The sequence below is a fragment of the Eublepharis macularius genome, chromosome 7 (assembly GCF_028583425.1).
Source record: "Eublepharis macularius isolate TG4126 chromosome 7, MPM_Emac_v1.0, whole genome shotgun sequence".
Taxonomy (NCBI): domain Eukaryota; kingdom Metazoa; phylum Chordata; class Lepidosauria; order Squamata; family Eublepharidae; genus Eublepharis; species Eublepharis macularius.
The window spans coordinates 53,511,342-53,583,430 of NC_072796.1; positions in this window are offsets into that span (position 1 = coordinate 53,511,342).

Genomic DNA, 72,089 nt, shown 5'->3' on the forward strand with positions numbered 1-72,089 from the left:
TTGAAGATGCTGAACAGCAAAGTATCATTTTAATATTGCTTTTTTAATACCGAGGGCAGAAAACAAACATTAAGAAATATTTGCTTTGTTTTTTGTAACTGATGTGGTATGAACTAATTTCCAGAGCATGAGAATGTTACTAATAAAACAGAGAATCTAGCTGAGTCCTGATCTCTTGCAGGACTTCAGGGGGGCGGGCGGCATGGGCGAGAGTGCAATGGAGCTTTTAAGCAGCCAGCAACTTCTAAGGAAAGTCAAACACTGCAAGCATTATTCATGGTCCAGAAGGACATAAAATTGACTCTGGCAGCTCAGTAAAATAACTGGAGATTAGGTAATGCCAGTTCCCATACCCTCTGGGAGATATAAAATACAGACTCAGAACAGATACTTCCTCTGCTTTGATCTTGCCAAATTACCTTAACAAAGCTTTTGTCAGTGTCTTCAAATATCTTTCTTGGAAGAAACTGGGCAGGTCTAGATCAGAAAGTGAATAGGAAAGCCCAGGTTTCTAAAACTGGATCCTCAAATCAGGCAGCCTGGATCAAAGCTAAAGATACGAACAAATCCCAGGTACTAGTTATGTTCTCTGATACTCTACATTGTACCTGGTTCATAGCTGTAAGCAGATTTCAGGATCTAAAACAACAGAGAACACTTAAATGCCAGGGTGCTTAATCTTGGTCTCTCCCCGGACATAAGTAATCTCCTTTGCATCCTAGCCACATGTTCCATAATATATGGGCTGAATGCCAAGATAAAGCTCCCATTGTTCTATAGAGGATCTACCACTTACAAAAAGCTGTTCAATAATCAACATTGGACAGTTTTCACTTCCATGACATCATGTGTCTCTGGTATTCCTGGCTTCATCCATGCTACAGTATGTGTGATTTGCAATGCTTGCGTATTGCTGTGAAAAATAAAATCCTCCATAGTTATACTGAACAGATAGCAGCTCTGCGAGGCCTTTAAGGTTTGGAAACAGCACAGAGGAAAGAGTTACCCCCACCTCCCCCCCACACACACACACTTCAGCCCCAGTTTGACCCTCCTACCTCTGCGGCTCAAGTTTAGTAATAAAACACACTGGATTGCAGGTCTTCCAGCAATCAGTCTTTGCTTCTGTGCACATGTGAAGAACCTATTTTACAGCCAATCTGCACGCTCTGAGGCTGAGTCAGCCAACTAAAACTCAACCATGTCTGAAATAGGCCGAAGTAAGGGTCCTAGGAATCTGTCTTTGTTTAGTAAATCCAGCACAAATGTTCTTATATAGGTAACCTCTTTGTCCCAGAAGACAGCCATCAAACTGATATAAAACAAATTGATATTAAGAGCAGTTCTATCTCCATGGTAATAACTGTAACGTCGTCCTGTGTGTATCAGCTACTTGAGTGTAACACACTACAGTAAAGGCCAGGGACAATACTTGGCAGGGTTGGGTGTTCTTTTTGGCTGCATCTCATTTCATTTCCTCTGCCTTTTTATGAGATGGCATTTAGTTGCTTTTCCACAGTCTTTCTTCTTCCACTGTTTCTTTGACTGCCTGGAATTTGCAAAATTCTCTTTTTAACACACGGAAACCTAAATGGCTCTTTCCACTTATCCTTCAATTAATCACAGTACTACAATGGCAAGGGTTGCTGAGTCTCCTGATGACTGGATCCTGAAACTCGGGGACAAAGTTTGAGAGCACAAGCATAGCGCCTGGCAGATTAAAGGGCAGAGCAACTGGGCAACTGGTGGGGTTTTAAAGGCGTTTAAACTCTTAATACACATGCATTTTCAAAATACCTTTTGAAAATACAAAATATATTCAAAATACATTTTCAAGATACATTTATAATACATGTCTCAACGGGGACCTCCGAGATAGAGAACATGGATCTGTAATTAAATTTCAAGTGTGTGACTCCAATTCAAATCAGGGACAGGCAGGGAGATTTTTGACCCTTCAATTCCTTCATCAGTCAGCTAATCCAGTCTTCCCCCCATATCAATACTTTTAAGGGAAAAAAGGGAAAGTTTTAAAATCAGATCTACAGTGAGTGACTGAAAGAATGTCCTATTCTCCTTGAAGCTCCCTGGCAGCCTGAAAAAGTAATTCTGAGGGTGGTGGTGGTGGTGGACAAAGTTGGATGCAGCCTGGAGGCTGATATTCAAGAGAAAATGGGCACAGATCACATCATTGCCTCTTGTACAAACTCTTCTATGAATGTGGGAAGAACTCAATCAGTACAAGGAAGGGCAATTTTTGCCAATGGCTGCTTCTTGCAGGAGCCCTCATGTTGCATTTTCCTCTGTTCTCAACTTTACATCATAAAAAAAAGTCCCAAGGCTTGTATTTCTGTCCATCATGATAATGATTAAGACATGATGGACAGAAATACAACCCTTGGGACTCGTCATCATCCAAATTAATTTTTTCCTCTTTTTTTTCCCTTGGGTTGTTTTGTGGTATGATTCCATGTGACAGGAAATATATACTAATTTGTTTGGAAAGTGCTCGTGATAATTTTATTGTCAAAACTCACAAAATGGCACCACAATCTGACTTCAGGACTTTCCTGATTCATTAAAATCAACCAAACTGGATACCTACAGTATTTGACACAATGGACAGATTCAGCTCAACATTAAAGTAGGACTGGATTGACATGATATTTAGAAATTGTGCCATTGTAATAATTCTCCCCCTGGATTTCCTACAATAGCACAATATCTATCAATGGGTAGATCCTATCTCAGATAATAAAATGAATATCTTTCTCAAATATCTTTCTGTTTTTAAAAACTGTAGAAAATAAGGTCTTTCTCTAGTGCCAAATAAATGGTTGGTGTGACATCATAGGTTCTTACAGTAAAGTGGGTTGAATTTGATGTACTATCAATCACACATATCCATGCATATTTAAAAACACACAGAAACACAATGAATCTTCTGTTACTTTATGAAGATCAACACCTGTGGAAGAACAATGATCCCACAGCTTTTGAAGTAGTTTAACTTAAACAATCATGCTTTGCTCCGGATATATTAATGAATAATCTCTCATTCATTCTTTTTTCTAGCCCTATCACTCACAGTTTATCTACAGCAGGTTCAATAATGATACTTCTATCCCTATCGGAACTTTTTTCACCCATAAAATAACACCTCAAGGCAAGAATTTTATTTGGCTAATTGCCCTTTTGTTCTTGTATTTCCTCCCAGGATTTGTATCAGAAAGACAGAAGACAGACACTTAAGTCTCTATAACACTCCGATAATATATTAGCCACATATGTAGTCATACTTCATTGTCCTTGGAAATAAAAAAAAACATACTAGTATTAGAGTCTTTGCTGCTTTTTTCTTGCCTTATTCATTTGATTTGAAGGGGGTTTGAGGATATTATGCAGCACAATTTTAATTATTCACACAGAAAATATCAGTTGGAGTGATAGGGAGGAGTTTTGTAAGGCATTCATGTAACAGGTAATCATGGTTCTTGGATGGGTGCATGCATCAGGCACAGCCAACAGAACAGTAGAAAACATATGCCTGACACAAATAGTAAATGAAGGAGGAAAGACCATGTTCCCAGGGGGGAAGTGCTACAATGCTGTAACTGCATCAAGATTTCTAGCAGTCTTCACAGGCTGATCAAGTCAATCATTCCAGTTGCTAGAATTCTCCGGACATAAGCTCAGGGGGCTTTTGCACCTGCCCAATAAAAAATGGACCATGGTTAATACACAACCATTAAATGAATGGGCTTTTGCCAGTTCAATAGCTGCTACCTAGTATGCAATATATAGACATATGTGATCAGTAGGTGCATTGGTCCAGATATGTAGGAAGACTGACATAAGCTGTCTTTAAATTGTCCTTGCTGGCATTGCTGACTTCAGCCATGTCATCATAATCAGGATATGGATATCTTTTGGATATATCTTCACATTTAGTTGGGAGATGTTCCAATGATGGACATTAAGCCTTAACAAATTATCATTAGGAATGTGCAAAAAGTAAAAAAAAAGAACTGAAAATACTCACAGAAATTGCTGGTTTGGCTTGTTAAAGCAGCGTCTGAAATGCTGAACCAAATCTAGGAAATGAAGTTGTAACGAGTTCCTCCCACTAAAAGGTGTGTGTGTTTCATTTTGTACTTTCCAGCAGCAAGCAGATACCAGGCTCACCTGGCAAGGCAGCAGCTTGTTTTCCTGAACAGCATTCATCAATCAGATCCCATGGGGAAAGAGGCCTTACGTTATTAATTAACTCTTTTGGGAGAAGGGAGAATGACACCAATGCACATTTAGTGCCTCTCCCCACCCCTCACCCTGTAGCTACCTGGGAAATGACATTTTTCCATCCCTGAAAATTGGGTCCTTACAAGGCGAGACCCCTCTCCTCCTCTCCTATCAAATTTGGAAACTTTGGAAGGGAAATTTCTATCATAGGCTGCAATTCAAAAGTCATTTCACTGGAAGTAAGCACTATTCAATAATATGAGACTTACATCTGAGTAGAGCTGTTTAGGATTGCTTCCATAGTCTGAGTCAAGTGGCAAATGGATACATTCTCTACTATTTCAAAAACAATCCTGCCTGCCCCCACAGCAAAAGGAAAAGTTATGGGGAAAACATAGGACTGTTTGGGTAGGAAGAAGGAGGAGGAAGAATTCAGCCAATCGTTTTACCTGCCAGCCTGTCCGCACTTGGGTGATGAAGATTGGCAGTGAGAATGCCCCATTTTGCAGTGGAACACTGAGCATTGAAAGGAAGGATTTGGATTCACCCTTCATTGTGGGAATGAAACTACAAAGCACAAAGGAACAGCAGCAAGAGACAACAGTAGAATGCAAAGGTAACAAGTTATTGGCACTATAGAAAAATAAAAAAGTGAACATGAAGCAGGATTGTTTTTAATGATGCTGCACTGCACTGGTTGGAGCACTGTCCTACTTGGGAGTGCCCCGCTGCTGCTGCCCCATCAACTGCTGCCCCATCCACAAACACTTGCATTCTACACTTCTGTTCAAGTGTATGTGTGTTATTCTGCATGAGAAAAAAAACTCAATGGATCAATCGTTTAGACTAGGAGGGGGACAAATGTTTGATGATTTTTTGGTTAAGCACAGAAACAGCTGCCCTGGAACCTTGTTTCCCCATCCCCTTTACAGGAACAGTGTGCATTTGCACATGTGCACCCAACACATGTGCACCAGACCAAATCTCAGGAAAATAAAAAAAAGAATCATTTCCAAGCTGGCACTGGCTGGAACAAACTAGTAATGAAACAGAATTTTTCCAGAACCCTCAGAACTGCAACTGAAATGGAAATTTTCTTGGTGCATGGTGATGGTGTGCGCTTCGGGCGTCTGATTCAGGTAAAATACCCGAATCAGACCCTATTTGTAATGATTCGGGATACCCGAATCGGGGCCAGCATGATGGCCCTGATTTGGGAATCCTGAATCAAAGCTTCCATGAAGCATTTGGGTTGCTTCGGAAGCTTTGGGGCAACTTTAAAGGGCCCCCTTGCAAGCGGCAGTTCCCTTTAAAGTATCAGCTGTCAGGCGGCTGGGGGGGTCCCCCTCCACTGCCTAACAGCTGATAGTATAAAGGGACCTGCCCTTGCAAGCTAGCAGGGCCATTTAAACTATCAGCTGGCAGGCGGCAGGGGGGGATTCCCCCCCAGCTGCCTGACAGCTGATAGTTTAAAGGGACTTGCTGCTTGCAAGCAGCAGGGCCCTTTAAACAGCCCAACCCCCACCCCAGCCCCTCACCAGCCCCAGCCCCGCCCCCACTTACCTTACCTCTGATGTTGGAGGCGAAGGCCTCCTCCACTGCCTTGCAGACCTGCAGCAAAGGAGAAGGAAAAAAACGCCCTTTCCGCCCCTCAAATGGCAGCTGCGGCCCTTTTAGGCTTCCTCCACTGCCCTGCAGGCCCTCAGGACAGAAGGGAAGGCTAAAAAGGGCCCTCCTTCCCCTCAAATGTCAGCTGCGGCTGTCATTTGAGGGGCAGGAGAGCCCTTTTCAGCCTCCTCCACTGCCCGACAGCAGAGGAAGCCAAAGAGGGCCCTCCTGCACTTCAAATGACAGCCGCGGCTGCCATTTGAGGGGTGGAAAGGGTGTTTTTTTTCCCTTCTCCTCTGCTGCAGGTCTGCAAGGCAGGGGAGGAGGCCTTCACCACCTGCCCCAACATCAGAGGTAAGGTAAGTGGGGGGCTGGGGCTGGTGAGGGCTAGGGTGGGGGCTGGGGCTATGTGGGTGGGGGTTCGGTTGTTTAAAGGGCCTTGCCGCTTGCAAACAGCAAGTCCCTTTAAACTATCAGCTGTCAGGCGGCTGGCAGTATCCCCCCCCTGCTGCCTGCCAGCTAATAGTTTAAAGGGACCAGTACTTAAACCAGCAGGGGGTGATGGGTGGGGGGGGTGCTGGGAGAAAACCCAGTCCCCTGAGTCACTTTGGAATGCTCCGAATCTTTACAGAGCATTCCGAAGCAGTTTTTGGATGTTCCTGAATGTTTTTCCTGCTTCCGGTAATCTCAAAGCAGGAAACCTGAATATTTTCGGGCTGCACACCCCTAGTTATCACGAAAAATATTTGTATGGAGAACATTATAGCAGCAATGTTTAACTACAATCAGCAGTCACAGATCTGCGATCAAAGATCCAACTGTGGAACATAATATGTAGCTACAGTCTATTCATGTGTTCAACTGAGGCTCAGTCAGCATCCCATGAAAAACTGTTAACAGTAGGTCTGTGCAGTTATTGAGTTTTTGGTCTTCCTACCTGATGTACCAGGAGAGTGTGCTCTTGATACACTTGATTGCCATTTTGTGTGACGAGGATAACGCATGTGTTTTCCAGCTTCAGAAAATACTGCTAGAACTCAGATTTATTGAAGGTACCTGCTTCTGCATAGTGAAGCTGCAAATTTTACACATTGCTGTATTAATACAAAATGGCAGTTACACATATCATGAGAATCATATGTAGCATGCTCTCACAGTACATAACATAGCAATGGCAAAAAAATTAATAACTGAAAAGGGCTAGGCTAGGACCTGCCCCCTAATATGGATGTAAGATAAACCAAACATATGAATGCTATAATCGCCAGATCTGATTTAGTTCCTGACTGCTGAGAAGCTAGTGCAATGGGAAGGAAATAGTTACTGATCTAGTTTTCTAAGTTTGGACAGCAATCCAAATTTCCACATAGAGTTTAAATGATAAAAGCTGCATGTGGTCTGTCATAGAACTTCAGAACCACTTATTTATGGCACATTTGACGTAAACAAATCACCGTGTGCTTGTGTACCATGATGGATGGGCAGGTTAGAAGTTATATTAATAGAAAAGTTGTACTCCTTAAAAATGTAGCATATCTTTGTCCTGTAACAATAATAGGTGCTGCTGCCCAAGTATGAGCATAAATTAATAAGACTTGATAGATGAGCATTCATATGTGTCAACAACATCACCTACAAAAATCCCCTGTGTCCCTTAGAAAGATACTACCACAAGGCCAAGCATCATGCCATTTAAAAATAAATTAAAAGTGTAAACTCGTCCCTTTGCTATTTGCCATAAATATCCCTTTTTCCAATTAGAACAAGGTGTTCTGGATCACATAAATCTCTTTTATGGTTGTATTTGGTTTGATACTTAATCAGGCACTGCTTAACACTGAACTTTTTAACTTTCTTTTCAGATAAGTGCCATCAATTTGCAGGGTGATTTAGAATGCAAATCATGAATAGTGCTCAATACCATAAGCTCTAGTCCTTTTTGAATCAGGACCTCCATAAACCTTTGTCAATAGCTGTATTAAACACTTATTGACTAAAGTTTTATAGAGGCCTTAGTCACAATGGAATGGTGCCCCGATTTGATTCTAGAGCTTTGAGAGAGAGCATGGGAATTGGGAGTGGAGCATTTGTAATGACTTATGTTTCTATGCTAAGCAAGTAGCACCATAACTACAGGAGGGGAAAAACCAGCCACTAAGTTGTAAATTTAAATAGGGTCTTAAAAGGGCAAGATGTCCATAACTCTAAACAGTTGTAAATATAAGCCAAGTTTTGAGTTTGATAGCAAAAGCTGAAAAACAAGATCCCAGAATGTTACAGCCCTTTCCCCCATTTAAGGCTGTGAGCATGAATAGATTAATAAAGGAGAGAGAAGCTACATGTGACTTACTTGGGGTAAAACGAGATGTAACAAAGATAGCCAAATTACAGCCAAATTCAGATCAGGATCATGCTGGGGAAGAGGGGGAGGAATAATCCTTCCATACACGCATGGTTTTACTAACAGAAACTGGGCTCCTAATGCTGTTAGATAGTATTAAAATTACACTACAAAATTCACAGTGTCCGAAGAAAGTGACATAAGATTGATCATTTGCAAATGGTGCATTGTTTCTTCTGAGTATTTCATGAAATAAATAGGGAGCAGTTCCTCAAAGTCTAAAGAAGGCTAAATACAACAGTTCCTACACTGGCGTCTCTCTGTGTCTATATGAAGCTCTCATTGTTTTTCAGTAAACCAACTATCTGTTCTGGATTACTCTGGTCAGGCCTGATTTGGATTGAGGCGTGCACTTAAGAGGCCTCAAGCATCTAGTTAGCTTTCTATATCAAATCATTTAACTCATGGCAAGAGGTACACAACAAATAATGTTTTAGATTCATTATCAGATATTGTACACAAGCAACTACAGTTGTAGAATCTCTGCTCACATTCTAAGCCTTTGTTAAATCATAATTGTTCTGCATTCATAATATTTGCTCAATCAGCAGAAAATCATACCATCCCTTATAACTACCTACATCATTAAAGAAGAGCAATTACATGAGTTCAAGAAAGTATCTTACTCCAAAGATAAGGAGGCAGGCCACAGGCAAAGAGCCCCTTCCAAGAAGAAGCTCTCAGTCAATTCAATTTCTCATATTTATAGGGTTTCAGAATTATCTCCTAATAACTAACTCTTCTGCTATATAAGGACTCACATTCTTGGCTTAATTATAACTTTGTACACCAGATAAGGCTATCTATATTTGCAACATCTTAAAGCATATAAAAATTGTTTGTTCATGCTTGCTACTTTTTATCTTGATAAAGTCTATGTAAAATAAGTTTTTCATACATATTATGTTTTGGCCCTCACCCAATAAAATCCTCCTTGAATTGTAGCTTCACTTCTGTGAAGGTGAATATTCCTGTCATTCTCAGATGCTCTCTGCTATTGGGCTTCAGAAAATCGTTATTGATACAGGCAGCTCTTCTAATCTACACAAGGCCATACAACTGTGTTATTCCTTTGTTTCATACTTCTCTATAAAGTTGTTCTATTCTGGGCTTCCAGAGAATCCAGACTCCCGTTGTGGCATGTCTACCTGTGGGGCTAGGCTAACCCTCTGTTTCTGTGTTTAAAGACTTCTTCTATGATCTTCTTGATCAAATCCAGAAACAATTTCCCTATATTTCTAGCTTTATCTGTGACATGATACACTGTCCCACTGTGTGGGAAAGACATATCACTTTCCTTTGTGTTTCTATCTTTATGGAGACGTTAGTAGTAGCATTTTGATTTGGTTCTAGAAGTAGCAAACTCCGTAGAACTTTACTGAGGTAGAACCTTCAAAACTGGGTGTGCACTGACGAAACCCATACTCACAATAAATAAAGGTGACTGTCCCCTTCCAGCTCTTCCTTTGCTGAATCCAGCATTTGCATTAGCTTTAATTTGCAATGGCTCCAATGAGACACTGTCATTGACATCTTTAGAAGAGGTCTTTTGGAGCTGATATGATATTAATGGAAGTGTATTCTAAAAGCTCCTTAGGAGATCATGCGTTGGCATCTGAATAGCTCTTTGGGGGAAAGAGAATCTTCTAGTGACATTGTCATAATGACTGTTGCATTCACCACATAATGTCATTGTATGTAAGAGACTCTTGAATTACAATAAAAGCTTTTCAGGACAGTGTACTCTATCATAAAATATAGGGCCACATTTGTGGAGTGTACTTACATGCTAAATAAATGTTCTACGCTACATTATTTATTATTTATTAGAAAATTTCTCTCCTGACCCTCAGTCCAAAGGCTTTTGGGATTGGCTAACAACATAACTCAATACAAAATATAATACAATATTATTATAATTAAAATAATTGCAATAATAATATTTCCATTAGAATAGAAACTGACACATCTAAAATAACTTTAAAGTAGCATTTAGGAAGGAGGAAAGGAAAAAAAGGCATGAAAGCCTGAGTGAAAAAGACAATGAAGAACAAAAATAAATAGTTAAGTAGCAGAGTACAAAACAAAGCAAAAACGAAGGCAAGAAAACATTAATAAAAAAAACATAATCCAGCACCATCCAACACAACAAAACAAAAAGGCTTGATGAAAAGATATGGCTCCACTTCGCACCAAATGCTCATCATATCATCACTAGGTGAGCATCTGTGGGGAGAGGATTCCATAACTAAGGTACCACATTTGAAGAGGCCCTGTTTCTTGCTGTGGTCCATCTTACCCCCACTATCGTTGGCAAAAGAAACAGGGTCTGTGTGATACCAACCTCAACTCATGGGAAGGAATGTACAGAACCTTACTGAAACTGAAAAGTGCCACCAAGTTGCAACCAACCTCCAGGGACCCCATAAGATTTTCAAGGCAAGAGACAAAGAGGTGGTTGCCATTGCACTTGTAGCAACCCTGGACTTTCTTGGGGGTTCCTCATACAAGTACTACCTGGGCCTTCCTTGCTTAGCTAAGCTTCTGAGATCTGACACAACCAGGCTAGCCTAGACCAACCAGGTCTAGGAGTACTTAGGTCCATTTCAGATATTTCCTCAGTGACATAATTGCCAAGGTCAATTGCTTCCATCTGATTGGAGAATCTATGTTTCTGGGGGCATGTTTCAACCTACATCCTACGTCATCTTATGGATAGAATGAGAAGTAACTATACTGCTGATGGAATGTTCAAAATGGCTGTTGTCACTTTTGATCACTGGAATGGCAATCTAAGTAGTCTGATTTTATTATATTATGACCAGTTAGTAATTGGGACATAAATCCCATGAGCACATGAACACATGAAGCTGCTTTAAACTGAATCAGACTCCGAGTCCATCAAAGTCAGTATTGTCTACGCAGACTGGCAGCAGTTCTCCAGACTCTCAGGCTGAGGTCTTTCACATCACTTTGAAAGATCCTTTAACTGGAGGTACCAGGGATTGAACCTGGGACATTCTGCATGACAAACAGATGCTCTACCACTGAGCCAAGGCCATGGCTCCACATGAAGTAGAACTCCCTTATCCAAATATCAGCAGCCAAAATCTCGCATTTTAAAACAGCACAATCTCTTACCTACTGCCTGCAGCACAAGATTAGATCAAGAGTGTTTCTTCTCATATCCTATATATCTATCTAAAGGCTGGTCCTTATGCAGACAGCTAAATACACATATTGGGAACTAGCCATTATTACAATTTAGGTTCTGCAAATCTGGGGTGAGGAAAGCCCCAGGTGTGCAGATAATCATTTTTTTTTAAATCACTAATCTGTCAAGTAAACAGCCAAACAAAATTAGCACTGATGCCTGCACATGCACAGATGTCTCAAAAAACCTTGCAATTTGGGAAACATTTGCTGTAGCGTCCCCCAATCACTTTTGATGTCACATTAGTAGCAGCAGCCACCACCAGAAGGATGAAGTGAAGAGGGGAGGCAAGGTAGAAGCAGAAGCAGAGCAAGAGTCAACAGCAAGGGAGGGGGGATGAACTGGTAGCAAGGAAGAGGAGAAGCCTGAGTCACAAGCAGAGTCTATGGCAAGGACAAAATCGGATTTCCACATCTTCATGAGTCCTCATATGTTCCCCACTTGTGGCCATCTTATTATTCAAAGGAATGGTTGTTTTGAATATGCAAATTATATCCAAACATATTTTGGCCCACCCGGCCAGCAGTGTAGCTGCTTAAGGCCAGGGGCCGTCGTTTGCCTCCCCACAGGAAAAAGAGCTGACAGACAGCTTCCCGGTCCTTCAAGGATTGCTCCCCTGCAGTTGCCTTGAGCTCGGCCTGAGTGGAGCGCACTTCAAGCCGAGCTCCTCTGAGGCTGGTTTTATTGCCCTCAAGTCTAGGCAGCAGTAGCAGCCTTGGAGAAGCTGTGCTATTCTTCTGGTTGCTACCTTCAAACTCTAGTATGAGACCCAGGGCCCAGCGCCAGACTCAAGACCTTTTTATTATTATTTACATTTGGAGCCTATTGTCTATCAGTTGGGAGGGCTAAAGCAGGGTTAGACCCAACCCTGCAGGCCTCTGGCCTATCTAGGCTTCTCTCCCCTCTCCATTGTTTTCATACAGCAAAAACCTTTCTGTAGGCCTCAGTGGTGGCTTGCAGCCTCCTCAGGGGTGGATTGCTTCACACATTATTGCTACTGGCCTAGCAGGGGCCTACATTCCCAGGGTGGATGCTTGGTAAGCCCCTGCTCTGTTTAGGCTTCTCCCTCCCCCACTGTTTTCACTTCATGGGGAGAGAGTACTTCCAGAAGCAACAGCAAAGGCTTTGCTGGAGGCCACAGGGGTGGTTTGTAGCTATTTGAGGGGTGAATTGCTTCATACAATCACCAAGATCCAGTTTGGGACAGTACTGTGGGAGCTGTTCACTTAGCTTGGTGGGCGGCAATTCTGCACCCATTATTTTAGCCATGGGATACCCATGGGGCAGTTATCCAGCACTGGGTCTGATCAGCTGCAGATTGATCCTGTGTGCGCCACATGGCAGTGTGAGAAAACTTTACTGACTATGTTTTCTCTTTAAGGGCTGTGTCCTCCCTTGGGAGGCTGAGGATCCTCATCTGCAGACACAGCATGGAGTTATAGTGGCCCATCACACCAAGAGGATGCTGGTTTGGTTCCAACTGGGTTTAGTTAATGGGCCAATGGTGAGTGGCAGCTCTGATGAGGACAGTGATGGCTAGGTGGCTGCCACTGTTCTGAGGGGAGGTGCAGTCTTCTGCCTCACATTTGTTCATTCAAATGGGGGTAATGACCCTGGCTTCCCAAGGGCATGGCCCTTCCATTACAGGCTCACACAGACCTGCAGGCATAGGCAAGGTGTCCTGGTGTGTTGGAGGGGAGGTGCGGTCCTCTGCATCACATTCTTATCATCACCTGGGTGGTAATGACCTTGGTTTCCCAAGGGCATGGCTCTTTCATTACAGGGTCACACAGACTTGCAATGCACAGGCAAGTAGTGGCCTGATGGCTTGAGGGGAGGTGTGTTCTGTCACCTCACGTTGGTCATTTACTGCGTGGTAATAACTTTGCCTCACAGGGCGTGGCCCCTTCCGTAACAGGCCCACACAGACTTACAATGCACAGGCAAGTGGTGGCTTGATGGCTCAAGGACCAGTCCGCCACCTCATGTTCTGGTCATTCACCTCGGGGTAATGACCTTGGCTCACAGGACATAGTCTTTTTCTTACAGGCTCATGCAGACCTGCAGTGCACAAGCAAGTAGTGGCCTGATGGCTCAAGGGGAGGTGCAGTCCTCCATCTCACATGTGGTCATTTACCTGGGCAGTAATGCCCTTGGTTCCAGTCTTTGCAGGCACACGCAGACTTGCAGTGATAGGCAAGCGGTGGCCTGGTGTCCTGATCCAAAGGGCTAGGCATAAGGCCAATAGAGCCCTATTTAAGGCATTAGAGGGTGGGCTAGAGATTTATCTGCCCTATCTGCTAATAAGAGCTGAATTTGCTGGCCTCTACAGAGGGGATAGGGTCCATGTTTCAGTGAAGGGCAATGGCATTTTCTTAGAAGAATTGCACCAAGGGCTGTGGTTGGCAATAGGCCTCCTGTGGGGCACGAGGGCCTAAGCAGAGGCTTGGCCCTAGTGGAGGCAGGATTAGGTAGGGAAGAAATGAGCAGGCCAGTGAGCACCCTTGGCACATCCCCATTTAGGAATTGGAGTCTGTCAGGATTGTTGGTACAGCTTGACAGCTACCAGCTGAGAGGACAGACTGCCATGTGGCTCCCTCTGTAAAACTAAGGCCCTTCTGCTTTATGGTGAGGTGCTATAGGCTTGGAGGGTGGAACCATTTGCCTGGCCAGCTGGGTCCCAGCCATGTGCTTGGATGGCTCATGCCCAAGGCAGGAGGGCTCACCCAGACAGGTCAGGGTGGAGGTCCAGGGGTGACCCCAGGGCCTGATTTGTACCACTAGTTAGGCCCTTGCCATGTACATATCTTCAATGATATGTTGTTGCCAAATAAATATGGCCCATTAGTTTCCAACACTTGTGTCTGTCTCTTCTTTCCATCTGGAGTGGCAATTTGGCCCACCCAGCCAGCAGTGTAGCTGCTTAAGGTCAGGGGCTGCCTTTTGCCTCCCTGCAGGAAGAAGAGCTGACAGACAGCTTCCCAGCCATCAAGGGATTAAGGACAGGGCATAGCCAAATGCCATATAAAGCTGCACCACCCCTGCTCCCCTGCAGTTACCTTGAGCTTGGCCCACCCACCTGCCCTGCGGTAGTACAGGCTTAGCTGGTTGCTGTTTACAAGGGCCAGGTAGGGATTTTTTCTCTTTTCTCCATTTTATCTTTGGAGAAGGAAGATTTTCACCTACCTTGCACTTCTTGTATGGGTTGTGGTAATTGGCTTAGGGTGGAACTGTAATTGGATGTCCCCTGGCAGAATTAAGAGGGGGAGAAATGAGCGGGCCAGTGAGCACCCTTGGCACATCCCCATTTGGGGGGGAATTGGGGTCTGTTAGGATCATCAGTACTGCTTGACAGACAACCAGCTGAGAGGGCAGACTGCCATGTGGCTCCCTCTGTAAAACTAAGGCCCTTCTGCTTTACAGCAAGGTGCTATAGGCTTAGAGGGTGGAACCATTTACCTGGATGGCTGGATCCCAACCATGCGCTTGGATGGCTCACTCCCAGGGCAGGGGGGCTCACCCAGGCAGGTCAGGGCAGAGGTCCAGGGGTGACCCCAGGGCCTGACCTGTACCATGAGTTAGGTCCTTGTCGTGTACATATGTTCAATGATATGTTGTTGCCAAATAAATATGGCCGTTAATCTCTTCTTTCTGTCTGGGGTGGCAATTTTAATGTGCCAAACAAAGTGTGTTCTGTCACAGAAACCACATTAGTGAACAGTTACATTATGTACATTCATTTAAATCAGACATGTATAGTTCTCTGGTTTCCAAAACATCAATAACATGTATTTCCCTTGTAATGATTCGGTATTTTTACCAGCGAGCACAAGTTGAGACCTTCAATAGTCCCTGCAGTTCTAGAAGTATTGACATCATATCATTCCAGTACAAAATATGTTGCTCATTAAAAACTACTTTTTCCCTCCTCTGGATTAAAAAAATTTGCTCGTTAAAAGATTTAAGCCGCTTTAGGCTTGGCACTGTGTTTCTTTTGCGTAAATCCTCATCAAGTATTAAATAATAGTCAAAAGTGTCAAGCAGCATATGATTTACATGACAAAATCAGTAGGGGCCATGCTCGTCAAAGGCATACTACAAATCTCAATCATTTCTTTGCAAAGTAAAGATATTGAAGCAGAATGGTTGCATCTCTTGCTGAATTTTGTAAAACCAAGGGCCTAGAAGGGATCACCATACGGATCAGCTGACTGGGGCCCTCTGTCTCCCCCTTGCCTGTTGGTATATCTGGATAGTCTAGGGCCCTAGGAAGGAGAGTGCTAGCTACATAGCTATATGAGCGATACAGAAAGGCTTCTGATCATGAATAAGACCTCTGATCATGAGGACTCACAGGGGGATCACATTTCCCTACTGCCTCTCTCCCTTGCTTTTCCTCTTTGCCTCCCCCCCTTGCAGAAGTATCAGCCCTTCTCCATTCCTTCTATCCGACTCACCTATGTACAATTTTTTGTTTTTCCTCCTTGTAGCCACTGACTGATCCCTCATTCAGTTACCCTCGTCCCCAACTCCCCCATTTTCAGTTTCATTTTTTTAGCTTTGTTGGCCCTGGGGCTTGGCATACTTGGCAACATTGATTGTGGGGTGCCTAGCAACCCTCTGAATTGTCACTTAGATCTAACAGTTTAGTGTCATGTGATATCAGTGGCATGCTTTTCTCTGATTGGGAGCTTTTTCTGACTCCCAGTGTATTTTTTCCTGTTGCATATTTTTCTGCAAACCTGGCCTTCTCAGCATATAGCAAAGTCCCTCTTGTATGTCCCTGGCCTCATAGACTGGATTTTTCAGAATTAGATAAAATGATAAATGGCTGGCACACTGCAATGCATACACAGTTGAGAGTCTGCCAAAGAGGGTGGGGCACAGGCTTCATCAAGGCCTCTACCAGTCCTTACATGGATGCAGAACTCTTGTCACAGGGAATAGATTATGCCCCAAATCAATCCTCATGCTTTACTTTTTAAAAATGTACACATTTAGGAACTCAACATTTGTCTTATCCGCACATCATTCAGAAGCTGCCAGGGTCAGCTTACACTACATTTGGAAAACTCATATATGCATGCATGTCGCCTCAGAATTGTTCCACAGAGACTTCGCAAGCCACTGTGTTTATATAAATCCCTATAGCTTTGTTAAAAATATGTGCTTGTATAAAGTGAAGTAATTTGTCCATCTCTTTTCTCCCCTCCCTGGTTATATACAATATAACCAGCAATTGTTGTTTGTCATATATGTTCAATGAAATATATACCATCATATTAAAAAAAAATCTTTCCTCCCTTGCCACAAAAGCAGTTTGCTGCTTTAAATTGTAAACATTAAAAAGTCAAATGTTGCATTTGGAGACACTCAACAGCAATGAAAATTAGACAAAGGAAAATTAAAGTTTCCCCAGTCTCAAAAGCATCATAGTTTTCCATAAGGGCAACAATTAAACAATTCTTTTAAGGACACCAAAGGCAATAGTTTGTAACTTCCAAGCATAATAAAAACATTGTTTGGCAGGGTTAGATAGCTTCTTATTAACAACAATCGACATTGTATACCACATTTGGTTTTGTTTTTACAATGTTTAAGTAGATGCAATATGAATCCCAGTATATCTAAAATGAAATTGCAGTTTCCAAAGGAATGACACCTTTTGTATTAAGATGTTTTGCCGTAGTTGCTTAAACACTAGAATTTCAGCTTCTGAAATTCAGAAAAGTTGGCTTGAATACAGTTCCTTCCAATACGGAAATATAAAAGAACTGTTATTGACTGAAGGCTGAAAAACCACAAATCCCATCATCCCCAGCAGGAAAAGAAATGGCCATGGAATATAGGCCTGTCCTGTTTAATGAGCCCTCCTCTGTGGAGGTAAGGTGTTCCTGCTCAGGAAGAATAAAAGAAATTGGCAAGGGAGAGGGCACCCATTTCTGTATATTTGTTTGCAAGTGATTTTTAAAACAACATAGTGTGTGTGTATGTGCCATCAAGTCACTTCCAGTTTATGGCAACCCTATGAATGAAAGACGTCCAAAACGTCTGATCTGTCAGAGCTGTGGCTAGATAATGTCCTTACTCCAGACTACCTTCTGCAATCAGACAACAGTCCATTGTTTCCAAAAGGTTTTTACTGAAGAATTAGTTCATTATAGTCCACTGGCCTGAATACAATATTCAGGATGGTACATATGCATTGTTACCAATGACAGGCAAAGCATGAGGTACAAAGTAACAGATCCCAGCAGGCCCAACCTCCCCCCACAGTTCTCAAAACAACCCCTTTGAAGCTAGGAAAGCGAAAGTTCTTCAAGGCCGGTTCTTGGTGGAACAGCAGTAGCCAAAAAAATCCTTCTCTGTGAGATAGCTGCCTGGGAACCTTGGCACCTGTGAAGAAAGCACTTAAACACTGAAAGGATTAAACATGGAGTCGGTTAGGCAAGGATATACAGGAAGGCATTCTGAACCTGACAATTAACACACTTGCTCAGATCTTGCAAACTAGAGGACATGGTTTCCTCTATTGAGTCAAGCCATCTCATTTTGGGGTTTTCTCTTTTCCTACTGCCTTCTACTTTTCCTAACATTATTGTCCTTTCCAGTGAGTCTTGTCTTCTCATAATGTAATCAAAGTATGATATCTTAAATCTTATCATTTTAGCTTCTAGGGGGAATTCAGTCTTGATTTGATCTAGAACCCACTTATCTGTCTTTTTGGCCGCCCATGGTTTCTGTAAAACTCTCCTCCAGCACCGCATCAGCTTCTTCACTGTCCTACTCTCACATCTGTACACAGTAATGGGGAATGGCATAATTTGGATTATCTTGATCTTGGTACCCAAAGGGACATCATTATCCTTAAGGACCCTTTTGAGTTCCTTCATATCTGCTCTTCTAAGTCTCAATCTCCTTCTGATTTCTTGGGTGCAGTCTCCCTTTTGGTTCATGATTGAGCCAAGAAATGGAAAATCATTAACAATTTCAATTTTTTCATTGTTAATGTTTTTTCTTCTTGATGTTCATCTATAATTCTGCTTTGATATATTCTTTTTTAACCTTCATCAGTAGTCATTTCAAGTATTCATTATTTTCTGCCAGTAATGTGGTGTCATCTGCTTATCTCAAACTGTTAAGATTCCTTTCACCAATTTTCACTCTGACTTTTTCCAAATCTAATACAGCTGGATTTCCTTATGGTATGTTCTGATTTGAACAGACAAGGAGATAATATACATCCCTGTCCGACAATTTGAAACCATTCTGTTTTCCCATATTCTGTCCAGACAGTAGCCTCTTGTCCAGAGCACAGGTTGCACACCAAAGCAATCAGATGTCTTGGCACATCCATTTCTTTTAACATCTCCATAGCTTTTCATGATTCACACAGTCAAAAACTTTGCTGTAATCTATAATATAAACGAACGGTGCAGAGTGGTAAACTGCAGTATTGCAGCCCAAGCTCTGCTCATGACCTGAGTTCAATCCTGGTGGAAGCCGGGTTCAGGTAGCCAGCTCAAGGCTGACTCAGCCTTCCATCCTTCCAAGGTTGGTAAAATGAGTACTTAGTTTCCTGGGGGTAAAGTGTAGCTGACTGGAGAATGCAATGGCAAACCACCCTGTAAAAAGTCTGCCAAGAAAACGTCATGATGCAACATTCCCCCATGGGTCAGTAATGACTCGGTGCTTGCACAGGAGACTACCTTTACCTTTTTAATCTATAATATACAGGGTGACTTTCTTCTGACAATCCCTGCTATGTTCCATTGTGTGTGTGTTATGTGCTGTCAAGTAGCCTCCGACCTATGGCAACCCTATGAAGGAAAGACCTCCAAAATGTCCTATCATTAACAGTAGACATGGACACGAACAGAAAAAAAAATGACCATGGTGTTCGTTGTTTGTTGCCATCCACAAACAACCAACAACGAACACTGACAAATATGATCCTGTCACGAACATGTTCGTTGTTCGTGGGGGCCAGCAAGCTGTCCTCCAGCCATCAAGATCCCTACTGCACCACTCCCAGAATCCCTACCTGAGCAGGCAGAAGGAAATGTACCAATAATAAATAATAGCTTGGTTCCAGAGCCTGGCAGCAGGCCTAGAACTTGAAGGGATAGATCCCTACCACACCACCCCCAGAAACCCCACCTGAGCAGGCAGCAGGAAAGGTACCAATAATAAATAAGAGCTTGGCCCCAGAGCCTGGCAGCAGCCCTGGAGCCTGAAGAGGTAGATCCCTATCCCACCACACAAAGAAAATTCGAGCTCCAATGCACTCACCCTGTCTCTCTAACAGCAGCTGTCTGCCTAAAAGTCTGAGCTGGAAGCCCCCCTCCCCCCTGGTCTTTTCCTCTTGTAACAAATTTGGAGCTCCAGTCCACACTTGGAAGGAAAACCTGCCTATCAAGCTAAATTGGGCTTAGATTGGGGTTTCCAGGGCAACAGCAGGAGTTCAGACAGAGTTCAGACAATCCCTGCCTGAGTTGCCATGGGAACTGATTGCAGGAGCCAGACTTTCCGGCTTGATGAACAGCAACGAACAGCAACGAATGAGGCTTGCAACGACCACCTGTTCATTTAGAATAGGGCCTCGTGAACAGCTTGTTCGCGAAGAGCAGATTGGGCTCTTTGTGGGGTTTTTTAGTTCATATTGCTGTTCGTGCCCATCTCTAATTAACAGACTTGCTCAAATCCTGCAAACTGGAGGATGTGGTTTCTTTTATTGAGTCAAGCCATCTCATTTTATTATCTTCTTCTTTTCCTAGTAGTGGGCACTAGATCAAATCAAGTCTGAATTCTCCCTAGAAGCTAAAATGACAAAACTAAGACTATCGTACTTTGGTCACATCATGAGAAAAAAAGAAAAGCATGTTCCATTAGACATCATAAATTTGCTGTCTAGTGCCTCTTCCTTTCCTAAATCCAACTTGAACATCTGGCATTTCTCATTCCATATATGGCAAGAGTCTTCATTGTAGAATTTTAAGCATCACTTTGCTTGCGTGGGAAATTCATGCAATGGTCCAGTAGTTGCTGCACTCTGGCATTCCCTTTTTTCAGAAGTGGAATGTAGATGAGAGTTTCCAGTTTGTGGGCCATCATTTTGTTTTCCATACTTCTTATTAAGATTCTTATTAAGATTTTGATGGACTCAGTTTCTGTAGCTTAAAATAGCTGTATTGGTATACTATCTACTCCTGATGATTTATTTCTCCCATTTGCTTTGAGTTCAGTTTTCATTTCACTTTCTAAAACTGCAGGTTCTTCCTCAAAAGATTTTTCTTTGAAGGAATCTGTCATTTTCCCATCTCTTCTGTAGTTCTTCAGTGTATTGTTTCCATCTTATTCTGTCCTAATCAGTTACTGTATTCCATATTGATCTTTCTACATGTTTATAAAAAACATGCAGAAAGATGTTTTATAAAAAAAACATCCCAGATCAGTGGGAAATACCTGGTAAGACTCACCCATCACTAATTCCAGTGAGGGATGCTTTTGAAATTCTCCAAATTTTACTCCATGGATTCTGGAGTTTCCATTTTCCTAGTCTTGTTTCTGAAGCGGATTCAATGAATTAAAATCAAAAAGAGTCCAGTAGCACCTTTAAGACTAACCAATTTTATTATAGCATAAGCTTTCGAGAATCAAGTTCTCTTCGTCAGATGCCTGATCAAAACTGTTTTGATCAGGCATCTGACGAAGAGAACTTGATTCTCGAAAGCTTATGCTATAATAAAATTGGTTAGTCTTAAAGGTGCTACTGGACTCTTTTTGATTTTGCTACTACAGACTAACACGGCTAACTCCTCTGGATCAATGAATTAAGAATCTATTTTTTTAAATCTGAATTGTATACAAGTTGGTCTATTTTCTGTTTACAACAGGCTTCCATTCCTTCACTTCATTCATGTGCTTGCCCTTTTCTGTATTAACGATGAACTTATCTGCATTGAAAAACACTGTAAAAATTCAACTTTGGTTCATTACATCACAATATTGATTGAGTATAGTATTTTGTCAATGAGATAAACAGCAGGTTTCATTAAATCCTATCCCACTTACAATTTTGATCTTTTCTGCCCATCATCGTTAAATTTGGATTCTAGAACTGGTATTCAAAATTAAAAGTTACATTTGTTTTTGCTTTTTGAGGGGATGCTTTCTGACTGGTTAAATGAATGAAACAAAATGTACTAAATGTACAAATCAGCTGTTGGGATTATGTGTTGATTGGTATTGTATGCAAGTTGTCAATATCATCAATGTCAGCTGTCAGTTGATAGTAGCATCAAAAACTATTACATTTCACATATTACCCAATGCTGACTTATACTGTATGTTAGCTATTAGATACTGTCAAATACTGATTGTTAATGTGCCAGACAGTGTCACATGTTGACTTCTGCTGCATGTCCATTGTCAGATACTGTCAGATGTTGATTGTCACTGCAAAATCACTGAATGTCAAATACTGATACCGCATAGCATACATAAAATTATTATTCAAGCACCAAGGAATACTGGAGAGTACTGTCTGCCATACAATTTTGCAAAGGAGAATTTTGAGAATAATATAAGGAGAATACTCAGGAGACCCTTGGGATCTGTATGGAATAAGGCATAGGAAACTGCAGATGGTGAGGGAATAGAAACAAATCATCCCATTTCTATATGAGTTCCTGCCCTTTTCCCCAAGAAGGAACTTATTACTCATGCAACAATGAGAAGAGAGGATTTCTGCAACCTCCTCCATATGTAAAGCACCGTGCTGCATCTCAAACCATTCCAAAGAGTTCTCAACACCCAGGATCAGCTTTTAGGAGCACACAAGGATTTCAGCAGGTGTGGCAAAGAATGCTTCCATTAACATTAATGGACCATTCAAAATTTTCAAATTTTTTAGGCTCCAAGCTGATGTTTGATATGAACATAGACAGTTATTCTTACCTGTTAAATAGGAATGCCAACATTTTTTTCAATCTACACATCATTCTGAGTCATGCAAACTTTTGCTTAGTTTTTTCTCCATGTGATTTTTCTATGTGAATAATAGATTTTTTTTAACTACATGGTGAAATCATGGTGAGAGCCAGTTTGGTGTAGTGATTAAGAGTGCAGGACTCTAATCTGGAGAACCGGGTTTGATTCCCCACTCCTCTACTTGAAGCCAGCTGGGTGACCTTGGGTCAGTCACAGCTCCTAGCTCTCTCAGCCCCACCCACCTCACAGGGTGTTTTGTTGTGGGGATAACAATAACATACCTTGTAAACTGCTCTGAGTGGGTGTTAAGTCATCCTGAAGGGTGGTATATAAATTGAATGTTGTTGTTGTTGTTGTTGTTATTATTATTATTATCTTCTTATAGCTTAACTGAATGAAAGGCAACATGAAAACTAAGCCTCACTCTCACCTGAGGAAGAATCTTTTCATCATTTTTTAAACCTATGTACCAGTTCTTAACAAATTTCTCACAGTCTGCAACAAACAAACAAACAAATACCAATAGAAATGCTACTAAGATCACATTACAATACAATAAATACAACAGTGAAATCCAAGGCTAGAATAAAAGCAGCTTGTAATAGAATGCCTTGCAACTTTAACTGCTATTTAAATAAGAGATTATGGAAACCATTTATGAAGATTTGCAGGGACGTTTGAGAAGCTACTGCTTACAGGATGCTTTAAGGTATAAGGGAATATTTGGGCCTGAATCCAGAGACCTGCATACAGCTTGCCTAGTGTGTGTGTGTGTGGGGGGGCACTGAGCCTTCCTACTCCTCACAGTTGCACTCCTCATTTTACTGCAAGCTTCAGTGAGATCTCTCAACCATCAGACATGTTTTTGAGAGAAGCGGGATGCAGCAAGATGGAGGACGTAGTCATGTCTCACTATCATGAGGATCTCTAGGTCCAAGTCATGCTTTTCTAAATGTTGGGAGGAAGGAATATGCATTGCCTCAGTCATCATGTGTATACTTAAATCTTCAAGAAGTAGCAACTTTCCCAGAAATATCTTGGTCAACAAATCTGTACTGAAATAAGCCTTAAGAGCTGACACTAAGTTAATTAAAAAGTGACAAATCTTTATGTCCCTAGTCTATCACCTATTTGGTGGTAGTGATGGGGAGGGGAGACTTTGGGCTCACAATATTAAGTCAGATCACACATTACTTAAAAACACAATTTTATACTTGTTTTATATGCCTGAATATAAGGGTAAAGATATTTCCACCTGTTTTACATGACAATGAATAAAGGACTAGTACTTCAGACAGGTTAGATCTAGATTTTTAAAAATATATATAGAGAGAGATCCTAGTATATAATGACTGCTGTGTTATTTTAATTAGTCTGTAAGTCTTCACTTGTAAATATGTTAGTGTATATTTTAATATCAAAGTATCAAGTGCAAATTGATATTGTTTATAGTCTTTAGCACTTTTTTCCATTTACAAAAAATAAAATATTTATCTTTGCTACCAGGGTGCCTATGTATACATGCTTGTGAGCGTGTTCTGAGAAAAAGAAAGTGCATTAGGTTACTTTTTAAATATTAAAACCTAGATGTTACATTTTACGTTGCTAAAATCATTGAGTTCTCATTATGACACATATAACACTTTTATTTGAATGTGTCAAAGGCCTAAACATGCTAATTAATAAATCAAGCCAATTAATAAATCACTTAACATTCCCTCACATTCCAAGTGGGTGTCCATTTTCACTCATAGCACAGTTCTTCTGTTCTGTTGCTGGGAGAGTACTAGGAAGGGTCCAACAGAAGTTTCTGAAGAGATGTTCTCAAAGCTCTTTTTTAAAAAGCTCTTGTCTATGCAACATTCATCACTTTCTGCTTCATATTTTGCCACAGACTTTGAAGGAATCTGAATTCATCTGAATTATGTCAAAAATACTGCATTATCAGAAATGTTTCTGTAACATATGCATACTAAGCCTGGAATAGATGGCCTGTGAATGAATCAGATGAGGGAGGAATGTATCGAGAACATCTTAAAATTGATATAGATTGAAAATATTCATAAATCATTTGATTTTTTTCCTTTTCAGGTATATGTGAAACATGTTCATCAACCCTGCTGTGACTCTGGATAAGTACAGAACCAGGCCTGTGTCACATGAATCCCTCCTGTGAATACAGTTTGATTGTGATGCACTGCAGTCCATGTGGTAATCTATAGTAGGATGAAAATTCCTCAAGAAAGTTGACTTGAAGAGAAAAATAGTGACAACAGCTTATACTGGTAAGAGATTATAAAAGGAAATTAGGAATGGGTGGGGCAGGGTTTCTTTCTCTGCTGGGATAAAGAAGTGAGGAAGAGTCTTTCCAGAGGAAAGGAATCATTGACTCCAGTACACTATTTACTTGTTTACAGGTTACCATTGGTAAGGTGAGAAGGAAGGAAGCATGGTATAGCCTGATCTCATCAGATCTTGGAAGCTAAGCAGAGCCAGTACTTCAATGGGCGACCACCAAGGAAGACACTGTAGAGGGAGGCAATGGCAAACCACTTCTGCTTCTCACTTGCCTTGGCAGCCCCTTGTGACTTGACAGCATACACACACACACACACACACACATACACACATTGGTAAGGAAGGTTGATACAATGATGAAAAAGATATTCCTATTTGTTTATGTATTATTAAACTGCCTTAAGCTCTGTTGGCCTAATATATGATAAAATCTGCTGTCAGCGAGAAACCTTCTCCTCCTTCACCCAAAATCTATGTCAAAACCTATGACAGGAAGAAAATGGGAGCCTGGCTCAACTAAAGTCCAAGCATTCTGTATGGTCCTAAGCAGATAAACATTTTCTCAAGCAGTTGTTAGTTATATTCTTCATTATAAATTAGTGGTACACAATTAAATCCTTTGCTGATTAATACCAACAAGTTTTTTCCTGAAATTTGTAGTTCAGCACATAGGTGTAAACTATGGGGGGGGGGCTGAGGGGCTCGAGCCCCCCCTGGATTTGGCTGGAGGGGGCTGAGCCCCCCCCCCCCGGGCAGCCAGTGAACTACATGGGGGCTGAGGGGCTCGAGCCCTCTCAGATCTCACATGAGGAACTCCGTTACAATGGCAGATGAAGCACAGGATTGTCCACCCTTCCTGTTATATATCATATTATAATTTCTATGATTCTTTGGGGCTTTGTTCCTGTTTTATGGTTGTATGTATTAGTGTGTTTATTAAAAATTTATAATTTTAAAAAGGTATTGCAGTTTATATAAACAATTTACAAATAAATGTTACAGAAGAACTAAGAGACTCTGATAGAAGATATATGATTGTGAAAACCAGGTTCCTGGAAGGCAAGATTTACACACTAGCAACAGTATATGCACCAAACAATAGAAGAGAACTTTTTTATGAAAATGTTTTCCAATCCATTTTCAATTTTCAAGAAGATACTGATCTTCAGAGACATGAATGGGGTAATGGATCTAAAAAAAAAAGTGAAAAAAACCCTAAGAAGGCAAACTTCCCCAAAGTGTGTTTAATTATACCGAAATGTTACAATTGGAAGGTGCTTGTAGGATCAAAAATCTGAATACTGGAGACTATACTTTCTTTTCTGACAGAGACCAAACACATTCAAGGATTGATATGTGCTGGATATAAAAAACCTGAGTTATTTATATTGTTTGTTATATTCTGTTTACTCTTTCCCTTTTTCTTTTGATGTAACTATAGTTGTGCTATTGTTTTTATTTTCTTTGTTCTGTTCTGCTTATATTTATAAAAATAAATTTTATATCAAAAAAGAATTTATACACTGCCTTAAAATACCTATGACTATTGCCCACACTAATTAGTTTAATCCTTAACCCTGGCAGGCTCTATCCATTTTCAATGTATCAGCAGTCAGATTGCAAGGCCTCTGTTGGACATAAGTGCAATATAATTGCTTGGCTACAATTTACATTTGGGGAATGTTAGATTACTCCACTTCTAACGCTGTCCCATTCCTCAGATTTCAGAGGGGGAGAAATCAGAGAGTTAGAAAGATAGACAGGTCAGAGCATCTGTTTACTGTTTATTACTTTACTTCCCTTTGATGTGTAGATTACTACTCTCAGGACTAGAGATGGGCACGAACAGCAATACGAACAAAAAAAAAGCCACGAACAGCCCAATCTGCTGTTTGCGAACAAGCTGTTCGTGAGGCCCCATTGTAAACGAACAGGTGGTTGTTGCAAGCCTCATTCGTTGCATTCATCAGCCATTTGTCAACCTAGACAGTCTGGCACCTGCAATCAATTCCCTTGGCAGTGTAGGCAGGGATTGTCTGAACTCTGTCTGAACTTCTGCTGTTGCCCTGGAAACCGCAATCTAAGCCCAATTTAGCTTGATAGGCAGGTCTTACAAGTGTGAAGCTCCAAATTTGTTACAAGGGAGCAAAGACCAGGGGGGAGGGGGGGCTCCCAGCTCTGGCTTTCTTTGCAGACAGTGGAGAGTTAGAGACAGCTGCTGTTGGCATTTTGATAGAGAGACAGGGTGAGTGCATTGGAGATTGAATTTTCTTTGTGTGTGGTGGGAGAGGGATCTACCCCTTAAGGTTCCAGGGCTGCTGTCAGGCTCTGGGGCCAAGCTATTATTTATTATTGGTACCTTATTGGTACCTTTCCTGGTGCCTGCTCAGGTCAGGTTTCTAGGAGTGGTGAGGTAGGCATCTTGACCAAAGTTGGATGATGGCTGGAGGAGAGCCTGCTGGCCCCCATGAACAGCCAACCACAAACATGCTTGTGAACAGGGTCATGTTTGTGGTTGTTTGTGAGTACCTGTTTGTGGATGGCAACGAACAATGAACATCATGTTTGGGGTTTTCTTTTCTGTTCGTGCCCATCTCTACTCAGGACTTCCTCCTAAGGAACAGATCAGTTGATAGGAATCTATCTTTTCACTTTCCAATCAAAGTATGGAATTTCTATAATAAAGAATAGTTTTTTCATGGTAATGTGTGTGTGTGAGGGGGCTGCTTCAGCCACTTCTAAGCTCCTCTTTCAATTTCCATTCCATGTTTGAATGGAGAGGTGGTATTGCAGAAAAGGACAATTCCTAAAAATGAGAGCTGTCTCTCTGAAGCAATGAGAAACTGAATCTGCATGAACAAGATTGGAGGAGCGGGGGGATGCAGATCAGAGGCCTTTTTAAAATTTCCTTTTGCCCTGTGTGCAGCCTGGAGAGAACATTGACAAGGAATGTGCACTCTGTACATGTTCATGCTCTGCATTTTTCTGGTACCCACAATGGTGTGGTACAGTTTCAGAGAGGTGACCAATTAGCTAATGCTTAGAGAAGAAACTGGAAAAAAAACAGTTGAGTAGCACTTTCAAAGCTGCAGCAATGTATAGCTGTAGGATTTGGGGATTCTTTTGATTAAAGTTGTATTTCAGCTGTCTGAAGATTTTTGAAGCCAAATGTGTTTTGCAAGTTGAACCTAAAGAGCAGAAATTAATAATCCACAGGAATGCAGTCATTCCCTATAAACTTAATTACATGATTTTGTTAATCATGTGTTCTGAATGTTTTTTAAGGTGGAGTTTTTAAGCAGTGTGTTAAGAAAGCAAGGTACATAAAATCCGAGGTAGTATAACTGAGTATTCTTTGAAGTCATGACTAGCCTCAAAATTGCCTCAAAATGTGCTTGCACTCACTTATAGGATATGAGTTTGAAGTGAGAAGATGGAGTTTGCTACTACTTTGCACTCTGTACATTGCTCAGAAATCGAATGCACGGCAACTGTTTTGTATTCTGCCCTGGTTCAGACTTCAACCATGCATTTACCAAATGAAGGCATTTGCAATGCCATAATTTAGTAAATTTCAGTACTAAGTCACCCTTATGAATAAGGCAGAATCAAGACTCCTGTAAATGAATGTCCAGGAAAACTTTAAAAATGTTCCTCTACAGGATTATCTGTGTTGCCTTTCTTAGCGTCAAATTTGTGACCATTAGTTTGTCCTATACACATGGTATGCATAGTTACAGATCTTAAAATGACTATCCTAAAAGTGAATTTCAAAAACAGGGCACAGCAAGAGATCGCTGAGATACCACTATAACCACTGGCCAACTCCCACATTTTCCTAGGTTTGGCCCAGCCCAGGGGCATTGTTAGGGGGGTCCCCATGGGTGCCCAGGTCCCCCGAAAATTTGTGGGGAGCCACTCCCTAAATCTCCCATGGCCCTGCCTCCATAGATGGTGACAATGGAAGCCCCTCCCTGTGATGTCATAGGCTCCTCCCTGTGACATCACATGCATAGCAATGCCTCTGAATAAAATGGTCTTCTTACATTCTAGAGCCAATACAAGTTCTTTTTATTCAAACAAGCATCTTGTGGCCAAGGATGTGTAAGAGAGGTCACTAGTGGGTGGCTTTATTATACTAAAGATGATTAAGTGCCTTGCTTCCAAGTTTTAAATCATTAATCACTCAGAAACTTTAGAGATAAAGCTGACTAAAAGTGCAAATAAGTGAATAAAAGAAAATAAAGTTTTCGGGAAAAAACTGAATTAGGAACAGATGGGTCTGTTTAAAATAAATCATTTATTACAAGAAATTTCTTCTGCAGGTGCTATCATCAGCTGTGATCACTAACTAGACTGAAATTGCTGAAAATCTGTGCCTTCTCCAGGTATAGGTTTTACAGGTAAAAATTTAGTTCTTTGTAAATTGCTTCTTTCCTCCATTTCTAAAGCTAATACATCCTGGGGCAAATTGTTTCTGACTGGAAGATGGGCAAGTGGGAGAGGCTCCTTAACTTCCTCCTACCCTTGTAATTTGCCAGTTCCAAAGAACATTTTCCAAGATGTTTTGACTCTTGCAGGGAGGGAACACAGAGGATCACTATGCAAGATCTTCCTACTGTACTCAGGCAGGTTTGGTTTTAAAAGGTGGATAAAGAATCATGGAACTTCACGTAACATAAAATTTAACCCTCAATTGTTTGAAGTGTTCAAAAAAATTACTCACTTGGTCAATAGTTTTGTTGGCTATTCTATAAGGATATACCCAGTTGCAACATTCTTTTTTGTACTGATGCTTGCACTATTCCAGAAGACATGTCTTTTTACTCCAAATTAACGTAGAATTCCACTAAAATAATGGATCACTCGGGAATGGGCTAGATTGTTGCTTTGGAGTATGGAAATTAAAAACCACCTGTCTCTTAGAAGGGCAAATAAAAATTGCACTTGAGAGATTCTTGGTCCTAAACCCAGTTAAACACTTGAACTTGTGACATCAGTGGAAAATGTTTCTAAACTGCACTATAAAAGGTACCACATATGTTAGTACTAGAATCCTAGTGCTAGTATGAAGGGACTTAAGTTTCATGATTTCCCATGTAGGGTGGTAGATGAAACTTCTGACACTGGTGTACTTGTGGTGTGCGATAACCTGTTCACAGCTATTTTGGTGGATGGGGGGAAATGAGTTCTCTTGCACAGCATCCTAAAGATAAATGACCCCTGTGATGAACAGGAGGCTGTCTGGGTCCTGAAAGGTAGAACAGCATCTCAGCTGTTTGATCACTGAGCCTATGGGAGTGCTGCTCCAGCATCCACTCACCTTTCAGAGAGGAGATTGGATTATTGGAGGGAAATGCAGCAGCAGTTAGTTGGTGTCTGCCTCAGCAACAGAGAAGATATATCAAAGGTAGCTCTGCATGGCAGTGTGGCAGTTTATCTCTGTCTCTAGGAGAGGATTGAGTACCCAGTCATGAGTAGACATGGGCACGAATGGAAAAAAAATCCTGAACACCGTTTGTCGTTCGTTGCCATCCACGAACAACAAACAATGAACATGGATGAGCATGAACTGTTCCCAAACATGTTCATTGTCCATTGTTCGTGGGAACAGAACCACCCACAATCCCCCCTTAGCCCCCCTCCTCTCAAACCCACTTACCTTGCCCTTTAAAGATCCCTTTAAACTATCAGCTGCCACTTGCCAGCTGATAGTTTAAAGGGCTCTGTCCTGGTAAAAACAGCAGTCTGCTGGCAACTAGTTTGAGGGGTTACAAACTGACCTTTCCAATGTTCAATACCCACCAAATTTGCAGGGGACATAGTGCTTACTGTCCTCTGAAGACCCCCCAGGTTTCAGAGAGATTACACCCCGGGAAAGGCATGATCCACAGGTCTCCCCCTTGGCTGTCATTTTCTCTTCACAGTGGCAAAAACAGCAGTTTCTGCTGGTAGCTACTTTGAGGGGTTACCAACTGATCTTCCCAGTGTTCAATACCCACCAGATTTGCAGGAGACATAGTCCTCACTGTCCTCTGAAGACCCCCCAAGTTTATGAGAGCTTGCACCCCGGGAAAGGCATGATCCATGGGTCTCCCCGTTGGCTGTCATTTTCTCTTCACAGTGGAAAAATGGGACTCTCTGCTGGAAGTACTTTGAAGTGTTAAAGCCAGAAGGAAAGCCAGAAGGAGTTCAGACAGAGTTCAGTCCCTGCCTCCAGTTGCCAAGGGGATTGATTGCAGCTGCCAGACTGTCTGGCTTGACAAACGCCTGCCAAAGGCAATGAACGAGGCTTGCAACGACCACCTGTTCGTTTAGGATGGGGCCTCACAAACAGCTTGTTCACAAACAGCAGATTGGGCTGTTTGTGTTTTTTTTCTGTTCGTAATGCTGTTCGTGCCCATGTCTAGTCATGAGGCCTGTCTTTGGTGATGAGCAGACCTGGTACCATTTAGTCTGACTCTTGGGAACAGGCAGGCTGGTCTTGGTGGAATCCTTTGTTTGAGAGGATCCAATCTGGGGGTTAGGCAGTGAAAGCTTATTTGTAACTATGAGTATTAAAAGGAATTTAAATCGCAACCTGAAGCCATAACTAGCTTAAGTTTAAGTGCCTCAGCCAGGTTTGTCCTGTGACTTGTGGAGACCTGGGCTGCTGTTCAGTTCTTTAAAGAACATCTGTACATAAATAAAACTTTGTTGTTTTGTTAAACCTCCTGCTTCAAAGATTTCTGTACTCTTCAGGTGCAATACAAAAATTACTTCACAACAGCAACCCCAATGTCTTTACACTCATTACCATAAGAACATCAAGCAACTGAGGGGAAGGTTTTCATTTCAAAACAAATCTAGTTCTGGAAATTATAGAAGGCTGTGTGGGTTTTCTCTGTTGGAAGAAAAGGCATGTCACGGCCCCATTCTCCCTTGGGCCATTCCATGGGCCAAACTCCCCTATAAATCTACTGTAACCATGTGATAATGGACTAGAAAGTTTTGCTCTGTACTCCCTTGACTTGCTCTGTGCATAATACTCCTTGATCTATTACAGTATGATCCTCTGCTTGCTTCCAATTGATTTCAATCAAAACATTTCATCACTGCACTTGTGAACTTAGCCAACACTAGGTTTAAGGTTCCTATTCAACCAGCATTATTTGCCAGATCTCATCTTGCCCTGAATTCTCCAATTCTAAATGCCACAGGGCTCTCCTGTTTAGTAGATCTCGGGGGGGGGGGGGGGGTGTTGCCATATGCCTATTTGCCATCCTGTTCTTCTTTCATATAAAAGGGGGAGATGACAGCCATGTCTAGAAAGGGGTCTCAGCTACTGTGGATAAATCAATCCATCACACATTTTTAAAAAAAATCCTGCCATGAAACTTAATCACTAAAGGTCATGTCGGGGAGCGAGGAACAGATTAAATTAGCATAGTATTAGATATGGAAAATGATTTCTGTCAAAATCATCTTTACCACAATTATAATATGTTAATTACGTATTTCATTAAGGAAGTTGATTATGGTTCACAGATGAAATCATGCAGACGAAGACACCTGGAAGGAAGCACTAGAGCCTGAAGTTAGAGAGAGGGAGGGAGAGAGAGACTCTCTTGAGTGTGCGTGCACACACATATACAGGTGCTTTAGCAGTTTTAGGTTCTGGAAGAAAGCTTCCACTAGCATTCTTAAAGGAATACCCAAATATCAGAATACTATGGAAATAAAAGTACATTTGCCTAGAAGCCAAGATGTATGTGAAAGTAGCAGATACCATGCAGAATCAAGGCTACCACTCAATTCTTACAGAGCAGCAGTCAAGATTACTCAAAGTACATCATTTATTTATTTATTTATTTAATTAATTAAAATATGTATATCCCACCTTTACTTATGACTTAAAGTGGCTTACAAATCACAAGTAAAAACATCATAATTTAAAACATAAAAATAAAACTCCGGATAACCACCTTCCTCCCGCCAAAGGATTCTCGGATCTATACCTCAGTAAAAGCCCAAGAAAATAAAATGGCCTTGTAGCTCCTCATGAAGATTCTAGTGGTAGCTCTCCCCTCACCTCCTCAGGAAACCAGTTTCACAACAAAGTGGGAGCTACAATAGAAAACTACAGGCTTTGGCTAGTGCCAGGTAGGCTATGTTCAGTGGGGAAACAACCTATTGGGGGCAGCCCGAGGACAGAAGATGGTAAAGAAATATATGAGATGTGATGGTTCTTTAGATCAAGGATGAGCAGGAGGGATGACTAAGGCCGTTTTCACACTGCTTACTGGCCATGGAACATTGCACCGAGCTCCCGGAATGAGTGCCTTCCTGGCACAATTTTGCGCGAGAAGTTCTTGCATGAAATCATGCCTGGAAGACGCTGCCGTTCCAGGAGCTTGGCGCGATGTTCCATAGCCAGTAAGCAGTGTGAAAATGGCCTGAATCTCCATCTTATCTGCATTTCCACCAAATAATGTTAAAGCAGTTTTTCTTCCTGTGGGGTTCCTTGACGAAAGTAAACAAAACTGTGAGGGGAAACCCTCTCTGAACTAATTGTTTTAAGTGGGAAAGCATGGGCCAGGGATGTGTCAGTTCTGCCCTCCTTCCTGCCAATCCCTCTCACTTTAAAAGAAATTGGCAGGGCCTAGATTGAGTCCTGCCATGGTCATGTCTGGATCCACCTTAACTGTATACAGCATTAGTTTTCTCCATTATCTCTCAGATTATGAGCTCAAAACACAATACCTTGATTGAAGCTGCCACATCCTCTTCAAATACCTCCTCATAGATTCTAATCATGAGTTTACATTCAAGAAACTTTTGAGATTTCCTGACTTGTGAGTCTGAGTTGTGCCAGTTTCCCTTCCAATAAGAGGGGGAAACCCAGAAAGTTTCATGTAAAAGAAACAATATGATAGTTATACATATTGCAGATTCCGATAAATGTATCACAGGTAATGCCCTAAAAATTGTGCAACATTAATGCCAATGAACAGTACAAAGTATTATCAACTGTTTCAAGGTCTTTAAATTCTCTCATGAGTGCTTATGAACATGGTAAATTATGCACAGCCAGTAGTTAAAAAGTTGTCTAAGCTGAAATATGTATTTAGCAAACTCACTTCAGTCATATTGTGTTGTATATTTGTTATGTGCTCTCAAGTCACTTCCACCTATGGCAGCCCTATGGATTCACAACCTCCAAAATGTCCTATCATTAACAGCTCTGTTTATGCATTGCAAACTGAAGGCCATGGCTTGCCTTATTGAGTCAACCTCATGTTGGGTCTTCCTCTTTTCCTAGAATTATCTTTTCAAGTCTTTTCATGATGTGTCCAAGGTATGATAGCCCCAGTTTTGTCATTTTATCTTCTAGGGAGAGTCATATGGTAATTAGACTATAATAGAGAACTAAAGCCACAATTAACTTCTGAGGCCGTCAGAGGGAAAAACTAAAGCTGCTGGATCTCCCTCTATAATACTAGATGCAAGTCAGACTGAGGACTCCCAGAGAACAACTGTCACCGATTAGACAGTAAGAGGAAGAGGAAAAAGTTGTCATCTTGGTAACCTTCTCCTGAAAGGAGTTAATTTTGCTCATCACCACATTTCCTGATGGAGAAATAACTTCCTAGCAGAACACTGAAAGTTCTGGTCAGCTGTGAGCTGGTGTCGGTAATTTCTCATATTATGATGGATATGTAAATCAACTTGAGGGCCACATAGACTATAGAGGCAGAATAAAGGTCTCTTAACTAATAAACCCTAAAGTGAGTCACAACCAAATATACAGGACCCCACACATTTTTTAAAAAATTTACAATTTTATTTTATTCTTCAAAATACTTTTATAATATAAACAAACTTTTAACTACAACTAACAATTTTAACATTAAACAATAAATAATAAATAATACAAGTAGACAAACATAGTAAATATTTTGATATTACATTTTACAAGGTTATCAGCGTATGCCAGTTAGTGACTTCAATAAGATATTAGTGCTTTGTAGTAATCCATGTTTGGAATTGATAGGTTCATTGATTCATGTCAATAAGGAATTCAAGGACAGGTAACCATTGATTTAAAAAAATATCATTATATCTTGCTGTTTCTGTGTAATATGATTAACTAGCGTTTCCATTGTAAATTATTCCCACAAGTGGTTGTAGCATGCTGCAATTGATGGTGGATTGTTAGATTTCTAGTTAGAGGCTATAACAGACTTGGTTATAGATAGCAGTATTAAAACGAGTTTTTTCCTGATCTTTGGGATTGATGGGTCCTTCCAATAATTCAGTAGCACTGTTTCTGGTGTCATTGATATCTCGTATCCCTTAATAAGTTTTATTGCCTTTTTTGTTGATTTCCAAAAGTTTTGTATACACCTACAGTCCCACCAGCAGTGCTTAATATAGGAACCATACATGATGGATGTGATCTGTGGATTTATTATGCCAGCTGTCACAAGGAGCAAGAAGCTTTCCACTTATACAAAAGGTTCTTCCACCGGCAGAAGAGCCTTTTAGAAGCTTCCTTGTACTAGATGAAAGTACCATCACACTAGCAGGCTAACAGTGCAATCCTAAAGAGAAATTCACTCTTCTAAACTCATTAAAGTCAACAGGCTTAGGAAGACGTAACTTTAGGATTTTACTGGAAGTCTTCTACATGTATATCCAAAGCTGTCAGAGAGAACCTGCCACATACCTATCTGCAGCTTTGGATCAAAATAAACATGTAATAGGGGGCTCCATCCATTGCAAGAGAGTGTACTTCCAACTATACATGCTTTGGACTGTGGTCTAAAGACAGCGATATAAACTTTAGGGCTATGATATCCCACTGCTACCACTACCACCTGTGAAGAAATGGTCTCCAAACCACCATTTCTGCCCACATGGGAGCTTGGAAATTCACAGCCATCCTAGATCTCCTTGATAAGCATGACAATGTACTTAACATGAATTCAGACATCAGACTACTAGCATTCGAAACTGGAAATAAACAAATGCACACATGGACTAGATACACAGCAGACTGAGCAACAATCCGAATAAAAAGTGATATAACCACAGTCCTCTGACCTTAACTCTTATGTACCCTAAATGATGGCAAAATTGGGACAGGCTATTTATTCTTCAAGTTGTAAGCATCTGAAAATGTTCTATTACTTGGCTCTCATGATGTGGGGATTCTCCCCTTTGTTTAGCAACAGATAGTCATGGCTGCCATTGCAATTGAGCTCAGGGGTGAGATGGCTCCCAGTAAGAAGGCATGATGGTTTCTTCCTCTTGCTCAGAAGTTTTTCTCTCCTATGGGCACCTGCATATCTGTGGTATTTTGCCACATGGGCATTAAAGCTGGTGATGGAGCAAAAGGAAAAGAAAGAGCCATTGTATAGTGTAAGGGATAAGGGGAAGGATCTCAGCAATTATAACTAGGATCCATACTGGAATACCAAATGTAAAGGATATTTCTGTCCAAACAAAAATTGCCTAATGGAAGGAAAGCCTACATATCTTACTACAATGTTTAGTAATAATGTTTTGTATTAACTGGCAACAGTTCACAATGTCTATTTATAGAGCAGCATTTTGCATGGTTTGTTGATCTTACAATCAGTTCCTTCTGCATGGTTTTGAGCACTCTCCTCCATTTTCTTGCTATGTCAATCATCTGTGGACTGTAAGAGTGGTATCCCATTTGTGGAACATAGGAGTGGTTTGGAGTGATATCCCCTCATGCACATTTCAGTGTGGGATCTGGCACATAGTGCTCTTTTCAGTCATCAGCTAAAAACCACAGATAAGACTACAGACTAATACAGTAAGAACTTGTTTGCAGGGCACACTAAGCGCTGCAATGCACATAACCATGTGCACATATGTATACTGAACTACATATGCAGGCAAAACATGGAAGTGAAAAGGAAAATATACTAAAAGCTGCAACTGCATGGCAATACAAGTTTCAGTGTGGTAAGTTGCACATATAGATGCACATATCACATGAGTCCTGCTCACACCACCTCAAAATGTATCATGATGAGTACTGGGCCTTAGTCAAATATAATTAATTCATTCTAGTATTTCTTATTGAGTAAGAATGTGTCAATGTATGTGTGCCCTTTTTCTGATAGATTTTGCCACAAAGAACAATCACTGTGGGAATTAAAGCACAATTCTCAAGAAAGACTTGGTCATCATGAGAGAGATCATCATGTCTCATCCACCTGTCCTTTTGCTTTCCAGCAGTAATTACTTCAGTAATTAATCTCTGTCATTTAACTGTATTACATTTTGAAAAGAGAAAAATGGAAGAAAGACCTGTTTCTGACTAATTTACATCACAGTTTAAAAATCCTAGAACAGGGCAAATCAAATGTCAAATTTAGCCCTCTTGTAGATTTCTAAAATAGTCTCACACTGACAAACCACATGAGCAGAATGAAAGTTAGTTTAAATAATCTCAATAATTTTGCCTTAATCTAGAAGGGTTTCTTTCTTTCTTTCTTTCTTTCTTTCTTTCTTTCTTTCTTTCTTTCTTTCTTTCTTTCTTTCTTTCTTTCTTTCTTTCTTTCTTTCTTTCTTTCTTTCTTTCTTTCTTTCTTTCGCTACAGTTTTCAGTACTACACAATGTATGGGCATTGCCTGGCATTAGTCATTGCATTTGGTGGCACACAGAATTCCTTCCCAATCAAACTGGTGATCAGAAGCTGACAACACTAACACTGATGTTGGCTCTGGATATTTGCACATTGTTCCATCCTTTATCTCCAGCAAAAATCTATGTTAAACAAGTTCCGTTGTCCATGAGCTAGTATCATATGATATCAATGAGTTAGTCTCATGTGATGATCCAGGTTTGGACTGAATTGAATGAAATTCCTTTGCATACAGCTCAACTCACATAAGCCATACCAATGCAGAGTTATGTAGAACAGCATTAGAAAAATCATTCATCTCCAATTACTGTATGACATTGCTTCAGTAAGTATGCATGGTTCCATTTAATGTGAACAGGAACTTTGCCAGTACTTTGCTCAACTTATTCACAACTCATCACTGTGGATAACAAAAAGCCATCCCAGAGGTATTAGTAGACACATCCTCTCAGCAAAAGATGGTTACAGCTTTGAGGGTTCACTTGGTAACGTGAATATTATCTTGTGTATAATGAAGGGGAACAAGGGTTTCTTGCAAGAAAAAGAACACCAAGCATAAGAATGGATGAGCTGCCAGAGGCACTGTTCTGGAAGTAATCCAAACTCCAAACCAGTTACAGACATAAGGTGACCACATCATCAATTCCTAGGTTAGATACCGATAAGCATGCTGATTTCAGGGTTTTCCCACTGACTGAGGGATAATAGTGGAACCTAAGCCACATCCCCAGTCTAAAAGTATAGCTGCACTGTCACCATCTGTATGAGTTCATGTGCTTTAGAATACAAGGAAAGTGCCAAATTCTCCTCCTACCCTTCCAAACCACTTTATCCTGTTCAGTACCAGCCAGCTTGACAGTGGCTATAAATCCAAAGAACTCGCTGTTCAACACAAAAGATATTGTACATCAATGTGGCTCATTCTTCCTTTCACACAACCATTTCCCTTGCACTGCATCACAAACCACTCTGAAATTCTGCCATGTGAGGATATTGCATACATGGAAGAGTTATGGACACTTCTTAAGAATGGAGGAAGTAAGACAGTAATTGTTATTTACTTGGGAAAATAGAGATTTGGATCCAAATATCTTTTTTCCTCTATGGAAGGCATTTCCAGCAGTGGAACAGAATGTTCCCTTCCCAAGCAGCAGCGTGCTGAACTCCTCTTGCTCCTGGGAGCCAGGTAACTCTCAGGAACTGCATGAGTATATGAGGAAGGTCCACGGTTGGAGGTAGGAAGGCAAACCACCCCTTGGGCTGGCAGAAAATGACTTTCAGTTTCAACCCATAGCTATATAAGAATATGAAATATTAACAGGTTCAGCTGTGGCAATGTTTAACATAGGCAGTATCATGCAGTTGTAAAAGGATAAGAAGAAACTAAACCCAAGATGGTTACGGTAAAATCTCCTCCCCCGGTTTGCTGTTTCCCAATTTTCTTCTGTAGACACCCTCAAAGATCACTGGAATTCTAAAATATAACATAAAAGGCATAAGACTGGTATACAAGCAGGGTTTTGTTTCTGGGAAAAGAGGTGACGGAACTCTCAAGAGGGAAATGAGGAAGAAACACACGGAATTCTTTGAAATAATATCATTTTCATGTACTATTGCTGAGTATTTTCAAGAGGTGCCGGAACTCTGTTCCAGCGCATTCCCACTGAAAAAAAGCCCTGTATACAAGACTGCTATCCTAACAACTTTCCTAGGAGTAAGTCCCATTGAGCAATATGGGACATATTCCTAAGAAGATTTGCTTAGCATTGTTCTTTCATTCATGATACTTATACTGAATTTCATGTGTGATGAAACAGACAGACCAAAAGCAAAGTAAGTGACTGGCTATATGATAAAGTGCCGAAATTAAATGATAAAATATTATAGGATAAATGCTACTGAGTATTATATATAATGTGTGTGCAAAGTGCCATCAAGTCACAACTGACATGGTAACCCCTGCAAGGGGCTTTCAAGGCAAGGGAGAAGCAGAGGTGGCTTGCCATTGCCTTCCTCGGCAGAGTCTTCTTTGTTGGTCTCCCATTTAAGTACTGACCCTGCTTAGCTTCCGAGATCTGATGAGATCGGGCTATACCATGCTGCCTTCCCTCCCATTGTATATAATAATGTTGCTCATATATTTTAAGCTTTTGATTTAGGAAATGAATTTGGGGAGTTGCAGATAAAACCAGGTTTTGTGCCATCTGAGATTTCTGTTTTCGACACACTGCATCTAGATCAGATTACAGAGGTTCTGTGTTAATTCTGGGAAGGCCAAGGTGACTGAATGATAGTGGAGATAGATTGAAACCCCCTGCTTTCTGATGAAAGCAGACTTATGCTCTGCATATGTACATGGAATTGGCTGACTAAGTGAATATATATTAGACAGTAGTACATAAAAGCTATGAAGTTTTCATTAACCAGAACTGACTGATACTTGAATGCCAGGTTCCTCCCACTATCATTCCCACCCCCCCCCCACCCCCAATCCACCATGGCTGCCTCCTCCTCCCAGTGCTAGCTTGTTATCTTTTCACACTGGACTTTTCACACTGGGGTCTGTCTCGCTCCCTCTTCTCCCCAAATCAAAGATCAAAGGCTGCATTTGTAAAGCAAATAGTTGGAGAGCTACAGCGGGTTTGATGAAAACCCACTCCAGGCCTCTTGGGAGATATTACCTTCCTCATTATTCCACTGATTGGCCTTATTTCATCCAAGGATTACTGCACATTCTCCTGACGGCTGATGAGCAGCTTCATGAATATACAAAATAATCCGACGGCACTGGGCCAGCACTGATTATTATTGTGGAACTCGGAGGAGCTGCTTCAAATGAGCTGCTGGAGACTGTGGAACTCTTCCTCCCCATTTTCCATCTGATTTTTACCACAAGGATCCTTATTAGGCTATTTTTCACGTGTCTGTAAGAGAAGCACAAAGAAAAGGGTGGGGGAAGAGAAAGAGAGAGAGATTGCATCTAGTTAAAAATGATCAGGGAATTCTGGGTACCAGATGTTTTTTGCTTAATATTGCAAAATGGCTTTTATTAGATTACACTAAGCACTTACTAACTACAGTTAAACTGCTTTGCAGAGAAACCTGATGGGAATGCTGCCCTAAATAGCTTTTTTTCTAATATACATTTTTGCTTCTTTGCACATACACAGGTCTGTTGCACAAGTGTGAGCTGAACACTCTGGTGGGAGGGAACGTTATGAGGGCAGACTCTGCTAATGCTAAAGAGCTGGAATAAGCTACACACTGCATCCTCTTTGGCCAGAACGGCTGGCCAGGGTGTTAATGAAATGGCAATGGGCAAGAAACAAAGGAGTCCATTTTCCATTTCTGTCTAACAAAAACAATTTGGCATAAAGGATGTATGATGATGGATTCATAACCCAGATTTGAAGATAACATCCATGAATGGATTCTGACTGATGGTGATAGATCAGTTTATTGATGGGGTACTATCATTTACTTATTGCTATATCAAGTAGCCAATGTCTGGTCCCCATGTGGACAGGCATAGGTATGATTTAGAGTCCTGGAAACCCAGAAGAGCCACCAGGTTGCAAAAAAAAATTGGTCAAAGAGACTTGCAATTCCCACCTCCACCTCCACTCCACACCATACTGACAGCAACATCTGCACATGCACCAGCATTGCAAAAGAAAAAGAAAAAGGTTGGCATCATTTGTGGTTGCCATAGCAACCTCCCAAAAATTGTAAATATAGGTGGCCATGGGCAAAGGAAGAGAGGCCAGCAGACCCTATCCAGTGGTGGCAGGGAAAAGGATAGTCTGTGGGGAGAGGGAGGGAGGAAGAGCTCAGCATGATGAAAAGAGGCTGTAGATGTTGAGGCAGAAAGAGAGGTGTTGGTTCTCTCCTTATTACAACCCCCGTTTCAAATGGCTTTTGTCCATACAGTTCCCATGATCCCCAACAGAGTTTTTTGGGGTGGTCAAAGGGTACCCCCTTTCTCTATCGTTTATCTGTAGGAAAGCTGGTTGGATCCAACCAATACTTACCACTATTGCACTACATGGTTCTCTCAACCTCCATTTCATCATCACAATAGTCCTGTGAAGCAGTAGAAGGCCAAGGTTAACCAATGAACTTTATGGCTGCATGAAGATTTGAATTTAGGTCTCTCTTGTCCTAGACCAACATCCTCACTGCTACACCACACTGGCTTTCTATGGGTTGTATTACTGGACCCAGTCTAGAATATCATGAACAGAGACACAGAAGGCAAAGGTAAGACAAAATTTTCTGAGGGTGCAGGGAAGCAAAACAGCCAGGGAAGGTGGATTGAGGACTATAAAGCTCTCATCTTCAAGAACGGGGAAAGGAAGATATGACCCATAAGCTTGATGTCCATACTTGGAAATGTTTTAGAACAAGTCATCAGTCAATCAGTCCTTGAGCATTTAGAAAAGACAACTGTGATAGTAATAGTTTCTTAGTAGAGTTTCTTAGTAGAGATAGCCTCTTAGTACAGCCAACATGATTTCCTCAAGAACAAGGCATGTCAGACTAACCTTATATCCTTCTTTGAAAGAGTTGCTACTTTGTTGGATCGGAGAATGCTGTGGATATAGTTTATCTTGATTTCAATAAGGCTTTTGATAAGGTTTCACATGATATTCTGGTTGACAAGTTGGTAAAATATGGTTTGGATCCTACTACTGTAAGGTGGATTTGTAAATGTGTGACAGATTATACCCAAAGCATGTTTGTAAATGGTTCCTCATCCTCTTGAACAAGTGGAGTGGCTCAGGGATCTGTCCTGGGCCCTGTATTGTTCAACATCTTTATAAATGACTTAGATGAAGGCTCATTAAATTTGCCAATGACACTAAATTGGGAGGGGTTGTAAACACAGTAGAAGACAAGCAAGATTCAAGGTGATCTTGACAGACTGGAAAACTAAGCCAAAACTAACAAAATGAATTTCAACAGAGATAAATGTAAAGTTTTGCATTTATGTAGGAAAAATCATATGCATAATTATAGAATGGGGGAGACTTGTTTCAGCAGTAGTACATGTGAAAAGTATCTAGGGGTTGTAGTAGATCATACACTGAACATGAGTCAGTAGTGTGATGCAGTAGCTAAAAAGGTAAATAAGGTTTTGGGCTGCATCAACTGAAGTACAGTGTCCAGATCACGTGAAGTGATGGTATCACTGCAATTCTCCGGTTAAACCTCATTTTGATTTCTGTGTTCAGTTTTGGGCATCACAGTTTAAGAAGGATGTTGACATGCTGAAATGTGTCCATAGGAAGGCTACAAAGACAATGAGAGAATTGGAGACCAAGTCCTATGAGAAAAGGTTGAAGGAGCTGGGTATGTTTAGTCTGGAGAGGAAATAACTGAGAGGTAATATGATGGCCTTATTCAATTATTTGAAGGGCTGTCACATAGAGGATGGAGTGGCATTGTTTTCTGTTGCCCAAGAGGGTCAGACAAGAACCAATGGGTTAAAATGAAATCAAAAGAGTTTTCAGCTAAAGATGAAGAAGAACATCCTGATAGAGTGATTTCTCAGAACAGTGTTCCTCAAGAGGTAGTGGGCTCTCCTTCTTTGGAGGCTTTAAAGCAGAGGCTAGATGGCCATATGACAGCAATGCTGATTCTGTGATGCAATTTAGACAGATCAGGAGGGTGGGAAGGGAAGAGCTGGTGGCTGGCTCTCATGGCCCTTTCTTACATGACCAGGGTAATGCCAATCGACACTTTGAGTTCAGGAAGGAATTTTCCTCCAGGCATAAAAGGAGCTTTCACTAGCTCCTGAATTCTAACTTACCAGAGGCGTCAATGGCGGGACGGGGGGGGGGGTATCAGCTCCCTGAATGCTCTAAAGCTGACAAATGAAGATTGGAGAAGGGAGGAAGATCATTCAACTTTGAACAGCAAGAACTAACTGTTCATGAGGAAGCACGGCATGTGTGAAACAGATGGGGCCAAGCAGTCTGTACAGCGTTTTGGAGCAAAATAAAAAAAAATGTGTGAATTTTTGTGCAAGAGAAGTGCATATACATGGAAGAGGATTGCACCAACCTATAAATTGGAAGGATGGGCAATTTTGCACCTACGGATTCATTGGTGAAGTACCCTGCCTCGTGGATTTCACAGTTTTGTATTCTATTGGATCACAAATGAACTCAGTCTTTATTTATCTCCTCTTGGAAGAATGAACTGTTGACTGTATTGACTCGATGTACTTCTTATGAATAGTTGACTTTGATGGATTGATTGTGTATAACTGTTTGTATATGTTTGCTTATTGACTATTAAGAATATTCTGTGAATTTTGGATATTTACTTGGATATCAAGCTTTGATTGTATGGTTTGAGAACCATTCTGGGAGCTTTGTAGTCTAAAGCCTGAAACATGCCTGGGAGAGAGGGGAAAGCAGCTATTTAATTCTTTCCTGGCTTTTAAAGCCAGGAGGAATGTGCAGTAACATTACAATATTACTATGTTACAAAGTTACATTACAACGCATTCTTGCCTTTGAAAAAAAAGTGTGTGCATTGTCAGGTTCTGTCTTGGGCGTTGCCCTGTGAGGTGCCGGCCCGCCTGACCTTGAGATGGGGATGCTGTCAGAGAATATGCAGGTTCCCGCTCTGTGGATGGAGGGGGGGGGTCTACATCACCCTCACTCTCTCTCATTCCCCTTGCAGGCCTGCTCTACCTGACAGAGTTCTGGCTGCCTTCCCTCCCTCCTCACTTTCTGCAGCCCCCAGACTCCTGTCCCTTCCGTCCTCTTCCTCCTCTCAGCTTCTCAGCTTCCCTCTCCCCCTCTCCCCCTCCTCAACTCCACCTCCTCCTATACAACAACCCACCACACCCTGTGAGTGGATTCTCCTTATATCCTTTCCCCTATTCCCAGCTCCACCTGCCAGCCATGCCCTCCCCTGCACTCTAGCCACAGCCTTCAATGTCTCAGGCAGCTACACCTGGGTTTTCACTTCTGGCTGCCTTGATCAACCACAGCTATGCTTTCCTGGCTGGCTGCCAAGCTTTCCCTGCTGAGTGCCTCAGGTCGCCACACCTGGGATGGCTTTGTTCCCAGCTTTTCCTGGTCCTAGCTAATCCCCTCTAGCTTGTCTGGAGGCTGGGGTGTGGTCCTGAGCTGTCTTTGCTACTACTTTTCCTCCCCTGCCAGTAAGGTTGCTGGCTGGCTTGCTGGCTGACTGCCCTTGCTTTCTGAGCCTTCTCCCTTGGAGCTGTTCCCTCCCTAGTGGTCCTCACTCTCCTGGCCTGATCCTTGGGCCTTTCCCCAGAGGGTGGGGCTAGCTGTCTTCCACCTGCCCCGCCTGACTCTCTAGAGCTTGGGTGCTGCTCTACCCTCCTGAGACTGGGGCATCTCTCTTTCTCTTTCTGTTGTCGGCCTGGTCTGGTCCTGGGTGTCCATTGGTGTGTCTTGGTAGCTGTCCCCCCCAGCTGCCTCCCATCCCCTTATTCTGGCAAGTCTGGGGGCTGGGCCCCAGACTCCAGACATGCATACCCCAAAGAAGGAAGGAGGAAATAAGCCATTTAACCCTTTCCTGACTTTTAAAGCCAGCAGGGAATAAGCAAATTCCTACAAACATGGGAAGCAGAACAGATACTGGAATGCTTTAAAGTCCCAGTACAAAAAGGACCTCAGCTGAGGGGAGGGAGGATGCCCCTCCTCTCAGCTGAAAAAAACAGTCAGCATATGAAAACAGCAACACTTTTCTTGCTGTTCAAGAAAGTGTTGCTGCTTTCAAATGCTGGCAGCTTTTCCCAGGTGATGGGGGATTCCCCTCCCATCAGCTGAAAAGCAGCCAGTGTTTGAAAGGAGGAAACCAGAAGCACACACCCCTATTCTGCAGACCTTCTGCTGCCCCAGAAGTGACATTTTCACGAACCAAACAAACTGGTTGGTGAACCAGGGCAAGTTCGTGAAAGTTTGTGGTCCAAGAAACATGATGAACCACATATTGCATGGTTTGGATTTTTCCCGATTTTTGCCCATCTCTTTTAACAAGTCCATGTGGTATGGGCACATGCATGTCTGTATGTGTGATTTGGGACCCATGGTTCAGATAAAGGAAAGGCCCGGTCTTCAAGGGCTCCTTTTAAAAAGTCCTTATGAATAAGCCAGCGCTGCATTTTAAACAAGATTTTTGCACTGAGCTTAGCCCAGCACAGTAATTTTATGAATCTACATTTCATGACTGAAGTGATAAGGATGAAACATTTTAAAATAACCAAAAGGTAGATACACCAGAAAAGTCTGATGAAACATTAAATGAATGTAGTGTAACACATTATCTTTGCTTCTGCACATCCTAAAAGCGCAATGAACTAAAACATTGCATTAAGCCAAGAATAAAGCTAAAAATTAAATTGGCTCAGAAAGATCCAATGTAGTGGTTTATGCAGTAGGAACACAGTCAATTTGGTCATTTAATATCATTCTTTCTATGTCTGATGTGCACACTTAGGAGGAAAAAACCCTGCTCATGCAAGAAAGTGAAAAGAAAAGGATTGGACTTTGCAGACCTCTATTCATTTGATGCTTTAAAAAAGTCCATACCATTTTCCGTGATTTTTACATAGCGTATAATTATTTCCACTGACCATCATTTAGGTGCTACAAATTCCCTAACACATGAAATATAATCAGGCCCATTGGAGATAGAACCAAGACCTAATAAAGAAGACATATTCAGAAATACAGCCCTGCTCCTCCAAATCAATAAATAAAGACAAGTATTTCATACACTAATGCATATATCTATGGCTATTATAAATTAGTTGCTTGCCAGAAAATACACTTCTTAGCACAAGTGCCATTATTTCAAGTTGTCTGTTTAATGCACACTTAGTATATTTTCCTCATGCAAAGCTGCACTGCATAATTAGACAACATCCATTCTTAAAAAGTAAAGTAGATGTCAAAAATGAAATACATAAAGCACGACATTTTACAAATTTGCATCTCCAAAAGTTATGTGCGGTTTTCTGATAGAAAAAAATTGCAACAAGATCACTATATTATAATGGTCCCGGTTTCATCTTAGCTTGCTTCATCTGCTAGGCTGGCAGTAATGTAAGTTATAATGCACTCATTCTCATTCAACTTCAGCGGATGGGTATTTTCTAGAGTAGTTCTATTAAGTGGACGACTGGATAGGTGTCTTAATAAGTTTGCTGAATTATGGCCGTTAAAGCTCAGTTAGATAAATCGCTTGATGACTAGTTGTTTTCATGGTAGGCATTTACTGTCTCCTAGGGACAGCCTGAATGTTTCTGTTTATGTCCAGAGTGTCAGCCGAAGTTCCATGAAACCTATTGGTCAAACATTGCAGGGAATTGCAGCCTTTCCTGTTCTGGGGCTCCCCTTCTGTCTAGCCAGCTCTATCAAACTGTCTTCTTTCCATTTTACAAAATGAGCAGGGTACAAGGCAGCCAGAACCCAAAAGTTAAAAGTATGAAAATCTGTTTTCTTCAAGTCTCACACATAACAGGAAGGATTAGACCAATTTCTTAAAGCTGTATGATTCCATTCAAATGTTCCCATTTTGATTTCATTTCTCCCTTGTGAGTAATGAACCTGTTAGTCTTAATTTTTGCAAAAGTTTCTCTTACGTTGCCAAATTTTCATGTTAAAATTAATTCATCTTTCCATGTTATTTTTACATCAATTGGATATAAATTGGATATAATGTATAAATGCAATAAAATGATGTACAAGAAGAATATGACAGCAACAAAACTGTGGTGAATCAACAATGGCAACATACAGAAGGAAAAAGAAACAAGAATTGACATACCAGCCCCTTCCTATTTTGCAGTCTCAAATCAGACAAAGTTTGTAATATAAGCCAATAGTTTCTAATAGAGGTTTGGAGGATAGATTCTAGGTCACTTTTCTAAGAGGTTTAAATATATGGCTAAGTTTTTCCTCACCTTCCAAGGGCTCATAAATGCTGACAAGGGGTAAGGGCTAAATATAAGTGGGGTTCATAGGTAGAGATGGGCACGAACAACAATACGAACAAAAAAAAGCCACCAACACCCCAATCTGTTGTTCACAAAAAGCCGTTTGTGACGCCCCATTCTAGACAAACAGGTGGTCATTGCAAGCCTCGTTCTTTGCTGTTTGTCAAGCCAGACAGTCTGGCACCTGCAATCAATTCCCTTGGCAACTTAGGCAGGGATTGTCTGGACTCTGTCTGAACTCCTGCTGTTGCCCTGGAAATCCCTAGCTAATCCCAACTTAGCTTGATAGGCAGGTCTTCCTTTCAAGTGTGGAGCTCCAAATTTGTTACAAAGGAGCAAAGACCAGGGGGCAGGGGGGCTCCTAGCTCTGGCTTAATTTGCAGATAGTGGAGAGGGAGAAAGTTGCTGTTGGCGTTTTTGATTTTCTTAGTGTGTGGTGGGATAAGGATCTACCCCTTCAAGTTCCAGAGCCGCTGCCAGGCTCTGGGGCCAAGCTATTATTTATTATTGGTACGTTTCCTGGTGCCTGCTCAGGTCAGGTTTCGGGGAATGGTGCAGCAGGGCTCTTGACTTGGATGATGGCTGGAGGAGAGCCTGCTGGCCCCCACAAACAGCCATCCACGAACATATTTGTGAACAGGGCCATATTCATGGTTGTTCGTGAGTCCCTGTTCGTGGATGGCAATGAACAGCAAACATCATGTTCGGGTTCTTTTTGTTTGTGCCCATCTCTATTCATAGGTAAGAAACATTGAGGAATTAATGGAGAAGGTGTGACAGAAGTGAAGATGTGACAGACTGTACAGGTAGATCTTAAGAATCCATGAGTGGTGACTTGTCTGGAGCACCAAAGCTTTCTGAAAGGGCATTTTCCTTTCTTATACCCTCTTCTAATTCTTTGGGTTATGTCTCTCTACTATTTTACTGGGAGCTACCTTGTATTTCTCAGCAGATTTCATGAATGCAAAGGGTTTGTAGGCTGCACAAGCTGGGACAGCATGACAGAAGCTTTTGTGCTTGTGCCCGTTAATCACAAGGTGCCACTGAGGTGTATAAACTGGCCAGCCCCGCCAGCAGCCAACACATCAGTCAGACAAAGAGAAATGAGTTAGCAGCAGGCAGAAGCAGATTGCAGAGCTGTGTCCCAATGGTGTCAGGGGCAAGTCCTGAGCCACCCTCATCAATTAGTTCAAATCAAATCAGACACAGTGCCATTCAGTTTAGCAGAGTCTTGCCTCGTTACCTTTCTTGTCTTTGCCTTTGTGCACACACATTATTTCACACATCCCGACATTAAATCAGTCCATAATTTCTTTTTTTGGTATTGCATTCTCATCAAATAATGTGAATGCATGCTTCATGGAAATCTATGGGGTTAAATTCCATGTTATGTTGGCAATCCTGTAAAGTATAGACACAATTGACATTTTTATCTATATGGAAAGGAAAACTCTATATGAGTTATTTCACAGTTGACAATAAAGGTGGATCTTCTATGCTATAGACATATACTGACTTCCTTGTCCCCATGAGACTATAGTTCTGCAATGGGACTAGAAAACATTAGCAGAATTCCTAGGCTCTCATGTAGCCTACAGTGTTCATGATTCTTTAGAAGGAGATGGCACATAAAGCAATAGAATTCAATATAAATGTATAGTGTGTATATGCCCTAAATGTCATGATTATACTAGTTGGATCCTACCCTTATTCTATCACTCCACCAAGCAAAGTTTATTTATTTGTTTGTTTATATTCCACCTTTCCTTTTGTCTCAAGTTTGGAGCCATCCATTGAAGGAAGAGCAGCTTAATTTGGAAGAAGTTTCCTCAGGCTGGAGGAAGGCTTCCTGGACAATGGTTGAATCCATCCCACTCTCTGTGGAGCTTAGTTATGGTAATCCAGGCCACAATTTAGGATTCAAATTATATTTTCTAGCCATTCTCCCAAATTTCCTAATCAGCACAGTTTTCTTTCCAGCAATACATGATAGATCCATCATTTTAGACTACAAAATGCCAGGAGTTGTGTGACTATACAAAGCTAAAGTAGCTAAGCAAAGAAGCAAATGATTATTATAACATGCAGAATTTCCAGACTAGGAAACTGCAGTTAGTAATAAAGTTCCAGAAGTATCCACCATATAGTTGGAACCCAACACCTGTAAATGTTTTTGATGTACCGAGACAGGATCTTCAAGCCAGAATATATATATATATTAAACATTACAAAAGGAGTCCACACAAGAAGTTATGTTCCAATAAATAAACATTTTAAAATGTGCACATTCATAGACTTCCGGAAATAGGATACAGATATTTGGTAGATTCATCATACATGATAACTGCTGTTATTATTTGGCACTTCAACATTTAAAACTGATGCCATAGATCAGATATCAAGGGTCATTTTCTCATCACAGCAGCCAATTGTTATTTTACAATTAGTAGTGAAACAATAAGACATTTGCTATCATACTCACTTAAGATTGATATGTGTCTGCCTATGCAGAGCATTCTCACTTAGGGGATCTATTAGGATATAACCTTTGAAGCAGATACAACAGATGCATAAGGTTGCCAAGCAGTGCCTGGCAACTGTCCAGGAGGGTTAGGAGGGACTAGATTCCTATGACTAGCCCAGATGTAACAAAGAGGAGCTCATTGTGGGAATCTCTTTGTTGCTTTCAGAAGTGCATGAAGCTGTATTTCCCCCCTCCCATTGCCACTTAAGTCACAGCAGGCAACAGCACTTGGGGGCAGGGAATCCAACACCCCCAGTGGGAGCTTGGCAGACCTACCTGCAGGAATTACATCTCTATAGTCAGATAACAACAAAAAAAATCCAGGCTGATCACATTTTGTGCATTAACCTTGGAATGGTAACCAGCCCAAATTAGAATCGAAATACGAGTCAAATTTCGTGACGAATTGGGCTGATTCACATATCGTGAAAACGCGTTTCATGGGGCCGCATTTTTCACAAAATGTGTGACTTTTGAGGCTGATTCATTTGATTCGTGAATGCTTCGTGATGCCCGACAGGCTGGCACCGATCCATTGATTCCCTAGGCAACATAGGCCTGGAATGTCTGCAGACCTTTTGTTGCCGTGGAACCCCAATCTTAGCCCACATAACCTTGATAGGCAGCTCTCCCTGCCAACCTGAGAGCTGAGCAATGTGGGTCTGCACAAGTTTACCTGGGAACTGTAGTCGGAAGAGTCAGAGACTCCTTCCTATCTCTGTTTCCCTCCTCCATTTTTGAGAACAGGATGGTGGAGTAGCAGCGGCAGCCCCAGCAGCTCCTTCTGCCATGGCTTGCTACTTGCCAGCTTCAGGAACCCTTACCTCCTATCCTCCTGCTGCTCTGACATGCCTTCCACCCACCACCAAGCTCCCCGGAGCAGATCCTGAGCGGATCTGCTCTGCTTGGCCTTTCCTTCAAGAACTTGGAGGTGGAGGGGAGGGCATGTCCGAGCAGCAGGAGGACTGGAAGGAAAAATCAGCAAAGAGAACCTGAAGAGAGGAAAACCCAAGCAGATCTGCTCCGCTTGACTTTTCTTCCAGCAGTAGCAGAAAGCAGGAGGACAGGAGGGAAAAGTCAGCAAAGAGAGCCTGAAGAGAGCTACTTGGAGGGTGGCTGGAGGAGAGCCTGCTGAAGTCTCCCTGTGAGTTTGGCATCTCTGGGTATGAAGGGGGGCATTGTAGGGCCTCAGGATCTGACAAATCACAAACCTAATGAATTGTTTTGTGAAATGGGACCATTTTGTGAAAGTCCGTAGTTCATGTTTCATGGAACGTGACGAACCACAAAACTCAGGGTTCATTTTTTCCCCATTTTGGGCCTCTCTCTAGCTCAAATGACATTTCCTCTGACTTTTAGATCTCAGCAAGATAGACTAGTTCTAGAAGCAATGCAATGCATGTTTGCACTCTGATTTCTGTTTCTGTTTCCTGGAGTATGTTTAATTTTCTGTTCACATACATGGACAGACAAGAGAAAGACCAAATTTTTCTCCTTGTCTACAAGCTATCTTAGGGGTACAGAATACTGCATGAGTGTGCCCATTCAAGCATAAAGTAGGGGTGGGTTGGGGACTCTGCAACAGATCTCAGGCGGAGGTTCAAGCATTTGAGCAGAAAATAATCCAAAAGGGGGAAAGAAGCAGGACCACATCTTGATGTTGGATAGAGAAGCAAGGACACATAATATGTCCATGGAATGCTTCACAGGTGTGTGCGTGTGTGCTTGCATGAGAGAGAGAGAGAAACCAGCAAAAACATATCCTTGGGGGCAGATTTTGGTGTCCATTATAAAACAGGCAGCCAAATCCAAAATGCAAAGATAATTTTATTCTCAGAAAGAGAGAAATGTGAGTGATCAAATGTGTAACCTGACTGGATAACGGGGAGCAGTGGGTGGTTCAGGTGCCTGGGAAAACTTCAGTAAAAAGCTGAGAGGTATCCTAGCCAGGAGAGGGATATTTAGGGATAGCTTTGGTCTGATCAAGAATGGAGGTTTTGACAGGTAATGCAAAACAGTTTAATTAGATTTCTGGAATGGCAAGGAAAACAGGGGTGGGGGGTGAAAACAGCTAAAGTGGAAAAAGTTCTTTCTTAGTCACTACTAATGCAATAGGTTCGTTTTTGACTAGATGAATAACAATTAATAACGGCAAGGTCTAGATTAATGAGCTCATGGCTAGATACTGAGCAAGATGCAACTTCTCTCTGTGACAGATTATTTTCCTGCAGTTAGCATGATGAGAGATGAGGAGCAGGCCTACTTCTCTGCTGGCTGGCTGCCCTTTGTCACGTGAATGTTCAGAAACCATGGGTGTGTATATATCTCAGTTCCAAATATGACTATTTTAGAGCACAATTGTTTGTGACCTTGTGTTCCCATTTACCATACAAAAATCCACGCGAGGCTCTTCCATGAACCCACGTAGCCCTCTCAAGCACCTTCTCCTCTTCCTCCCCACCCATACTATTGCCTCCAGCCCTCGCACGTTGCAAGTATTTTTGTTTTACATTTTCCCTAACAAGTTGACACAACTTAACAATGTTTGTCTTGTCACCAGATTATTACTCTAAATTAGATGGTTATTCACAGTGAGTCACTGAATATTTTACATCATGGTTACAGTAGCTGCTCTAGCAGACACCTGTGTAGAGATGAGACTATATACATAATGTCACTGTGCTGTCAAAATACAAGATGCCTGCTGTACCTTTCTTTAATATATACCACTCGCTGTTCCTTTCCCCCTACTCCTTTTAATCCTCTGCCTTCCCTCTGGCAGAGTTACTGAGGTCAGTGTCTGGGGATGGAGTGGCTAGTGAGCAGCATGTTGACAGGATGGGCAGGATGGATTTCTAAATGTACAGTTTTCAAACCATTTGTGGCATGGCTTGGGGGCTTTAACCAACCTTTGATCTTGCACCTGTACACAAATTTGAGCCAGCAGCTGGGTTTTCTTGTCCATGTGGACCTGTAAAACTTGCTTTTGGGTTTAGAGCTTGCACAGAAGTTTATATGTTTAGGCTGTATGAGAATGTATATATGGAACTGTGGAAGCATTGACCTCAGGAAAAAGGGGGAATGATGCAGCTTGTCCAACACCACTACAAGACTAGAACATCTTAGCGGTAGAATCTAACAACCTTAACACCTTGCTTGTGGCTATACGAAATGGTCAGCAACCAGAGCGCCAGAAAGAATGATCTATGACAGCAGAGGTATGATTGGCCAAATGGTATTTGGATTGTATACATGAAATCTTATACACAGCCTGCAGAGTGCTAGCCACTCTGTTGTTTTTCTGTGGCAGGCAAAAATCTTGTGTCAGAAATTTATTTTGATGAAACTTAAAAACATATGCTGCAATAAATCCATTAGTTTTTGGGTGCCACAGCACTCTTTGTTATTCTTAAATATAGCCTGAAATTTATTTCTGTGCTCACAATAAATGGAGGTTATATATGACTCTGTTATGGGGTCTTGCTTTTAAATTTTATTTCATATAAAGTCTCTATAATATTCCTTCACTGTGTGTTTGAGATAGATGGCTGCTGAACTCAAGTCTTGCAACCTAACTTTACTGGATTATGAAGCTCCGTTACAATATGATCCTGTGAACTACTTTGCAAGCAGATCATCTAAGTTCTCTCTAGCACAGACCAATTCACATCACTCTATTTTTGCCCATTAGAACTGTTTTTTATTGAGGTGGGGGTTACTTAGCCCAAATGATCATATGCTCCTCAGTGTGCCTAGATCCTGATTTGCCATATCTTTGCAAAACAATCTTTTGAATGGGAGAAATGATAAATGGTTAGCTGGGCCAATGGTAAAGTACTTCAGATGCTACTTATTCACACTTAAGGTGGGTTGAATGGGCTGAAAACAAACCCAAAGCGTAGTCATGTGAAACCTCCAAATGTTGTCATGTGTGTTAGCCCTTCTGTGCAGATGAATCACACCGATTCCAGATCTGAATCAGGATTGCATCCTAAACTCATCTGAGCCCAGATCAATTTATTTTATGGTTTTGTTTGGAAGACAGTTCCTAACCAGGAACTGATAGTAGTGCCAAGAAATTTACCCAGACCTTCTGATCTGCTGTACTAACCCACTTTCCTCATGCTGTCTTAATGTCTAGGTCAGATTATAAGTGACAAGAGAATTTCTAGTCTTAGTTACCACTACTGCCAGAAGCGATGAGAGTCAGGCTGCCCTCAGGCCAAGGTTTGTTATCTGTCATTAACCTGAGAGGGACAGGCAGCGCAATCCCCTGAAATTGAGAAAGCTGACTCATGCGCTCCTTCCTTAGCTCTGGAATGCACCAGCTCTGAGAGGTGCTGTGTTTATATGAAATGGCACACTGCATGTTTCCATAGGCCTTGAGTGGCTGAGGGCATATGCTTAATAGGTAGGTATATGTTGGCAGCCTCATGTTCTTTGTTCCTCTGAATGTGGGTAGGAGTGTAAACAGCAGCCACTGCAATCACTCTGGCAGCTTTGACTGTCAGTTCCCAACACCGTTCCCTCCCCTCTACTTTCATAGGAGCTTGGAGGCTGGATCAGATTAATTATATGCAGAAACAATGCAGCCTCAAGAGTATTGTGAAGTATATAGGCCACCAGACAAGGAAACAGATAAACTGTTTTCAAGGCCTATCCATTCCCATATGAAATTGTAAAGATTCCCCTCAAAACAACCTGGTGTTAGCTGTACATATTTGAGGAAGTTTTGTGGCTATATCTAGTGTTTTGCCAAAGATATTTTTAAATGATTGGAGGAAACAACTGTCCCATCTCTCTATTTGTGTGTGTGTGTGTGTGTGTGCGTGCGTGCGCGCGTGCGCGTGTGTGTGTGTGTGAGTGAGTGTGTGTGACTCATCACGACCCCACAGTATAGGGGAAGATACATTCGAAAACAAACTTTCTTGTTTTCATCATTTCATGACAAAGCACTGTTTCCTTCAAGCTTTGGATGAAACTTATCACTAAAAATGAGTAATTAAATTGTGACAGCTCTTGATGGATGTATTTTTTTTTATTTGGAAAAAAATTATGCCACCTCTCAAGGAAGCCTGCCTGAGGTGGCTTACAAAATAAAACAGAATAAAAACAGAATTTAAAAACTCAGCCAGAGTATTAAAAACATCAAGCACTGAAGTCTCCAAGGATAACAAACCTTGGAGTCCCCAACACTGAATCTGAGCCTGCCTTAATCAGCTCAGATGGGGAGACAGTTAGGAATAGGGTTGCAAACATTCAGCTGGGGCCAGTAGATCTCCCAGAATTACAACTGATCTCTACACTACAGAGATCAATTCCCTTGGGGAAAATGGTTGCATTGAAGGGTAAATTTATGTCCCACTAATGTCCCCTCCTCCCCAAATCCATCTTACCCAGGATCCACCCCAAATATCCAGGAATTTCCCAAGCCACTGTTGGCAACTCTAGTTGGGCTGTGGGGTGGGCGATATGCCACCAGAATCCCTATTCTAATCCATTCTAATCTGTTCTGATCCATGCCCTAAATCTAAGACATGTATAGTCAAACTTGAACTCTGACTAACAAAACACCTGGTGCTGCCACAGAGGCTTGGCAGCCCACAGCCACTCCCCATTCCCACCTACCGAACCTCGGCTATACCAGGAACCCAGGCAAGGGGGCAAAGATAGGAGAGTTCCCGCTTCTTCACTCACCAAGGGCTCTCTGATACATACCTTGTCAGCATCTTCTTCCAGTATTAAATCCTGGATGATGGGAATTTTATTTTGATGTAGTGGTGTCCACAATGAGGTTGACTTTAAAATGGGATGAGGAACATTCATGGAGAATAGGTCTTTTCATAGCAACTAGCTAAGATGACTAAAGAGAACTTCCATATACAGATGCAGAGGAGTTAGCCGTGTTAGTCTGTGGTAGCACAATCAAAAAGAGTCCAGTAGCACCTTAAGACTAACCAATTTTATTGTAGCATAAGCTTTCGAGAATCAAGTTCTCTTCGTCAGTTGCCTGATACAGAGACTGGTCAGACCTTGTATCTGACCAGTCTCTGTATCAGGCATCTGACGAAGAGAACTTGATTCTCGAAAGCTTATGCTACAATAAAATTGGTTAGTCTTAAGGTGCTACTGGACTCTTTTTGATTGTCCATATACAGAGGCAGTCAACTCTGAATATCAATGCTCGAAGTCAACATCAGGGGGAGACACTGGCCTCTATGTCCTGTTTGTTGTCCCTCCAGGGCTACTGGCTGGACTGGCTGGACCACTGGTCTGAAGTAGCAGTTCTTAAGGATGCATTCCTACTTCTCTTGGAAGTAGGCTCCCTTGAAATCACTTAGATATATTGCCAAGTAATCTGGGACTGGGGTGTAATTTTCCCTTTAAAAACAATGACACTTATGCATAACTTTACTGCGAGCACAGTTTTCATCTATAGTTTCTGAACTCAAGTAACGCGGGCAGCATTAACACATGCACACACATTCACCACTGTTTGCAGGAAAAGTTCAGAGTAGGCTGCAATGTTTATTTTCTTTCAAAGCAAATTTATACTATCTTAGTAATAATTTATTTTTTGTATTTTTTATTAATATGGCATTTATAGTCTGCCTTTCTCACTGAGACGCAAGGCGGATTACACAGTGTAAGTCAATATGATCAACAGCTGGGACATTTAATAAACAATGGGCTGCAGAAGTTTGAAAACAGGCATAATTCTGAATACAGAGATGAAACATTGCTAAACTAATACATCAATAATTTGACATGACATATATTAAACAATGAAGAATATCCAGTAGGAGCATATCTAAACAGACAGTACCCAGTAGCATAGTCTATAATCCCTGTGCCTTATGCTAGAATCTCTCTGAGCTATTCCTTATAGCACAACCCTATTATTGGAGTGAAAAAGCTATCCTGAATAATTCAGTTTTGCATTGTTTTTGTGGAAAGCCAAAAGAGTGGGAACTCTCCTGACCTCTTCAGTCCAGTCATTCCTCAAGGTGGGAGCCACCACAGAGAATACACATGTATGAGCAGCAGATGATCATGCCCATTTGCAGGGTGGTATCTGCAGAAGGCCATATTCAAATGAGTGAAGCTACCATGGTGGAACATAGGGAGAGACGTGGTCCTGTAGGTATGAGGGCCCAAGACCATGAAGGTCTTTGTAAGTCATAGCCAGACCTTACACTGAGCCTGTTAATTGATGGGTAGCCATTGGAGAGGCTGAAGAATGGGAGTAATAGGCATGCCCCACCTAGCTCCTGATAACAATTGAGCAGCAGCATTCTGCACCATCTGGAGTCTCTGAGTTGCCTTTGAGGGGAGGCCTACACAGGGTGCATTACAGTATTCTAGCCTCAATGCTACTATGGTGTGAATCTAGGTGGCCAGATTGACAGTGTCAAGGTATCTTCCCAGCTAGTCTGAGTAGGGAGAAGGCCTCTTTTTTTGCAGTTGTATTTACCTGCTTCTCTAGAAGCAATGCTGGATCCAGTATAGCCCCTAGGCTCTTAACTGAGGGCCAAGCTACAAGTGATGAATGACACTTGAACAGCAAGTGTATTTCTCCCTGTTCACTTGTGCTCCACTCAATCCACTTGCCATTCAAGTGTCATTCGTCACTTGTAGCTTGGCCCTGAATCAGCAAGGGTCAGTTGAACCCCATCAAAAGTGGAAAGCACAATGTCCTTCAAAATCTCTGCCTTTCCAACCAGTATCCTTTTGTCTTGTCTGGGTTCAGTTTCAATTTGTTCACTTTCAGGTATTTGACTACAGCTGTCAGGCAGCAACTCAGGGCCTCTGCTGTATCACAAGGGATTTGGATAGACAGATAAAGAGCTGGGTATTATCTGCATACTGATGATGTTCAGTTCCATAGGCAAGAATGATTTCTCCTAAAGACTTTATAGGGAGGTTGAATAACATGGGGAATAAGGGTGTGCCCTGGGGAAACCCATAAAATAATTCCCAAGCTGAAGATAGCTGGTCTCCAACAGCAACCCATTGAGTCAGTTCCATGAGGAATTATCTAAATCAGTCCAAGGCACATCCCCTGATACCTTTCTCTGCCTCCAAATGCCTCAGCAGGACGGCATAGTCTACTGCATCAAAAGCTGCAGGTAGATCTAGGAAGATTAACAAAGAAGTATGGCCTTTATCTATATTCAGAGATTAACTAAAGCCAGCAAAGCCATCTTTGCCCCATAGCCTGGCCTGAAAAGGGTTCAGATCAAAAAGATAACTAAAGTTATCCAACTGCCCTCTCAATCACTTTGCCCAGGAAGGGGAGATTAGAAGGGTAGATTAGATTGCCCACATCATTTTTGTCTAGGGATATTTTTTTAAGCAGTACCTCTTTGAGTGGCTGAGGGAAGATACCCTGCATTACTGACTGATTTATGATAGACATCAAGAGCTCATTTATGTGGTCCTCATATAATTTTAGCAGCCAAGATGGGCAAGGATCCAGTTCACAAGTAGTTGTCTTCACAGATACCAAGATCCTGTAGATATCCATCACTGTAACTGGGTTAAAACTATTCAAAAGCAGATCAAATGGTATATTAAGCATTTTTTCTGTCTCGCTGACAGCTGGCATCCATATCAAAGCATATTCATGCTATTTTATCAGTAAAAAAACTTTAGCATAGCTAATTGTCTGTTCTTCAGACCATAAAGTTCAGCTTTAAGAGTCAAAAGATGTCAAGATACCTTAAACAATATTGGATACTATGAACAGTGAACAGAAGTTAATGAATTGACACTCCCTCCTCCCTTCTCCTTCCCTGATGCAGGACCCTGCAACCACTCCAAAATCTGCTCTTGACGACTGCAAAACCCTCAGGAGCATAATGGGATGTCATGTGAGGCAGTGAAGCTTTATAGGAAGTTAGCATAAAAAGCTACCCTCCCATCTAGAGGATAAATAGGTATTAAGCGCTCCTGCAAAAACCTGTAAGAAGTGCTACTTTTACAGCAATATCTGTTGCCACATGAGGAAAGAGTAGAGCAGCTTGGTGGGTTAATTTTCAGAGGAAAAAATGATCCAAGGAGAAGAGGTTGACAAGCTGACCCCACTAGACACACGGACATCTCCCTCTTCAAACTGCAGCCCAAACTGGCATTCTTTATGAAAAACAGAAACTGTCCCTTAAAGAACCACAGAATAGCATGTAACATGTAGTTTTGCTCTGAGTCAGAGAGCAGGAGAGAATCAGGGACAGCCAGGAAGTGGTCACCTAGAGGGAAAAATAAAAGCAGACAATAAATAATGACTATACAGGCAGCACTGTCCCCATTTTTTGAAGCAGTAAGGAGGTTATGTTACACTTTTCTTTTTCCCAGTGATAGCCAACCTACCTTAGTGATGGAAAGCATCATAAAATTCCGGAAGACTCAAAAAGCAGGGACAAAGAGCCAGTTCAAAATGAGTGAGTAGACAGGAGAATTTGGTGTTAAATATAATCAAACTCAAATAAACAGAAATGCATCAGTTTCTCCCTGTCAACAGTAATCTTGGCGCTTCAGAAGCCATTTTTTTTCTGTATAGCTTTTGGTTTCTCAACACTGGGAATAGAGAACAGAAATCTAGCTAGCAGGCACTTACCCGGCAGGAATGCTGGCCTGCCACTGACCATATATATTATATATACACAAAGGAAAAAGAATAGCCAACTCCGTATATCAGAGTGACACATGATTTGAAAAAAATCAAGCAAGCATTTCTCATTACATTTATTAAATTACATTAGGGCTGGTATTCATTTATCTACTTAAAAAAAAACCTCTGTAACTGTAAAGCATTATTTAAGCTAAAGTGCTGATGACTTAAAATGTCATGTTGCGGTACATAATCCATGTTAGAATGACCTTAGAAAAGGGGAAATTTGAAATACAGGGATAAGTCCTACAAAATAGAAAGGATTTCCTCTGTATCCAAGACCTAAAGAAATCATAGAAAAGTAATGCTTTATGCAAGAGTAGTCTAGCCATATGATAATAAAATAATCTTCCATCACCTGTATGAATAGGGCTGGATTAGCAATACTTAGATTCTAAACTGTTTTACTCTCCTGCAAGTTTTGAAGTCCTTAGGACTGCAGTACTTGGATGGTGGACCACCAAGGAAGACTTGGCAGAGGAAGGCAATGGCAAACTGCCTCTGCTTCTCTCTTGCCTTGAAAGCCCTTTGCTGGGGTTGCCACAAGTCACTTGCAACTTAATGGCACATACCTACCTATCTAATGCAAAAGGTGCACCTCATACCTTGAAGTGAGAAGAAAATATTCTCTCTTCCATATCTTCAGACTTAATCAGACACTGCCAACTGAACTAAATTATATAACTTGTATAATTTATAGTAATGCGTTTACAATGAATAATGTATTTTGACTGAAGAATTTGAAGAAAAGGATGGAGACTAAAACAGTTGCATAAAGGAGCATATATGAAAAGAAATGCCTGTTTTGTTTTGTTTTTAAAAAAGAGGTGTCAGGGCTCAGTTGTTCCTAGATGCTAGTACAAAAACATCTGTTAAATACTGTTCCAATTCAGTGAACAGCGTGTGTGATGATCTTGGATCTTCTAATACAGACCAACATGGCTACCCATCTGAAACACAACATGCATATAGTTCTTGTACTGAACTGGTCGAAAAATAAACAAACTACTTTGTGGTCCAAAATGCTTCTTTGAAACTACTCACTAGAAAAGGGAGATCCACAAATATTTTCCCAACCCACCCATATTCCATTGTGAAACTAGGAATCACAGATCAATTTGAGTGGTAAAACTAGCAAAGTATTTGTTTGGAAGGGACTCTTATTTGCGCTGGGCGAGTGGGCAATGCTGAACCAAATGTTCCATCTCCTCCTCAGTGGCTGAAATCAATAAATATATGAGTGTATATTTGCCCTAGATTAGTAACAAGAGACTAAAAGAAAAAAAGACAAAGGGTCATCTGCATCCAGCAGTCAGCATCAGGCCCTAAAAAAAGCCGCCAACCCATTCACTATATATATATATATATATATATATATTTTTTTTTGCACTGAGGAAGATCATGCAGAATCAACTGAGTAAAAAGAATTGTCATAAAATCTCACACCATTGACTTGTAAATGGAATTGAATCTGTAGAGTCTACATAATGATACTATCAAAAAGGGAAGAAGCTATCACATTCATATAACAGATGAGATATGAAATGACTACTATGGCAGATGAACACCCCAAAGGTATTTTGCTTTATTCTACTCGCTGCATTTATATCTCCAGCTTCTCTAATTTTAGTTATTTTTTTTCCTCAGGTCTTAAGACAAGAGTAGCATTTTTTCCTAACAAATAACCTCATACAGAAGTCAATAATACAAATACTTATGTTTCTGAGGTCAGCGCTGGGGCTTTATTAAAACTGATTTTTCACAAGCCATTCTTGTTGTGTTTTTACTGCTGCAGGAAATCTTCCTGCATACCCCCATCTTTGTTACAGCTTTATGAATTAAAGCAGAGAAGATAGGCCATTGTGCTGATTTCCTCTCTTGCCTGATTTAGAGAGATTAGATGCTCAATTCTTCCCCACAACACCCCATAGCCAAGCATCCCCTCATTCCCCCTTACTCTGGCTAGGATGCAGCAGATAATTAGTGTGTGCATCTAACAATCTTAAGACCCACTTCACTGTGATCATTATGCCCCTACCTGCAGCTAAAAGGCAATGCCACTACAGTGAAAAGTCCTCTGAATTGTGAAGACAGTTCTTTGTATATTGCTGCCAGAAGAATACCATCACATGGCAGCGATTGTGGTGGTGGATTAGTAAACACTGCCTTCTGTCATGGCCCTCCAGGGATTCACACCCTGGGTTTAATTAGGGTTTCAGCCTGGCAGTCCTGCTTCAAAGAGACAGCAAGACAACTGCACAGCAATCTACTGACCTTGGTTTATAAGGAAGCGACAGACCCACTGCAGCAGACACTGAGGCATTCTCTCCCCTGCCCACACCACCTCCTCGCTTCCACCGTTCTTCCGTAAATTATTAGCAATGATACAGTTTACAAGCTGGAGGGTACTGGTTAAACTGTGTGCCTTGGACTTATTATTAAACATTATTGGCCCCAAGGAATGAAACGAGCCAGCTCTCATTTGTATGAAGGGCTGTTGGCACTCTAATTCTATGGAAGAATATAATCATATACGATATAATGAAGATCTATGAAGGTGGAGCCTTTTCTGCTTTTAGGTGGTTTAATTTTCACTTCATCCAGTGACAAGTCAATGAAATAAAAAGCATGTTTCACGCATATACTACAATGCATATACTCAGCCTAGATCTACAGTAGGGTCACAGAACATGTATGATTTACCCCCACATGCATCAATTACAAATACCTATCTAGCAATATAATGAGTTTCAAGGGGGCAAATAAAACAAGCATTTGAAAGCAGACACAGCCCAATCAGAAATGGTTTCTCTGATTCCCCTCTATGCTAGGGATTATTAGGAAAGGTGTTTAAAATAAAGCAACCAGTCTCTTCTTGCCCTCGCATTTATGGTGTAGCTGCATTTAAATATTGTACGCATTAATGTCATCCATCCCATTCCAAAAAAGACATTGTAAAGTTGGAAAAGGTGCCAAAAAACATAACGAAAATGACTGAGGTGTTGAACCCTATGAGGAAAGGGGTTGTGTGACGTTTTAGTTTACAAAGAGATTACCAAGGGTGGATTTGATAGAAGTTTATAAAAACGGTGCATGGTATATAACAACAACAACAACAACAACATTTGATTTATATGCTGCCCTTCAGAACAACTTAATGCCCACTCAGAGCAGTTTACAAAGTATGTTATGATTATCCCCACAACAACAATCACCCTGTGAGGTGGGTGGTGCTGAGAGAGCTCCTAGAAGCTGTGACTGGCCCAAGGTCATCCATCTGGCTTCAAGAGGAGGAGTGGGGAATCAAACCTGGCTCTCCAGATTAGAGTCCCACACTCTTAACCACTGCACCAAAATGTGAATAGAGAGAACTTTTTCTCCTTCTTCCATAACAATAGAGCTCATGGTTGATAAATTCAGGACAGGTTAAGAAAGTGCTTCTTCATTCAGTGAATAGTTTATGGACTTCATTGCCACAGAATGTAGTAAAGGCTACTAGTTTAGATGGCTTTAAAAAGGGGATTGGAGAAATTCATGGAGGAATTAGTTTCTGTGGACCGTGATGGTTAAATATAAACTCTATGACTAGAGTTTGGAAACAGAACATCTTTCAGTACCAGTTTGGGGGGGGGGTAATTGGGGGCTGCTTTTGTCTGTGTGCTCTACTTATAGGCCATCCAATACGAGCATCTGACTGGAAAACAAGGGGTTGGATCCAATCATTTTTTCCACTGATGAAAAAGGGGAAAGGGGGTCTTTATGATCATCATAAAAGTTATACAGGCGAATACAGGATCTGCATGGGACGAAAGCTTGGTAAGGTTTAATGAAAATGTTGGCTGGATCCAAACTAGGATGATGGACAAGATCTGATCTTCTTCTGACCTATTATGTTATTACAAATTTAGTAATTTAATGTTTCTTTCTTTTTTTTTTTTACAAAAGCCCTGAATTGGTTGAGATAATGTGTCAAAGGCATTCATTAAATATCTACTTTTTTAGACAGTTTCAGACGTTACTGAAGAACACTGAGTTGCATATATTTGGCAGGGAGTGCTTCTTTTAATGTTTGAATAGGCGTTTAATGGAGTACTTGACTACGGATGAGAATATTGAACAATAGTGTACAAGTTCCTCTTCAAATGTTACAAAAAGATCTGCTGGCTAAAACATTTTCTGTACATTTTATTGGTGATGCTTCTTCAGGAAGTGTTTGAATAGTGTCTCACATGACAAGACAATTCACTGTGCCTTCACTTATCATTTCTGTGCCACCACCCCTATTTTGATGCATCTTGCTACAAAGCTGCAATTGACCATTATGGTCAAGGATGTATTGCGCTTACTTACCAAAAAATCTCATGGGTAAAAACCATGTTCCTCAACCATCCAAAGAATATTGTGATTTTAGAATAAACATGTATTGGCTTTCTCAATGAGGGAAGAAAATGAGGTACTCGGAAGAGTGCCATCTCTGTACTGGGATTCAAAAGAAGCTATAAAAAACATATGGGGATGAAGCAGGTATTCTATAATCCATATTGATTTCTAATGAGCATTTGGGATTCTGAAGCTCAGTCTGAAGGGGGAAATCTTGTATGAGATCTTGGGAGTCATGAGAAATATGGGATCTTGAACTCCATTTTGATTCTTCAGTACTCCTTGGTTGTGCCATATTCTAAGTTTTCTTGAGTAAAGCTATGGAAGAATAGAGGTAGATTACACTTCTGAATCGTAATAGTCCCCTCTCTTTCAAACTATTCATACCTATTTAAGGAAAGAAGACACTTTTCTTGCAGTGGGCCATTGCTCAGTGGTACAGCATGTATTTTGTACTCACAATCTCAATCCATGGCCTCTTGGCATCAATTACTGGAGATCCTTCAACTAAAGGATCTCCAGTAGCAGTCATTGGGAAAGACCTTTTGGGTTCCCTATTTGGGGAACCACTGCCAGAGAAGACAATACTGAACTATAAGCCTAAACAGCTTCATGACAAAACACAGGAAGCCAGAGAGAAGCGCTATGGATTACAGGTATAACACAGAGAAATAAATCACAGAAGAAACAATCTTATCTTTCCTGTCCTCCTGCCTTTAGATGGTTTGAAACATGTTCTAGCCACACCAATCACATAGGTCTTGTCGGTACAGCTTGTAATACAATATGTGAACAATGCTGACAGTGAAATCCTAAACAGGGTTACATCCTTTAAAGTTCATTGAAGGCAATATGCTTAGAAGGGTGTAACTCTGCTTAGGATTGCAATGCCAATCTACAATATCCTCTTCAAGTAGTGAAAGTTCTGTATGTGCCAATATGTTTCTCTAAAATGAATGCATTCCTATTCTCTGTCTGATTTTGCTTTTGTTTCAGAGCATATATATTTTGTGGGTGTTGTATACAAGTGCAGGGACAAAAGAACAAGAAGACAGGAGAAGCATTCAGAGGAGAACTCAAAGAGCACCAAAACTGTATAATATGCTGCCTTGACAGAACTTCAACAATCCACAGACTTTGTTACAATATACTGAGATAGGAACCAAGAGACTTTTAAAAGTTTTATTATCAAGTATATGATGTCTTGGGGATTGTTAGAAGTACACGCTTTAATTTCCCTTCACACCTGGTCATTTATCATTATTAAAATCTATAACTAAGCAGTTCCACTGAAATACCCAACGGACACTAATATGTTAGAAAGGCCTGTTAAAGTTTGTCACCCTCACTATGTCACAGGGCTGGCCTAAGGTCTTGCTTATGTAGTGTATTCAATGTAGGTAGGCCAGGCTTCTTTGGCAATTAGGCCCTTAATTTCACTGGGACTTGAGGCTAATTTGAGCACTATATTATTATTAACATGAACAGCACACACAAAGATTATTCTCTTCTCTTCTTCCTTGTGCCTCATATAACATACAGAGCAATGACACCAGGATCTCACCCCCAAGTCAGATTTCTTATACTGTTTGTCTGGGGGTATTAAGATGATTAACTGGTTTTACCTTTTATGAAATCATCAATTGTCTGCATTATGGGATTGATGTTCAATCAAGGAGACCTTGATCTTCAGACTAAGATCCAAATTAGTATTTCTGAAAACCAAAGAAGCCTACATAAAGTGCAGAATACCTTTGACTCACTTGCCTTGGTGACATTGGCACAGAGATTGGGGTCTTGCAATCTTCCTAAGGACTTATGTGCAGTCCCTGTGCTATCCATCTCTCCCTCCCTCCCTCCATCCAGTGTCATCAAAGGAGAAAATTCCAGCCCTTCGGTAGCCGCCACCACCCAGACTGAAATAGGCTTGCCCCTTCACCAGCCATTTGGGAAGCTGGTGAGTCTCTGTGTGCAGACTTCTAGCAAATGGCTGAGTAAGAGGTTCAAGGGGGGGAAGCTTAGACAACAAACAACAAATTTATTGTACTATAGCAGAATATAAAAATACAGAGAGCGTACAGTACCTAGGAAGTTATCATGCATTAGGGTTTGCAGCTAATATTGGAAAGAAAAAGGCAAAAGTCTAATATCTAACTATCCATTGAGAATTATCAAACAGACCTGAAACATCTCCTTCATTGCTGTGGGTGGGGGGTAGGGAACAGAGGCAAGCTTGCCTTTAGTACCTTCCTTTTCCATTCTTATTAACCATACCGCAAAAGGCACCCAAACCATCTCTCTCTTGAATTGGGGAAGAATTTCCTTCCCTTCTAGGCAGTTAAAACCAGTCTTTCCCAAACTCCATGACCCAGCTGGCCCTTGTCACATAGGCACATGTATCTAGTTTTATGATGGCACCCAAAAGGTTAGAAAAACATCAATTTATCCATCACAGGATGTCAGTCATAAGAAACATCCCTGGGAGGTGTTAGAGCAAATGGTAGACTGCCCTGTTAGGTGTTTATTGCCCCTTCCTTGCTGAAACGAGATGCTTTTCCAGGCTGGATTTGAAAAGCTGAATCAAAGGCCCCTTTGATCTCTAACAGGCCTGCATATCTATGTCCTCATCATGACACTTGTAGTTACAGCTTCATGTTTCCGATTAACTGCACTCTAATCCACAAAAGATTGTGCCATAACCAACTGGTTAGTGTGTATGGTGCCACTAGACTCTTTTTTATTTTGTGAGTCTAAAACAGTAGATAGGCCTCTGCCTTCAAGCACAAAAGAAAAACAAAGATAGGTAGGTAGAGTCAGACTCTGGGATTAATGTGCATAAATGCAGTTACATCATGTACCTAGCCAAAAGCAAATGATCTCTTGTGTCAGCATTAAGATTGGATTGACACTATTTGCTTCTGAATTTTGCATCTCCAAATATCCAAAGCCCCCACCCTTTCTGATACCTGACACAGGAAATAAAAATGCCTGGAATAACTTCTCCCATAAATGGCAACTAGAGATGGGCACGATCTGAATTACGATTTCAAAAAACCCGCAATTTTGGTGTTTTCGCCATCATGACTCAGCTAATCAGTTCTGTCCATGGCAACCGATCCAGCGGTCGGGAGTTTGCTTGTTCGGGACTTGATAGGATGGGTAAGTTTCTGTTCAGAATTGCAGACACTCTGGCGCTAGTAATTTATTCCCGGGGCAACGGAGTCAGGGAAATGAGCTGTGTTTGCCCTCCTTCTGTCTCCCTCAAAACACGAATGGAAGCCCAGCTTTCCTTGATTAGCAGGCTTCCTTCCAACCATGGACCAGCAACCCAGGGGAGGGAGGGGGAAGGGGTGGGCACAAAGGAAAGGCAAAAGGCAGTGCGGGAGGCTGGGAGGCCGCCTGCGTCATTTGCCTTTCCCCAGGACAAGGGGTGTGTGGGCAAGCCAGCTGCCCCTTGTCCTGGGGAAAGGCAAAAGGCAGTGCGAGTGGCTGGGAGGCCGCCTGCGTTGTTCGCCTTTCCCTAGGACAAGGGGCGTGTGGGCAAGCTGGCCGCCCCTTGTCCTGGGGAAAGGCAAAATACTGACAGACCTGTCAGGGTCTGTTTGTATAGTGCTTGAAAGGAAGCAACCTGAGTAACGCCATGTTTAATTCTGTAGTTGTTTCGTCTTCTTTTCCCTCTAGGCCCCACCACCTGCGAGGAGCCGATTCCATGGGAGAGGATACTGTCTTATCTTTTCTTCGAGCCGATTCGACCTTGGCTAGCATTCTCACAGAGGACTCTCCTGCTATGTAAACTCTGGGGGGAGGCTGGGCTCTGAGAGTGTGAAATGTAACAACTTTCATTCTGTGCCTCATTCCTAACAATGCTTTGTTCAGCCAGGATCTCTAATCCTGGAATATGGACGTCTGGGCCTGAATGCTGTCTTTCAAAATAAAACCTTTTGAAATCAAAAGACCTTGTCTTCTTGCAGAAGGGAGTAAGACAGACTCTCTTGTCTGGAATGCCATAGTCTGACATTTTGTTGGGAATCTTTCTTTGACGTCTCCAATACCTCACCCAGGGAGGATGGATACCAAGGATGCCTTGATTGATCTAACTGACCCTGGCACGGAGGATGGGGGACTTCCTGATTCGACACCGTTGGTACCCGACAATGGATCTGAGACGGTTCCTGGTCCAGGAGTTGTACCTACCAACGTAGTCTTCACCATTCCTATTGGAGGAGCGGCGCCTGTTCCTGATGGCCAGACGGAACCTCTGCCCGGCAGAGGGGTGGAACAGGCCGACCCCGCTATAGTCGGCACACGGCCAAAGGTGCGCAGAGCTAGCAGGGAGAACCATTTAATTTCGCTGCTGACACTACGGCAGTAGGGCTCCCGGCCTCGAGAGGCGAGGGAGAGGCGAGCGGGCACTATGTTTTCCCGGTCAATGATCGATGTGAGACGCACCGTCGGGTCAACGGAGCAGGAGGGCCCCAGCATCGTGTGGGATCTAACGAGGGCAGCCGGCACTCCAGATGAAACGCGGGCCAGCACTCAAGCCTGGTATAAGTGGGATGCAGACGCTGGCCGCCTGGAAGAGTGGGATCCCCAAGGTGGGACCGAAGATATCCAGGACTGGGAAACTACCCGACATGAGCTCATGAGATGGGATTATACGGACGTGAACTTGGCCAGAGCAAGGGAGCAAGGGTGCACACATCAATTGGAATATCGAGCCCAGGTAGTGGATACCAGAATTTTGGCTGTTACTGGTTTAACAAAAGGGATTTTTGCCAGCATGACTATGGAGAAGGAGCAACTGTCACAAGGTGGCAGAGGAGAAGGTACGATACGGCCTTATGACACTGCCCATGATTGGGGGTCAGTCAGGGGTGCAGAAGGACCGACAAGGCCTTGGCCCACAGACTATGTTCCTCTGAAGTCATGGGAACCCTCCGAATTCAGATTGAGATTGTGCACAGATTTCAGAGGACTCAAAGCAGTGTCAACAACCAATACCTACCCCATCCCACTCATCCGAGATCTATTCAACATCGTGGCTCAAGATAAGATCTTTTCCAAATTGGATTTAAAAGATGCCTACTTCCATGTCAGAATCAGAGAAGGAGATGAATGGAAAACTGTGTTCAATACGCCATTAGGTCAATATGAATACCTTGTTATGCCTTTTGGCTTATCTGGAGCTCCTTCAGTATATATGTCTATGATCAATGAAGTACTGCATAAATACTTATATAAGGGAGTGGTTGTTTACCTAGATGATGTGTTAATTTATTCAAAAACAAAAGAGGAACACATAAAACTAGTACGGGGAGTAGTAACCACTTTAATGTGCCACAAACTCCCTATTAAACTCTCCAAATGTGAATTCCATAAAAAGGAATTGGATTACTTAGGATATCGCATATCTGGACAAGGACTAAAAATGGATCCTGCCAAGGTCAAAGCGGTACAGGACTGGCAAACCCCCTCCACTCGTGAACAATTGCAATCCTTCCTGGGATTTTCCAACTTCTACAGAGATTTCATAGAGAGATTTGCCCAAATCGCCCTACCTCTGAACGAGCTTCTAAAAACGAAAGGGAGAGGGGAGCAGGCAAAGAGACCCACATCCAAATTGGAGTGGAACCGCGATTGCCAACTGGCTTTCGATAAACTCAAAACTAAATTTACGTCTGAACCTGTTTTACAACACCCCGATGAAAATCACCCTTTCTTAGTACAGGTCGGTGCCAGCGATACGGCCATAGGGGGAGTGCTCCTGCAGAAGGGGGGAGACGGGAAAGCCAAACCATAAGCATATCTATCTAGAAAATTTTCTGAAGCAGAACGACATTGGAACGTCTAGGAAAAGGAAGCCTTTGCCGTTAAAGTAGCTCTCACAGTATGGCACCATTGGCTTGAAGGGGCACGGCACCCATTCGAGGTTTGGACAGATCACAAAAACTTAGAAGCCCTAAAAAGCCCTAGACGTCTTAACGCCGAACAACTCAGGTGGGCAGAATTCTTTTCTAAATTTAACTTCACCCTCAACTTTTTACCGGGGAAAACTAACTTCCTGGCCGACGCTCTTTCGCGCATGCCCCAACATCAGAGCAAGAGGGAGGAGACCATTGACACAGTATTCACCCCCTGTCAACTAGGAGGTGTGGTTACCACTCGTAGCCAAACCCAAGCAGAGGAAAAGGTGTGGAGAACAAAAGTGAAAAGCGAGGTGGAAAAAGAGGGGGAGGGAGAGCCCAAAGCCAAAATGTCTCAAACAGCGGATGGAGACTGGGTTAAAGACGATCGTTTGTATATACCAGCCAGCCTTAGAAAAGAAATTCTACACTGCTGTCATGATGTCCGTACCGCTGGTTATTTTGGCTATCTGAAAACCCTCCACCTAATACAAAGACAATTTTGGTGGCCTGGGATCCGAAAAGGTGTGTCCCAATATGTATCCTCCTGCCCAACCTGTATAAGCGCCAAAACAAGGAAAGGAAAACCACCGGGAGTTTTACAATTGTTAGAAACCCCCAATAGACCCTGGGAAGTGATATCCATGGATTTTATTACCGATTTACCTCCCTCCAGAGGCTGCTCCTGTATTCTGGTAGTTGTGGATTTGTTTTCTAAACAAGCACACTTTATTCCATGTACAACTATACCCACGGCCAAAAAACTAGCTGAATTATTTATGAAACATATTGTGAAGCTGCACTCTTTTCCCTCTAAGGTGATATCGGATCACGGGGGACAATTCGTTGCCAACTTTTGGTGGGAGCTTCTCCAATTAATGGGAATAGAACAAGGAATCAGCTCCGCTTTCCAGCCACAATCCGACGGGCAATTGGAAAAAACAACGTTGCTACATTAATTTCCAGCAAGACAACTGGGTGAAGCTTCTTCATTTCGCCGAGTACGCTTATACCAACGCAGTCCACAGTTCAACAGGTGAAACCCCCTTTAAAATTGTATGTGGCTACAATGGCAAAGCATTCCCCTTTGAAATGCAAATGAAAAAACAACCCGCTGGAGATCTTCACCAATGGTTGACTACCATCACAGAACAGTGGGCGGCTATCCAAACAGCTTTAACCAAAGCCAAAGCAGACTACAAAAAGTATGCCAATTGCCACTATGCAGCACAATGGGAATTGCAGCCGGGAGATAAAGTATATATCTCTACAAAAAACCTCAAAGGGGAGCAAACCAGCAAAAAGCTGGCTTTAAAATATTTAGATCGCCCAACCCTCAATTGAGAAAAGAGCATGGATTACAGCCTTTAAGTTGTTCTTGAACAAGGAAATTTACAAGGACAATTCAGGGAAAGTAGGTTTTGCACATTTGATCTCGCAGGATACCTATAAGAGTAGCCGAACTAATTTAATTAACCAGAAACTAAAAAGTCTGGATATTGATATAACATCTTTACAGACAAATGAGGCCCTAAGAGTTATAAAATTAAAACTAAAGGATCTCGATTACAGCAGTACTCTCCAGAGAGCCAGACGTACATGTTCGGGCTTATCCCTGGGACTTTCACCTCCAGAGGCTATTCCATCTTATTGCTATTCTTTAAAGATTCCAGCTCAACGCAGAGCCTTCACATTGGCCAGACTTAACTCCTTCCCCTCTAAAGTGCTTTCTGGTCGTTTCTCTGGACTCCCTTATTCTGAATGAGTTTGTGACTGTGGAAAAGGAAAGTTAGAGACCTTGGATCATATAATAGTTTTTTGCCCTAAGTGGAGTAAGGAAAGAGAGAGATTTATTATTCCTATTATGTTAAAAGAAAAGCTTCCCTTCCTTCCTTGGGCAATCTCAGTGTTATTGTCTGATAACTTTCCTGACAATCAAACCTCTGCTATAGTGGCTTCCTTTTTAGCCACGGTGATAAAGAAACAAAATCTTCATGAGCTTAGATAGTTTAAAGTGATAATGACGAGTTATGTCTGTGTGAATTGGGTATGTTCAAGTGTACAGTTCATATTTTGTTGGTGTTTGTATGGCTTATGGCTTCGGCCGGAAAAGCAATAAACATATTATTATAATATTTAGGTCCATTTCCTGTCAAGAAAATAATAAACCGCATGACAGCAGAAATTACTCTTCCAAAGAATCTACGCCA